The sequence below is a fragment of the Diceros bicornis genome, chromosome X (genome assembly GCF_020826845.1).
Source record: "Diceros bicornis minor isolate mBicDic1 chromosome X, mDicBic1.mat.cur, whole genome shotgun sequence".
Taxonomy (NCBI): domain Eukaryota; kingdom Metazoa; phylum Chordata; class Mammalia; order Perissodactyla; family Rhinocerotidae; genus Diceros; species Diceros bicornis.
Genome location: NC_080781.1, coordinates 45,568,914 through 45,640,083, shown reverse-complemented (window position 1 = coordinate 45,640,083; position 71,170 = coordinate 45,568,914). Strand labels below are relative to the sequence as shown.

The 71,170-nt window shown below is 46.6% G+C and overlaps 2 protein-coding genes across 4 annotated transcripts; one reads left to right on the top strand and one right to left on the bottom strand.

The window, feature by feature from the left end:
• The first annotated feature begins 21,538 nt into the window (after positions 1 to 21,538).
• On the top strand, positions 21,539 to 26,419 carry TSR2 (TSR2 ribosome maturation factor). 3 transcript variants are annotated; one of them, XM_058535908.1, is made up of 5 exons: positions 21,539 to 21,637; positions 21,801 to 21,891; positions 24,464 to 24,555; positions 25,119 to 25,292; positions 25,536 to 26,419. In XM_058535908.1, the coding sequence occupies exons 1-5, from the start codon at positions 21,554 to 21,556 to the stop codon at positions 25,668 to 25,670; spliced, it is 576 nt and encodes a 191-aa protein (XP_058391891.1). In that variant the 5' UTR covers positions 21,539 to 21,553; the 3' UTR covers positions 25,671 to 26,419. The 3 variants fall into 3 exon arrangements, with proteins under 3 accessions (XP_058391891.1, XP_058391890.1, XP_058391892.1); XM_058535907.1 differs by having other exon boundaries at positions 24,442 to 24,555; XM_058535909.1 differs by lacking the exon at positions 21,801 to 21,891 and having other exon boundaries at positions 21,614 to 21,637.
• Positions 26,420 to 26,523: 104 nt separating this feature from the next.
• On the bottom strand, positions 26,524 to 66,938 carry FGD1 (FYVE, RhoGEF and PH domain containing 1). The gene is made up of 18 exons (XM_058535906.1): positions 65,869 to 66,938; positions 52,899 to 53,072; positions 52,432 to 52,609; positions 51,873 to 52,311; positions 50,495 to 50,584; positions 49,618 to 49,766; positions 48,211 to 48,367; positions 47,968 to 48,106; positions 41,866 to 41,924; positions 41,585 to 41,731; positions 41,099 to 41,191; positions 40,851 to 40,930; positions 30,743 to 30,773; positions 30,132 to 30,233; positions 29,635 to 29,760; positions 29,298 to 29,459; positions 28,049 to 28,192; positions 26,524 to 27,504 (listed from the first exon to the last, which is right to left on the bottom strand). The coding sequence occupies exons 1-18, from the start codon at positions 66,173 to 66,175 to the stop codon at positions 27,199 to 27,201; spliced, it is 2,883 nt and encodes a 960-aa protein (XP_058391889.1). The 5' UTR covers positions 66,176 to 66,938; the 3' UTR covers positions 26,524 to 27,198.
• Between the last annotated feature and the right edge of the window lie 4,232 nt (positions 66,939 to 71,170).

Below are 71,170 nucleotides of genomic sequence, written 5' to 3'. Positions count from 1 at the left end.
CCTTAATCCTCACAACAACCCTGTAAAATAGGTATGATTATGCCCTATTTGTCCAACAAGGAAACTGAGGCTCAGAGAGGGGCGGTGGCCGGACCTAGGGTGTCTAGCTAGGATGTGGCAGAGCTGAGGCTAACGTTATACTGGTCATTTCCCCTACACATGCTGCCTCGGCTGCTGTGTATGGTTGTGCAGTTTATGCATTGTACAAGAGTGCCCAGTCCACAGGATGAGTGGGAGCTAGGCTGAAATCTAGTCTGTGATCCACTCGACAAGCCGACTGCCCCTTTGTGAACCTGCGCCTATCTGGAAGAAGGGGTTCATTTTCTAATGAACACCTAGAGGAGTGCCTTTTTCACTACATTCAGAGAATGGCAGTGTATGGGCTAGGAGCAGCCTTACCTGCTGCATCTCCCTGGGGTAGGTGTGTGGAGGGTGTGGGTAGTGGTGGCTGGATAAGGATGAGACAACATAGGATAAGAAGCTGTTAGCTTGACAGAGGTAGAGGGAAACCAGATGAAACATTTCAGGAGACACAGGTGGATACTCAGGGTAGGAGCTTATGTAGGGAAAAGGACAAGCTAACAGCATAGCCTCTCCTTGGGAATTTACTTAGGCCTATGTGAGCTTCTCAGTTCAGTCTGGGGACTTGATTTGGGGGACAGAATATGTGGAGCTCTACCTTAGGATCTCGGTTTGAGGGCTCCATTTAGAGCGGACTCAGTTTATGAGGCTATCATAGATGGCTAGGTCTTGGATATAGATGACTCATCCACCATCCTGGCCTCTCAGTTCTCTGACTTCCTCATCTCCAACCTTCTCCTCCAGCTACCTCAGCCTCCCACTTCCATGGTCACAGCCTAGCCCTTGTCCTCAGCAAAAATGGAATCTCCTCCCCAAATAACAAGTTCAAACACACCACTCTCTAATCATCATTTCCTGGTCCTCTGGCTGGTTTACTCTCATACCTGCCCCACATAAGAATTCTTCAACCACATCTAAACCTATGATTCTTTCACCCCACCACCTTTTCACTGCCCCTCACTCCTCTCCTGTCCTCACTTCCTTCCTTCCCTAGTGTAATAGGCAGAATTCTAACATGGCCCTCATGATCTCTACCTCCTGGTATTATGCCCTGTGTAATCCCCTTCCCTGGAGTATGGGCAAGACTTGTGACTTGCTTCTAACCAATAGAATATGGCAAAGGTGATGGGAAATATATCTATCTACCTATCTATCTGTTTGTTGTTAGTGCCCCTGAGTCGATTCCAACTCTTAGCGACCCTGCGTACAGCAGAGCAGAACCCTGCCTGGTCTTTTTGCACCATCCTCTCATCTTCCGGTGCTATATCAGACAATCTCCACTGCTATTCATAGGGGTTTCATGGCCAACTTTTTTGGAAGTGAGTGGCCAGGTCCTCCTTCCTAGTCTTAGTCTAGAAGCTCCACTGAAATCTATCCACTGTGGGTGACCCTGCTGGTATTTGAAATACTGGTGGCATAGCTTTCAGCATCACACAGCCACCACAGTATGAAAACCGACAGACGGGTGGTGTGGTTCCCTGACCAGGAAATGAACCTAGGCTGTGACCGTGAAAGAACAGAATCTTAACCACTAGACCACCACCACTATCTGTATGTGTGTACATATGGCTCCATCTTGCTAGCACACAAGGAACTCAACTACTGGCCCTGAAGAGACAAGCTGCTATGCTGTCAACTTCCTATGGCCACATGGCAGGAAACTTCAGGAAAACCTGAGGATCTGAGAGCCTCAGTTCTACAACCACAAAGAACTAAATTCTGCCAACAACCACGTGATCTTGGAAGAGAATATGAAATAATGTATGGCCTCATATAAGACTGCAGCCCTGGCCAACATCTTGATTGCAGTCTGTGAGACCCTGAACAAAGAACCCAGCTAAGCTGTGCCTAGACTTCTAACACATGGAAACTGTGAGATGATAAACATGTGCTGTTTTACACACAGACAGAGAGAACAGTTTGGTGCTTACCAGAGGAAAGGGAGTTGAGGGGTGGGCAAAAGGGGTGAAGGGGTGCATTTATAAGGTGACTGACAAATAATAATGTACAACTGGAATCTCACAATGTTATAACTATTGTGATATCAATACAAAATTAAAAAAAAAAAATGTGCTGTTTTAAGTTCCTAAGTTTGTGGTAATTCGTTATGTAGCAATAGGAAACTAATACACCCAGCTTAGATTTCATTATCCATCAGTATAATCACTCCCTTGCAAACATCCTTACCATTCTAGCCCTTGTGGCCGACAGACCCTAAAGTAACCCCCAGTAATCCCCACCACCTGGTGTTCATGCCCTGTGTAATCTCCTCTCCTAGAGTGTGAGCAGAAGCTGTGACTTGCTTCTAGCCAATAGAATATGACAAAAGTGATGGGATGTCACTCCCCTAAGACTCCATCTTAGCAGACTGGAATTTGAGAGACTCTCTCTTGCTAGTTTTGAAGAAGTAAGCTGCCATGTTGTGAGAGGGCATACAGAGAGGGCCACATGGCAAGGAACTTGGCTTCTAGCAACTGAGAGCCATCCCTGCCTGAAAGCTAGCATGAAAATGAGGACCCCAGTCTGACAGCTTCAAGGAGATGAATTCTTCCAACAACCTGAGGGAGCTTGGAAGTGGATAGTTTTTCTAGTCAAAACTCGGATGAGATTGCAGCCCCAGTTGACATCTATATTGCAGCCTGATGAGACCCTGAAAGAGAAGACCCGGCTAATTTGTTCTCAGACCTCTGACACAGAAACTGTGAGATAATAAATGCATTTTGTTTTAAGTTTCTAAGTTTGTGGTAATTTGTTATGCAGTATGGAAAACCAATACAGCCTCCTTCTCCCATCTTTATACTGGCCTGGCCAAACAACCTAGGTTAGTCACAGTGCCCCACCTACTCTGCATCTGTATCAGAACAGCTGAATGTTATTAGAGAAAACCAAAAACCACAAAACAAGTCAAGTGATTTCACTCTAAATTATTGATTGCAGACCTCAAATGGGCATTAATAGCATAGCAATCCTGCTATGCTCACTTCCCCACTCTCAGAGATAACTTTTGCATACCTTGTCCTCTCCTCCCAAACTTCCCACATCCCAGACTCCGTCCTCACTTTCAGCTGATGACCTCACATCACCCTTCATTACGAAGATAGATGCATTCAAATGGAAATTTTTTATCTCACCACCAGATCTACAATCCTCTCTGCACCCAACTTCCTCTTCTTCTGACTTGTCACGTGGAGGAACTATCCCTCTTCTTATCAAAGACTAGTCCCTCCATTTCTGCTGTGGACTCCTCCCACCTACTCAAGGACTTCACTCTTTCAGTTACTCCCATCTCTCCTGCATCACCAGTTTCTCCTCTTTTGGGCTTTTCCCATCAGTGCATGCACATGCTCTATTATCTACCATCTTTAAGAGTTCCTCTTGAATTCCATGAGATCTTCCCGCTACTGTCTGTTTCTCTGTTCCTTTCACAGCAAAACTTCCTTAGACATAGGTTACACATTCTCCACTGCATCTCCCCTTCACTCTTCAACCAACTCCAGTCTAGTTTCATACCACTCCATGGAATCTGCTCTTGTCCAAGTCACCAAAGACTTCATGTTGCCAAATCCAACAGGCAGGTAGTTTTTCTTTTCTCATCCTTCTTGTCCTCTCAGTAGCATCTGACACAGTAAACAAGTCCCTCCTTGAAACATGCCTATTTCTTCTCATTTTCCTTTGCTGATCTCTAAATGTTGGCATTCTTTGAGGTCTAGACCCAATTGCCCCCTTGTCGTCTCCACTTGAACATCTCACAGTCACCTCAAATTGAATATGTCAAAAACAGAAATCTTGATATTTCCGCCAAGTCTATTCCTCCTGCCACCTCCCCCTATTTCAGTACAGCTACCAGTTACTAAACCAGAAAGCTGAGAATCATCCCTTTCCCTCCCCTCCTCCACACTCAATAGTACTTATTATGGAGTACTATTGGTTTTATCTCTAAAATTTATCTTGAATTTGTCCAAATATCTCTGTCTCCGCTATCACTAACCTATACCAAACCACCATTGTCTGTTGTCTGAACTATTATAATGACTTCTCAGTGGTCTCTCTGCTTCCACTTTTGCCCCTCTATGATTCCTTCTCCACACAGTAGTTAGAGTGGTCTTTCCAAAAAAGTAAATCACATCAGTTCATTCACCTGCATAGAACATTTTCCATTGCATTTCAAATAAAATCTAAGCTTTTTGCCATGACTAACAAGGCTCTTGACTGTGTCACACACCTCATCTCCTGTAGCTCTTTTCCTCTCATACTAAGTTCTGTTACCCTCGCCTTTGTGCTTGTTGTTCGCTTTTCTTGGAACCTTCTTCCTCTGGCCCTCCATCTTCTCCTTATGAGCACAGCTTAAATGTTACATCCTCAGAAGCGCTTTCCCTGCTCACCCCATTAAAAACTGTTCCTCCCTCCCCTGTTATCCTCACTCAAATGTAAGCTCTGTGAAAGCAGAGCCTTTGTCTGTTTTGTTAGCTCCTCAGTGCTTAGGTCAGCACCTGGCACATATTCAGCACTCAATCAATGTTTGGTGAATGAGTGAATGAATGAATGAACAAGTAAGGCAGTTTCTCTGAGGATCTGAGTGCAATGTACTTCAATGCAAGGACTGAGATTGGTGTGAAAGACAAAATGCACTGGACAATTAAGGGGATGATTTTGTTCAGGCTATTGCAACAGAGAGACTGTACACTAATGGGGAATGTCTCAAAGAAAAGGAAAGGAGACTGGGATTTCATGGAGGCAAATGGACAAGGGTAGACAGTTTTGGAGTCTTATGGGGTGATGAGGAAGGATAGAGACAGGTCTTATCTGAGTCATTGACGAAAGGTGAAGCTGAGTCTTATCTTGGAGTATGTGGGAGCAGAGAGATCCTTTGCAGTTAGCCCTTTCTCAGAGCACAAAAAGGTGGGAGGATTTTTTTGATCATGGCTGCTTTCCAGGGACACAGGACTCAGATAAATTTCAACATTGTCACTGGTTACCTCAGTTTCAGCATAGGGGCTTGATCTGAAGATTTCAATATGAGGAACCAGTTTGGGGGCCTATATTTGGGTTCAATCTGAACACCCTGAGTGGACCAACTAGGGCTATCATTGCAGGTAAGTCAGTCTGGAGTCTTAGCCTGAGGGACTCAATCTTGGGACCTCAGTTTGGTAGATCAGTTTCAGGGAGCTCTATCTGGGAATTTTACTCTGGAGAACTCAGCTTGCAGGCTCCAACTGGGATACTCTGTCTCCTATGCACATTCAAGCAGCTCACTCTGGATGGGACAGGCTGGTACTTCATCCAGGATTCATTCTGAGGTTGGTACTATGAGTTTCACTTTGGGGGACTCAGAGTATGGCCTTAGTATGGGAATCTGAAACTTCATTCTGCAAACTGAGTCTCTTGTACACAGCCTGGGGAGCTTCTTCAGGGGGCTCAGGCAGGGTGTTTGCTCTGAGGATATCATTTTGGGAGTTTGGTCTAGAAATTGTTTGGGCCACCTCCCTTATGTTTGCCTTCTAGGGGCTCAGGCACTGCTAGCTTTGTACCGGAGATCAATCTCACTGTATTGGTCAGTCAGGAGCTCTGTCTGGATCACTCATTGTTGGGTGCTCAGCATCAGGATTTGGGCTTAGAGTGCTGAGTCACTGTGGCTCAAACACCAGCCCACTGAATAGGGCTCAGCTGGCAACAGATGCAATTGGATGTAACAGAAAACCTTCAAATAATGATGGCTTAAATATGACAGAAGGCTCTATTTCTGTCATGTGAAAGCAGTCCCAAGGAACTGCCCCTCTCTTCCATTTGAATCTCATTGGCCAAAGCTTATATCATATGGCTATATCCAGTTGCAAGGGAGCCTGGAAAATGTAGTTTTTTAGCTGGACTTAGGTCCACCCAGCTAAAAATAGGGGTTCTACTCCAAAGGAGGAAAGGGAGAATGGAAGTTGGAGTGTAAAGCTAACAGCCTTGCCACACAGGTGTCTCAGTCAGGGATTCTCAGTCTAAGCCCCTGATTCTGTGGACACCATTTTGGGTACTCATTCTGTGAGTATGCATTTATGGTCTGACAGGTTGGAAGCTCAACCTGTGGGAATCAATTTCATGATCACAGTTGGGGGGATCTTGGTCCAGAAGCTGACTCTAAAGGATTCAGTTCAATATCTGAGTCTGTGGATGGTCTGGTAGATTCAGTCTACAGATTCTCCTTCTTGGTGTTCCATTTATAGGGAGCTCAATTTGGAGGTGTTCAGACTAGGGGATCATTCTAGTGTTTCAATATGAGAGTTCAGTCAGGGAGCCTGATTCTTGGGGTCCTACGTGGGGGCTCAGTCCAGGGTCTGTCTGAGCCTCTGTATTGCCAGTCTGGTGCTTCATTCTGGACTTTGGGTTTGTGGGCCCAGATTTTGGAGGCTCAATCTAAGAGAAACAGCTCAATTTTGGGGATTAGCCTTCAGTCGTCACTTTTGGGATTCAGTGTGGGATCCTCAGTCTGAATTGTCAGAGACTCTCTCTCTCTGGATGCCTGTCTGGGGATTCATTTTTGGCATATGTCTTGGGAGCTCAGACATTGGGAGCTCAGTCTGGGGGCTCGGTGTGGGAGCTTCCTCAGGGAGATGAGTTAAATAGATAATGTAGGAGCTCATTCTGGGGCACTTAGACTGGGGGCTCAGTCTTGGCAGCTAATTCTATGAACATAAGCCTAAGGTACATAAGCCTGGGAGTTCAATCTGGCAGCCTCTGGGGTCCACCTAGGTTACTCTCTCTTCTTTGCAAGTCTGAGGACTCAGACTGGGGTATTAATTTCGAGCTGAGACCTTGGAAGCTCATCTGGGAATATTCTGGCTCCTGATCTCAATCTGTAGTCTCATTCTGAAAATGAGCGTTGATGGTATCAGATATTGGTTGCTCAGTCTGGAGGAATTAACCTCACAGTCTCATGCCCGGGAACTTGTGTTAGTTCTGAGAAGCAGATACCAAGATGAGATTAAATGAGCAAGTATTTTTATCAGGCAAAATGCTCATGAGAGAAAATGGAGTGGGTGCCATGGAAGGCTGGGAGGGCCGTCAGAACGCAATGCGGTGTGACCCAAACTAAGGAGAGAAGGAGGAAAGGTTGAGTGGAGCTGTTCTAGGCTGCTGTGCAGTGCAAGAAAGGTTTGGCAAGGCTGTCTGGGATTCCTTGAACCGAAGTTGCCAAAGTATCGCTGCCACACTCAGTCATTGGCTAAGAGTAGCTCGTGGGAAGTACGGTCTCTGCACAAATGTGGGGATAGGTTTCAGAACACATCAGCTGAGGCTCTTGATCAATTATGCTCCCTGAAGTCCAAAGTCTATGAGATCCATTCTCATGGCTACATGGGGTGCAATCTGGTGGTTCTCTCTAGGGCTCCATCTGGGCATGTTATTTGGGGGCTCAGACATTAAGTTTTCAGTCTGAGGGAACCTGTTTCAGAACATGGGCTCAGTCTATACTTTCAGTGGGGGGGATGTATCTGTGGCCTCAGTGTGTGAGGGATCCTTCTGCAAACAGCCTGGGCCCACTTCCAGGATATCATCCCCGTTCTCCTTCAAGGAGCTAAGGTTGTGGTCTCAGTCCCATGACTCTGCCTAGAGACTCATTATGGGGACATGACTTTGAGGATTTAAGTGTTGATATTTTACTCTTGAGACACCTGAGGGTTCAATACAGGAGCCTGATTTTTGATCTAAGATATGACTGAGCCTTTCACCAAGTGAGTGCCAGGCTCAGGGCTCAGTCTGGGTGGCTAGGTCTGGCCTGCTTTGGGAGGCTCCAATATTGGGAGCTCAATCTGGGGTATTTATCCTAAGGAGTCAAGCCCAGGGGATCTCGATGTGATGACCCCACCTGGAGATCTCTGGTGGGCTCTGTCTTGGAATCCCAAGCTGGGTCCTAGCCTGAAAATTTCCATCTGGAAGCACCCTCTGTATTTAGAAAGTAACAGTTCAGTTTGGCAGTCAATCTGCATTTCATTCTTGGAGCTCTGTCTTTTGTCTCATGCTGGGGATTGAGTTTGAGCTTAGGTTTTGAGAGTTTAGTCTTCGACACGTCAATCTGGTCATCTTCATCTGAAGCGTTCACTCTAGAGTAGGGTCTAGAGTAGGAGCACTTAACCTGGGATGCATGGACTTATAAAGTGTCATGCATGGAATTTGGAGTGTCTATGTATTTGGATGCAAAAAGAACACATCTTATTTTCACTAACCTCTAATGAAATTTGGCATTTCTTTCAATAATGAATCTAGGCAACAAACCACAGTAGTATTAGCAGTACCTATGGCTTTGTCACCAATACAGAGATGTTTTTCATAGCAGATCTCTTAAAATATTGTTTACATTCATCATTAATTTGAAATCACAGTAGTCATTTAATCTGCTAGTAGGTCACAGTATTTAATGCATTAGTAAAGACACGCACATATTATAATTAGTTTTTATAATATTTTGATAACTGTATTTTAACATAATTGGTTTCCTTTGTAATCCCATATTTTATTTTATGCATTTAAACACATTATTCTGTGAAGGGATATATTGGCTTCACCACATTGCCAGATGGGTTCAAGGCACAGAAAATGTGAAGAAGTCTGTCACTTAGTGTACTCAGCCTTGGACTTCAGTCTCAAGGCTAAATCCCAGGGTTCATTCAGAGGCCTTGGTTTATTGGAGCCCAGAGAGGGGCTTCATTTGTGGGGATTTCTAGCAGGCCCACTGTGATATTGTGATTCATAATAAGAAATATATTTTTGGATATTTGTTCTTTGACCCCATTCCTGGCACAGAGCTCCTAAAATCTTTGGAATGTCCTAAGTGATGAGAGTGGTAAAAGGTGTCTTTTGTTATGTTAATGAGGTGACTTTTGGAAATTCAGTTGGTAACCTAAGGATGGGGCCTGGTTGCCAGAGGAGCCAACCATGCGATTAGAGGGTTTAGCCAACCATGTGATTAGCAACTTTCAGTCCTGCTCCTCGACCTCCTGGGAGGGGAGAGAGGCTAGAGATTGAGTTCAATCACTAATGACTGATGATTTAATTAACCATGCCTGTATAATGAAGACTCCATAAAAACCCCAAAGAACAAGGTTTGGAAAGCGTCCGGGTTGATGAACATGTGGCGATGCAGGGAGAGTGGCACGCTCAGAGAACTTGGAAGCTCCATGCCCCTTCCCACATACCTTGCCCTATGCATCTCTTCCATCTGGCTGTTCCTGAGTTATATCCTTTTGCAATAAATCAATAATCTAGTAAGTAAAATGTTTCTCTGAGTTCTGTGAGCCACTCTAGCAAATTAATAGAACCAGAGGAGGGTGTCATTGGAACCTCTGATCTCTAGCCAGTCTGCCAGAAGCACAGGTGACAGCCTGGACTTGCAATTGACATCTGAAGTGGGGCGGGGTGGGCAGCCTTGTAGGACTGAGCCCTTAACTTGTGGGATCTGATGCTATCTCCAGGTAGATAGTGTCAGAATTGAGTTGAATTGTAGGACACCCAGCTGGTGTAGAATTGCTTGGTGATGTGAGAAAACCACCCCCCACACACTGGTGACCAAGAATCTTACCTACTCTCGCCATGTACATTTGAAGCCTCAAACCCTGGGAACTCTCACATAGGTGCTTAATCTGTTTCTTCCTTTGGGCCTCTGAACTCAATTTAAATTGCTGAGTCTGCGGGACTGAGTGTCTGGAGCTGGAGGGGAGCTTATGTCTGCTGAGGTTATCAGTCTGGGAAGGTTCATGATTATCATTACACACCATGTTGTTTCCTGCCTCTGTGTCTTTTTATACAGTGTTTCCTGGGTATGAAAGCCTCTTTCTTTCTTTTAGTAACACACCCCCACCCTCATACACACAAACTCCTCATCAACTGGTAAAATTCCACTCAAACTGTAAGAATCAGCTCAGGCATCATCTCTGAGAGGCTTGCCACAGCCCCCAAGGCTTAGTCAGTGATTCCCCTCTGCTGGGCTCCCATGGGCTCCTGTGCTCTTTCTCCTTTAGCATTGCACAGAGATGAATTTATCATAGAACTAATAATGCTTAAGTCTCAACACCTCACACTTACACAGGGCACTTCCAAGTCCCTGGTTATTAAGCATTGTCAATTTGAAGAGTATTTAAGATTTGTCACAGGGCCAGCCCCGTGGCTTAGCAGTTAAGTGCACATGCTCTGCTACTGGCGGCCCGGGTTTGGATCCCAGGCGCGCACCGATGCACCGCTTGTCTGGCCACGCTGAGGCGGCATCCCACATACAGCAACTAGAAGGATGTGCAACTATGACATACAACTATCTACTGGGGCTTTGGGGAGGAAAACAGAAAAAAAGGAGCAGGATTGGCAATGGATGTTAGCTCAGAGCCGGTCTGCCCCAGCAAAAAGAGGAGGATTGGCATGGATGTTAGCTCAGGGGTGATCTTCCTCACAAAAAAAAAAAAAAAAGATTTGTCACTTCACAAGAACAGTTAAAATACCCTGAAATTTTACAACTCACATGTAAAAGAAGATATGTGGAAGTTTACCCAAATTTGACAACTATCTTAAAATTTACCTTACTAATAACGAGTTGTAAAGTGGAAACTTTTCTAAACTACCAATAATAAAAAATTTTGAGGGGCCAGCCTGGTGGCACAAGTGGTTGGGTGCGTGCGTTCTGCTGTGGTGGCCCCGGGTTTGCTGGTTCGGATCCCGGGCAGTGTCCCATATAAAGTAGAGGAGGATGGGCATGGATGTTAGCCCTGGGCCAGTCTTCCTCAGCAAAAAGAGGAGGATTGGCAGATGTTAGCTCAGGGCCAATCTTCCTCACAAAAGAAAAACTTTGATCAACTGAATAGAATTGAATTAAATTAAATTCTTTGTATTCTCTCTAGAGAGGTGAGCATTTATCAGTTTTAAAAAAAATTTGTGATTACATTTATAAATCTAAAGTAATACTCACTTTCATACCTAACTTTGTACTATTTCGCTTAAAGAGGGATTGCTAAATTCTATCTGCTTGAGGCCTTTCAAAACCTAGATTCAGGGGGCTGGCCCGGTGGCATAGCGGTTAAGTTCACACGTTCCGCTTCAGTGGCCCGGGGTTCGCTGGTTCAGACCCTGGGCATGGACCTACTCACTGTTCATGAAGCCATGCTGAGGCAGTGTCCCATATAGAAGAGCTACAACTTCACAACTATGATATACAACTATGTGCTGGGGCTTTGGGGAGAAAAAAGAAAAAAGGAGAAAGATTGGTAACAGATGTTAACACAGAACCAATCTTCCTCAAAAAAAATAAATAAATAAAACCTAGATTCACCGTGAGCACTGATCATACTCTATGGTCCTTGAACAATCTTGCAAGCCAGACTGTGAGCTCCTTGAGCATCTGACCAGACCCCGTGACCTAGCAGCATTCAGCACAGGGCCAGGCACAGAAGCATCAGCACTGTTTGTTAACATGGTCTAGTCCAAAGTTTGCAACCTTTGCTGTGAGAGGGAATCACCTACAGTACTTCTCTAAAAATAGCTTTATTGAGATATTGTTTATATACCATAAGTTTCAGACTTTAAAGTGTACAATTAAGTGGTCTTTAGTATATTTGCAGAGTTGTGCAACTGTATTAGTTGGCTAGGGCTGCCATAACAATATACCACAGATTGGTGGCTATAAAAACAAAAATTTATTTTCTTGAAATTCTAGAAGCTAGAGGTTTGAGATCAAGGTGTCAGCAGGTTTGATTTCTTCTGGGGCCTTTCTTTTTGGCTTGCAGATGTCCACCTTTTCTCTGTGTTCACATGGTCATCTCTTTGTGCATGCATGTATCTAGTATCTCTCTCTGTCAGTGTCCTAATGTCCTCTTCTTATAAGGACACCAGTCGTATTGGATTAGGGTGCACCCATATAGCCTCACTTCACCTTAATTAGCTCTCTAAAGGCTCTATCTCCAAATACAGTCACATTCTGAGATGTTGGGGGTTAGGGCTTCAAAATATGAATTTGGGGGAGGACATACAACTCAGCACCTAACAGCAAACATCACCACATCTAATTTTAGGCAATTTTAACAACCTCCAAAAGAAACCCTGTACAGTGATGTCAGCATCATGGCAGAGTGAGCTGCTCCCTTAGTCTCTCCTCCCTAAGTTACAACCAAATGACATTCATTAACCAACAGAGGATTCCATACAAAGCACAATAGGACATCTGAGAGATCCATGTAGCCATACATCTCAAGATGGGGGTACTGGATCCCTGGGAAGCAGTGGAAGAAGGTGAGAAGATCCCCTCCCCTTCCCCAGCTGCAGTGATCTAGGTCATGGATCCTCATGCAGCAGCAGTCACACGACTGTAAGAGGAGGCAGGGGAGCAGGCAGGCCTGCATGAATGCTTTTGCTTCCAGAGTTGCAGCCTGGCCCACAGGAATGCTCCACACCAAGTGGCATGGCTCAGCCATCATGTGAGCAACCCCACCAAGTGCTGCAGCCCAAGCAAACTGCCTGTGAATGCAGAGTGGGCCCATGCACGTGTGAAAGAAAGTGCCACACCTGCACACCCACCTAGCGCATCACCTCAGCTGGTCCCCGGCCAAGGCAGCAGATCCACACCAGAGTGCTTGTGTGTGCATGTGTGACCCACCAAGCAGCTGTGGTCAGCGAGCAAATGCAGACATGCTCTATTGGCATGACTTCCAGCAGATGCAGCGGGTTCAGAAAACACAGCTCCTGCCCCCCCAAGTGGTGGCAGGTGGAATCTGCAACCTGATACTACTACAAATGCCTCAGCAAAGGATCACTTCATCAAATGCCATGAAGAACTACATTAACATTTCAGAACAGAAGGAAAATGACAAGTCTCCAGAACTCAATCCTGAACTCACAGAAATTTACAATCTAAATGACAGAGAATTCAAAATAGTTGTCATAAAGAAACTCAGCGAGTTACAAGAAAACTCAGGCAGTTCAATGAAATCAGGAATAAAACTAATGAGCGTAAGGAATTATTCACCAAAGAGATTGAAACTCTAAAAAAAACAAATAAATTCTGGAGATGAAGAACACAATCAATGAGATAAATAAACAATCTAGAAACCTTAAAAATCAGAGCTGATGTTATGGAGGATAGAATTAGCAATTTAGAGGACAGAAATATGGAAAAGCTTCAGGGGGAGGAGGAGAGAGAACTAAGACTTAAAAAAATTGAAGAAATTCTTCAAAAAATATCTGACTCAATTAGGAAATGCAACATAAGGATTATAGGTATTCCAGAGGGAGAAGAGGTGGAGAAAGGAGCAGAGAGCTTGTTCAAAGAAATAATAGCTGAGGGGCCGGCCCGGTGGCGCAAGCAGCTAAGTGTGCGCACTCCGCTGCGGCGGCCCGGGGTTCGCTGGTTCGGATCCCAGGCGTGCACCGACGCACCTCTTGGCAAGCCATGCTGTGGCGGCGTCCCATATAAAGTGGAGGAAGATGGGCACACAGGTTAGCCCAGGGCCAGTCTTCCTCAACAAAAAAGAGGAGGATTGGCAGATGTTAGCACAGGGCTGATCTTCCTCAAAAAAAAAAGAAATAATAACTGAGAACATCCCAAACTGGAGAAACAACTGGGCTTACAATTATACGTAGCAAATAGAACTCCTAATTACATCAATGCAAAAAGACCTTCTCCAAGACATACAGTAGTAAAACTAGCAAAAGTCAATGACAAAGAAAAAATATTAAGGGCAGCAAGACAGAAGAGAATAATCTACAAAGGAACCCCTATCAGGCTTTCAGCAGATTTCTCAGCAGAAATCTTACAGGCTGGGAGAGAATGGAATGATATATTCAAAATACTGCAAGACAGAAACTTCCAGCCAAGAATACTCTATCCAGTGAAACTATCCTTCAGATATGATGGAGAAATAAAAACTTTCCCAGATAGACAAAAGCTGAGGGAGTTCATTGCCACTAGATGTCCCTTACAAGAAATGATCAAGGATGTCCTCATACCTGAAACAAAAAGACAAAGGTTTACAAAGCATAGAGCAAGGAGATAAATAGATAGGCAAAATAAGAAAATTTCAGCTCTCTATCAGAACAGGTTAGCAAACAATTATAACACAAGAGATAAAGGAAAGGAATGCATAAAAAATAACTATAAACACTTCATTTTAATCATAAACTCACAACACAAAACAGAATAAATTGTGACAACAATAACTTAGATGGGGAAGAGGGAAGGGATGGAAGCTGCTTAGGCTAATGGAGATAAGAGGCTATCAGAAAATGGACTATGTCATCTATGAGATCTTTTATATAAACCTCATGGTAACCACTAAACAAAAAATCAGAGCAGAGAAACAAATCATAAATAAAGAGAAAACCGTCACAGGAAACCACCAAAATGAAATGGCAGTCAGAAATACAAGGGAAGAGGAAAAAAGGGAAATATAGAACAATCAGAAAACAAGAGATAAAATTGCAGTATTAAGCCCTCATATATCAATAATGACTCTAAATGTAAATGGATTGAATTCTCCAATCAAATGACACAGAGTGGCTGGATGGATTGAAAAAACAAGACCCAACAATATGCAGGCTCCAGGAAACAGATCTCAGCTCTAAAGACAAACATAATCTCAGACTGAATGGATGGAAGATGATACTTCAAGAAAATGGAAAGCAAAAGAAAACAAATGTTGCCATACTTATATCAGACAAAGTAGACTTCAAGATGAAAAAGGCAGTGAGAGACAAAGAGGGGCACTATGTAATGACAAAAGGGACATTCCACCTAGAGGACATGACACTTATCAATATAGGTACACCTAACACAAGATCACCAAAGTACATAAAGAAACTATTAACAGACCTAAAGGGATAAATTAACAGCAACACAATAATAGTAGGGGAACTCAACACCCCACTTACATCAATCGATAGATCATCCAGACAGAAAGTCAACAAGGAAATAGTGGACTTAAATGAAACACTAGACCAGATGGATTTAATGGATATATATAGAACATTTCATCCCCAAACAGCAGAAAACACATTCTTCTCAAGTGTACATGGAACATTCTCAAAGATAGACCATATGCTGGGAAACAAGGCAAGCCTCAATAAATTTAAGAAGATTGAAATCATATCAAGCATCTTTTCTGACACAATGCTACGAAACTAGAAATCAACTACAAGAAAAAAGCTGGAAAAGTCATAAATATGTGGTGACTAAAGAACATGCTATTGAACAACCATTGGATCAATGAGTAAACCAAAGGGAAATAAAAAAATACCTAGAAACAAATGAAAATGAAAATACATCAAACCAACTCTTATGGGATGCCTCAAAAGCGGTTCTAAGAGGGAAATTCATAGCAATACAGGCCCAAGTCAACAAAAATAGAAAAATCTCAAATAAGTAATCTTAAACTACACCTAAAAGAACTAGAAAAAGAAGAACAAACAAAGGCTAAAGTCAGCAGAAAGAGGGAAATATTAAAAATTAGAGCTGAAATAAATGAAACAGAGACAAAAAAAAAAACCAGTAGCAAGAATCAATGAAACTGATTCTTTGAGACGATAAAAAAAATTGACAATGTGTTAGCCAGACTCACTAAGAAAAAACAGAGAATGCTCAAATAAATAAAATTAGAAATGAAAGAGGAGAAATTACAATGGATATCACAGAAATACAAAGGATAATATGAGAATAGTATGAAAACCTATATGCCAACAAATTGGACAATCTAGAAGAATTGGATAAATTCTTACACTCAGACAACCTCCAAAACTGAATTGAGAAGAAATAGAGAATCTGAATAGACCAATCACAAGTCAAAGGGTTGAAACAGATTCAAAAACATCCCCCAAAACAAGTCCTGGACCAGATGGCTTCTCTGGAGAATTCTACCAAACATTCAAAGATGATTTAATACCTATCCTTCTCAAACTATTCCAAAAAATTGAAGAAGATAGAATGCTTCCTAATTCATTCTATGAGGCCAACATTACCCTGATACAAAAACCAGATAAGGACAACACAAAAAAGGAAAATCACAGGCCAATATCACTGATTAACAGAGATGCAAAAATCATCAACAAAATATTGGCAAATCAAATACAGCAATACATGAGAGGGATCATACACCATGATCAAGTGGGATTTATACCAGGGATGCTGCGATGGTTCAACATCCACAAAGCAATCAATGTAATATACCACATTAACAAAGTGAGGAATAAAAATCACATGATCATCTCAAGAGATGTAGAGAAAGCATTTGACAAGATCCAGCATCCGTTTATGATAAAAACTCTCAATAAAATGGGTATAGAAGGAAAGTACCTCAACATGATAAAGGCTGTATATGAGAAACCCACAGCCAACATCCTATTCAACATGAAAGACTGAAAGCCATCCCTCTGAGAACAGGAACAAGACAGGGGTGCCCACTTTCACCACTCTTATTCACCATAGTACTGGAGGTTTTGGCCAGAGCAATTAGGCAATAAAAAGAAACAAAAGGTATCTAAATTGGAAAGGAAGAAGTGAAAATCTTGCTGTTTACGGATGACATGATATTATATATAGAATACCCTAAAGAATCCACCAGAAAACTATAAGAAATAATCAGCAACTATAGCAAAGTTGCAGGGTACAAAATCAACATACAAAAATCAGTCGCATCTCTATACACTAATAACGAACTTGCAGAAAGAGAAGTCAAGAATACAATCCTGTTTACAATCTCAACAAAAAGAATAAAATATCTAGGAATAAATTTAACCAATGAGGTGAAAACCTATACACTGAAAACTATAAGACATTATTGAAAGAAATTGAAGATGACATAAAGAAATGGAAAGATATTCCACTCACATGGATTGGAAGAATAAACATAGTTAAAATGTCCATATTACCTAAAGCAATCTACAGATTCAATGCAATCCCTATCAGTATCCCAATGACAGTTTTCATGGAAATAGACCAAAGAATCCTAAAATTCATATGGAACAACAAAAGACCCTGAATAGCTAAAGCAATCCTGAGAAAAAAGAACAAAGCTGGAGGCATCACAATCCCTGACTTTAAAATATACTGCAAAGCTATAGTAATCAAAACAGCATGGTACTGCCACAAAAACAGACACACAGATCAATGGAACAGAATTTAAAGCCCAGAAATAAAACCACACATCTATGGACAGCTAATCTTTGATAAAGGAGACAAGAACATACAATTGAGAAAGGAAAGTCTCTTCAATAAATGGTGTTGGGAAAACTGGACAACCACATACAAAAGAATGAAAATAGACCATTATCTTACACCATACACAAAATTTAACTCAAAATGGATTAAAGACTTGAGTGTAAGACCTGAAACCCTAAAACTCTTAGAAGAAAATATAGGCAGTACACTCTTTGACATCAGTCTTAGCAGCATCTTTTCGAATACCCTGTCTACTCAGGCATGGGAAACAAAGGAAAAATAAACAAATGGGACTACATCAGACTAAAGGGCTTCTGCAAGGCAAAGGAAACCATGCACAAAACGAAAAGACAACCCACCAACTGGGAGAAAATACTTGCAAATCATATATCTGACAAGGGATTAATTTAAAGAAGATATACAGATGGCCAAAAGGCACATGAAATGATGCTCAACATTACTAATTATTAGGGAAATGCAAATCATAACCACAATGACATATCACCTTAAACCTGATAGAATGGCTATAATTACCCAGACAAAAAATAACAAATTTTGGAGAGGGTGTGGAGAATAGGGAACCCTCATACACTGCTGGTGGTATTACAAACTAGTGCAGCCACTATGGAAAACAGTATGGAGATTTCTCAAAAAATTAAAAATAGAAATACCATATGATCCAGCTATCCCACTATTGGGTATTTATCCAAAGAACAAGAAAACACTAATTTGAAAAGATACGCGCACTCCTATGTTCATTGGGGCATTATTCACAATACCCCAGACATGGAAGTAACACAAGTGCCCATCAACAGATGAATGGATAAAGAAGATATGGTATATATACAATGGAATAGTACTCAGCCATAAAAGAAGACAAAATCATCCTATTTGTAACAACATGGATGGACCTTGAGTGTATGATGTTAAGCAAAATAAGCTAGACAGAGAAAGACAAATACTGCATGATTTCACTCATATGTGTAAGATAAACAAACACATGAATAAAGAGAATAGATTAGTGGTTACCAGAGGGGTAACGATGCACTCTATACCAAAATTGATAAATAATAATATACACCTGAAATTACAGAATGCTATAAACTATAAATAAACTGTCAATAAAAATAATTGAAAAAAAAAGAAACTCTGTACCCATTACGAGTCACACCCCATTTCCCCCCTCCCCAAGCCCTGGGCAGCCATTAATCTATTTTCTGTCTCTATAGATTTTCCTATTCTGTACATTTCATATAAATGGTTTCATACGATATGTGGTCTTTTTTGACTGGTTGGTAGTGATGTCACCTCTTTCGTTCGTGATTTCGGTAATTGTTCTTCTCTCTTTTTTACTTAGTTGATCTAGCTAAAAGTTTGTCAATTTTGTTGATCTTTTCAAATAACTGATTTTTGGTTGCACTGATTTTCTCTATTGTTTTTTTTCCCTTATTTATTTTATTGAGGTCACACTGGTTTATAACCTTATGTAAATTTCAGGTGCCCATTGTTGTATTTTGGCTTCTGTATAGACTGCATCGTGTTCACCATAAAAAGTCTAGCTTCCATCTGTCACTGTACACATGTGACCCTTTACCCCTTTCACCCTCCCCCCCACCCCTTCCCCTTGGATAACCACCAATCTGTTCTCCATATGGAGTGTTTGTTTAACTTATAGATATGAATGAAGTCATATGGTAATTGTCTTTCTCATCTGACATTTCATTTAGCATAATACCCTCAATGTCTGTCCATGTTGTTGCAAATGGCATGATTTTGTCTTTTTTATGGCTCAGTAGTATTCCATTATACATATATATATATATATATATATATATATGTATATATATACACACACACACAGCACATCTTATCCATTGATGGGCACTTGGATTGCTTCCACATGTTGGCTATTGTGAATAATGCCACAATGAACATAGGGGTATGCATAGCTTTTCAAATTAGTGTTTTCTTGTTCTTTGGATAAATACCCAGAAGTGGAATATTTGGATCATATAGTATTTCTATTTTTAATTTTTTGAGAAGTCTGTATACTGTTTTTCACAGTGGCTACACCAATTTATATTCCCACCAGCAGTGTACAGGGTTCCTTTTTCTCCACATCTTCTTCAACACTTGTTATTTCTTGTCTTTTTAATAATAGCCATTCTGAATGGGTATGAGGTGATATGTCATTGTAGTTTTTATTTGCATTTCCCTAACAACTGTGATGTTGAATATTTTTTCATGTGCCTGTTGGCCATCTGTATATCTTCTTTGGAAAAATGTCTGTTCAGATCCTCTGCCCATTTTTTTGATCGAGTTGTTCTTTTTTTGTTCTTGAGTTGTATGAATTCTTTATATATTTTGGATATTAACCCCTTATCAGATATATAATTTGCAAATATTTTCTCCCAGTTGGTGGGTTGTTTTTTCACTTTGTTCATGGGTTCCTTTGCTGCACAGAAGCTTTTTAGTTTGATGTAGTCTCCTTTGTTTATTTTTTCTTTTGTTTCCCTTGCCTCAGAGAACATGATATTCAAAAACATCCTGCAAGTGGCCGGCCTGGTGGCATAGTGGTTAAGTTAATGTGCTCCGCTTCGGTGGCCCCCAGCGTTCTCAGGTTCGGATCCCCGGTGCGGACTGATGCACCGCCTGTCAAGCCATGCTGTGGTGGCGTCCCAAATGAAGTAGAGGAAGATGGGCATGGATGTTATCCCAGTGCCCATCTTCCTCAGCAAAAAGAGGAGGATTGGCAACAGATGTTAGTTCAGGGCTAATCTTACTCACAAAAAACAAACAACCCAAAAAATCAAAAACCTCCTGCTAAGACTGATGTCAAAGAGTGTACTTGCCTATGCTTTCTTCTGGGATTTTTATGGTTTCAGGTCTTAGATTCAAGTCTTTAATCCATTTTGAGTTAATTTTTGTGTATGGTGTAAGAAAATAGTCTACTTTCATTCTCTTGCATGTGACTGTCCAGTTTTCCCAGCACCATTTATTGAAGAGACTTTCCTTTCTCCATTGTATGTTCTTTGCTCCTTTCTCAAAAATTTGCTGTCCCTAAATGTTTGGGTTTATTTCTGGGCTCTCAATTCTGTTCCATTGATTTGTGTCTATTTTTCTGGCAGTACAATGTATACAGCTTTTTAGTATATTTTGAAGTGAGGGAGTGTGATAGCTCCAACTTTGTTCTTTTTCTCAGGATTGCTTTGGTCTGTATTGTTTTCCTGTTTTCTATTCCATTTATTTCCTCCCCAATCTTTATTATTTCCTTCCTTCTGCTTGCTTTGGTGGAGGTTAGGTTATTAATATGAGATCTTTCTTCTTTTTTAATATGTGTTTGTAGCTATAAAATTCCCTTTAAGCATTGCTTTAGCTGCATCTCATAAATTTTGGTGTGCTGTGCCTTCCTTTTCGTTCATTTCAAGATGTTTTCTAATTTCTCTTGTGATTTTTTTCTTTGACCCATTTGTTATTTAGAAATGTGTTCATTTCCACATATTTTGAATGTCATAAATTTCTCTCTGTTGTTGATTTCTAATTTCACTCCATTGTTGCCAGAGAACATACTTTGTATGACTTCAGTCTTTTTAACTGTTTGCAGCCTGCTTTATGACACAGTATATGGTCTGTTCATGTTCCATGTGCACTTAAGAAAATTATGTATTCTGCTGTTGTCAGGTGCATTGTTCTATAGATGTTAGGATGCTTTTTTGAAATGCAGAATTTTAGGTTATGCTCTCTGAGGTTGATTCCTCTGTCCCAGAGTCGAATCTGTATTTTTTTCTTTTGTGAGGAACATCAGCCCTGAGCTAACATCCATGCCAAACCTCCTCTTTTTTTTTTTTTTTGCTGAGGAAGACTGGCCCTGGGCTAACATCCGTGCCCATCTTCCTCCACTTTATATGGGACGCCGCCACAGCATGGCTTGACAAGCGCTGCCTTGGTGCGCGCCCGGGATCGGAACCCGGGCCGCCAGCAGCGGAGTCCGCACACTTAACTGCTATGCCACGGGGCCGGCCCCCGGAATCTGTATCTTTAATAAGTTCCTCACATCTTTTCCGCACAGTTTCCACAGGTCCAGAACCCATGACCCCAGCTTCCTCCACTCCTTTGATTTAATTGTTAAATGTGCCTAACTGGGGTGGTGTCATCGATTGCTCTGACAGACTTTTCTATTGCTCTAGTCTTGCTGCCCAGTCAGTGGAAAGGTGAATCTGCGTTCTCAGGCTCGGCTTCCGACTCATTCTGCCTGGGCCGTACTCAGTAGGGATTGGGCTGCCTGGGCGTCACGTGGTCTGCGGCCGCATGATGGCGGATGCTGGAGAAGACTCCAGAGCGCTCTTCCGGGCTGGCGTCCGCGCGGCGCTGGAGGCCTGGCCGGCCTTGCAGGTGAGTGGAGCCGCGGCCAGGATAAAGGTTAGGGCCTGGGGCAGAACAGGAGTTGGCCGGGCGAGGCGCCTGAGGTTTGGCTGGGCGGCGTAAGCGGCGAACCCCTACGCCACCCCAAGCCGGCTCCCAGGCTGACGTTGTGGGCTTTGACCTGTGTTTGTAGATCGCTGTGGAGAATGGCTTTGGGGGCGTGCACAGCCAGGAGAAGGCTGAGTGGCTGGGGGTTGCAGTGGAGGAGTACTTTTTCCGCAATGGTGAGTGAATATGAGGGGCTGCGACCTGTCTGTGTGGGAGTGTGGGGAGGAGGCCGGTCCTGGGGAGCCCGCACTTCCTCTTGAGCAATTGTCGCCTGGGACCTGAGGGCGAGGTGGAGTGAATAGAGGCTTTAGTCAGAATCCTGAGTTCGGATGCCTTACGGGCTGTGCCGTTGACTCATGGTATAACTCCGGACAAGTCATTTTACCTTCCTGAGACTCAGTTTTCTAATTCCTAAAATGGGTAGAAAAGTATCCACCCCATTGGTGTCCAATAGGAATATAATGCGAGTCACATCATGTAATTTAAAAATTTTCAGCAGCCACTTTTGTAAAGTAAAAAGCAGATGAAATTAATGTTATTTAACTCGATATATCCAAAATATTTCAACATTTAATCAATATAATGTTATTAAGATATTTTACATCCTTTTTTAGCATTGCGTTTTAAAAATCTGGTGAGTATTTTATAGTTTTAGCACATCTCAATTTGGCCTAGCCACATTTTAAGTGCTCAGTAACCACGTTTGGCTATTTGCACAGCAAAGATCTACACCTTTGCTGTGTCTTGGGGGTCATATAAGAATAAGGGGTCCTGCAGAGGGCATTTTGCGTGCTATGATGTTTACAAAATTCTTCATTCAGTTTTTTAGCTTGGAGATGATATTAGGCAGAGTCCTTTCTTTCAAGCAAGTTTAACCATCTAGTGAGGGATCCAGATAAGTAAGTAGGCATGTACACACGGTGTGATATATGTTCTAATAAAGAGGAGCTCAGCGTGCTTGGGTAACATGAGAGTAGGAAGGAGATTTCTTTTGGAAATTGTTAGGGGAGGTGGTGATTGGGCTGAGTCTTAAGGGATGAGAAGAAGTTAACTAGGTGGAGGAGGCAGAGAGAGCAACACTCAAATACTTTAAGTTCTGTGCTATGAGGAGATTATGTGTGACATTTGGAAAATTGGCAGGGAGCTCAGTATTGGAGTAATGGTGAGTGTATGCTTGTGGGTTTGTGGAGGGGAGGAATGATAGAGAATGAAGCTGCAGGGTGGAGAGGCCCCCGGAAAAGGGTAAGACGTTGGAAGGCCTTATGTGCCTTTGATTTTGTCGTTTAGGCCAGCGTTTGCCAAAATGTATGCTATGGAAGACTAGTTCCATTAGATGTTCGGTGAAGAAAAAACTTCTCCGGTCAAGTTATGTAAGAAAAGCTCTTTTCTTCAGCTCCTACTTGAGTTAAAGGTTTGGATAAGGATAAAAATCACTAAAAAGAAAGCTGTTTGCCTTTGTTTCACATTAGCTTTCTGTGGATACCTTCCCTTTAAACCCAACAGGACAGTTATTTCTCAAAAGCAGAATGTGAAACACTGCAGTAGGTGATAAAAATTCATGGGTGGGTTCTAAGGTGAGTAATAGGATGGGATTTGCTGGCTAGAAAGTTGAAAAAGTAATCAGTATGGAGCATAGACTGGAGAGGAAAAGACCGATGAGAAGGCTGTTTCTGTCTGGAAAATGATGAGGCCTGAACTAGGGCAGTGGCAAAAGCCATGGAAAAGAAGGAGTGGATTAGGGCTTTGGAGATTGTTTGGCTGTAGAGGGGGAGGGAAAAGTAGGCAGGTTTCTGGTTTGTATCATCAGGTGGATTAGGTGTCTTTCATGGAATAAAGGAAACCTGGAGAGTGAGAAGTAGGTTTGGAGGGTTAGGTCATGAGTCTGGCTTTGGATATGGAGGTTCTGAGGCACCTGTGAAACAGGGGGAGAGTAGTTTGGGTTGGAGACAGATTTGGGGGATATTAGGTTAGAGTGGTAGGGAAAGCCAAGGGGGTGAATGAGCTCTCCCAGAGGGGGGAGAGAGAGAGAGGAACTTTGTGGAAGACTTTCTTGAGTTATTCTGTAATTCAGAAAAAGTAGAGCATAAGGTAACTGAAGCCTAGAGAGGAAGGCTGGAAGGCTCAGCCAAAGTCACACAATAGGATGTTGGTGTCAAGGCTATGATGATTTCATCATTGCAGGTACTTACATCCATTTCTTCTTACCGATCCCATTGGTTTGTGGCCTCCTGTATCAGTGGAGCCACAGTTGTGAAGGGTCTCTACACTTCAAAAACTTCAGCTCTTGAGTGATGGGAATTAACATGGATTATGGGTCTCCCCTGTGCTATGCATTGTTTGGATGACTCCTTATAACAGACCTTCAAGGAGGCCACTATTAGCCCCACTTGGCAGAGGAGAAACTGAGGCAGAGATGAATATGTAACTTGCTCAAGGTCACATAGAGAGGAAGCTGGTTAAAATAGGCCAGATGAAAGAGGGTGAGTGTGGCTGGGATGCTGTGGGAATAGGGAGCTTAGTAGGATGCAGGAAATTGGAAATCAGGTATTTATATTTAGTGTTGTTTTTTTTTTTTTAAATCATGTTAAAACTTGGAATGCAGAGCACTTCAGCAAATAAAAGGCCCACTGTTTGGACCTTTACCCACCAATCAGATGTGGACCCACCAAGTAGGTACTGAAGAGTAGTGGTCAGGAGTGATGAAGTTGGCTGGTCTTTGACCATAGGGCCCTGTCCTTTCCTACTCAGCTGACTTGGAGCTAGATGAGGTGGAGGACTTCCTCGGGGAGCTCATGACGAATGAGTTTGATACAGTTGTGGAGGATGGAAGTCTGCCCCAGGTGAGCATATCGTGGCCACAACTGACATCTCCCTGCCTGCAGTCTTTCTTCTCCCCAACTGTCTGTGTTAGGCCAAGACTCTTGGCTCTAACCATTTGTTTCTTGAGTACTGCACAAGAACCTGCTGTGACTCCTTATTGCCTAAAGGAAAAAGTCTAGTCTTTCCAGGCCTTTCCAGACCCTGCCTCTTCTCTTTTATTTCTCTCCATACATCATTCTTAGCCAGGTCTGTTCCTCACCCCCATCCCAAGGGCAGGTCAGGCACATTTCCACCCCTGCTCTGGTTAACATCACTCTCCCTGCTGGGGTTGCCTTCTCTTTTACATCTTCCATCTTTCAAACCCAGTTCTAGTACCTTCCTTCTTAAGAGGCCCTCCTTCAATGCTTCAGGCCCTTACCTGAGCCCTTCATATGTGGTTGCTTCATTAGTGAACTCCTTGGGGAGGAAAAGCCCTATTCTTTCTGGAAAATTCCAAGCCCCTCCCCACTCTTGCTGCAAACACAGGCTGGTTGTATTTTAGGTTCTCTAGAAAATCCAAGCTGGTTGAATGTTTTCTTGGTAGGTGAGCCAGCAGCTGCAGACCATGTTCTACCACTTCCAGAGGGGTGATGGGGCTGCTCTGAAGGAGATGGCCTCCCACATCACCCAAAGAAAGTGCAAGGTCAGAGCCACTGCACTTACGCCAGCCAGAGAGACTGATGAGGATGAGGATGCGGACAGCGTGGAGGAGATGGAGGTGAAGGGGGTGCTTCTTTGGTGGGGAGATGCAGATATTTTCCAGTTTTCTGGGAGATCAGCTAATTTCACAGGGAAGTGATTGGGGGGTGGGTGGGTAGTGGTGGTGGTTGTATTATCTAGAGAGAACAGGGAACTTTCCTAGGGTCATACAATCCTTGCAAAGCTGGGAGGAGAGCCTGGGTCTCCAATGGCCACAGCCAGGAGGTGGTGTATTTAGTTTTCTCTTGTATTTCTTCTCCAGGTCACAGCCACGAATGATGGGGCAGCTACAGATGGGGTCTGCCCCCAGCCTGAGCCCTCTGGTCCAGACTGCCAGACTATTAAGGAAGAGGATATAGTGGAGGATGGCTGGACCATAGTCCGGAGAAAAAAATGAGTGGGGCTGGAAATGGTTTGGGCCCTTGTTTACTAGTTGTTTTGAGATTTGTTTGTAGGGTTTTTTGGAGGGTTGTGGACTCCGGACTGGTTACCTGATCTCTACCTGCTCCCCATTCCTCCGTCCAGCTCCCTCCAGGGGAAGAAGAGCCCTAGGGTCCTTGGTCTTGGGGTGGTGAGACCTGGTTCACCACACCCTCTTGGGCCTTACGTTACTATCTGAGTAATGAGGCCTGGTTTCCCAGCACAGTGCCTCTTGGGTGCAGTCACTGTGAAGAGGGAGGGATGAGTGGGTGTGGGTGTGGCTGGAGGAGAAGCTAAATGCTGGTTGACAGTGGGCAGGTGGATTTGTGAAGGGAGAGGACCAGCAGGAGAACCAATACTCAGCATTAGAGAAACCAGTACTCTTGCTCGATCAGGAATGGTGAGATGAACATGCAAACGGACGAGAGATTAAATACGTGAACGAAAGTAGCTGTGGGTACCTCTCCCTCTTCTCCCCCACCCCCTACACACACACACAGCAGCTCTGTATCCCTGCCCAGAAATTGGGACCTCTCAGAAACGTTCACTTCCTGCAGCCCAGCCTCCAGCCCTGGGTTCCTTCAGGAAGTCTAAGACCTTGGCTAGGTGGGGAGCTTGGGGGACCTGGGCTTTGTTTTCTCTCTCTTCCAACCTCTTTCCAAACTCTTCATCCCATCCAAGTCCAGTCATGAGGCTTAAGACCTCAATAAATACCTTATTGTTTAATCTGTGGCTTGACCTGTGTGTAGCCTTGGAATCAGCCTTCTGAGAGCTGAGCTTCTGAACTCAGCAACGCAGCAGTTTCTGGGCCCACCCTAGCACCCTAGTACTTTGGACAAACAAACAGATGGACAAATGGAGCACAGCAATGCTCTGAAAGTTTCTGTAAGCCCGAAATAAACTGTATTTTTCTTTAAAAAAACAAAACAGAGTATCCATTGTCTTCCCCCCGTTCCCCTGTCCTGCCCTGTGGCCCTGCCATGGGTCTGGACGATAAAATACTGGGTAGCCATGAGGCTGAGTAGAAGCTGTAAGCCTTGGGAGAGGCAGGGGGGGTCTGGTCACCACCCCACATAGCATCATACATGTGAAGACACTGGCTGAGGAGGCAGGGGTGGGCCAAGGCCGTGGGGTCAGTGGCACAGCTGGCACTTGAATCCAGGTCTCCTGCCTCTGGTGCTTTGGGGGGAACTGGGTGGAGGCAGGATCTGTAGAGTGTTAAGGGGATGGGGGAAATACGGCTTAATTCAGGAGGGTCTAGCAACAGTTCCCACCCTCCCTGGGGACAGGGATTAAAAAAATTAACATCACTGTAGGAATATTTTTAAAAGCCCACATTTTGTGAAAAGATGAATTAAAAAACCCAAGACCCAGCATTCGGGATTGAAAGTGCCCATGATGGGAGTTCAAGTATTGACTGAGCTGGGAGGGAGGGGGCTGGAGCCTCCAATCGGACATGGGCAGCTAGAGTGTGGGGCAGGGGGCCCCAGCTCCCCCTAAACCCTCTAGGTCTTGTCCCGGGTCTGGGGGGTTTCGGAGGGTTCAGCAGTGGCTCCTGAGGCTGCCACTGTTGCCTCCTCCATCTCTCTGTCCTCAGACAGTGTGGGCCCTGGGCAGAACGTGTCCCCACGGCCTGCCCGGCCAAGCACAGCCATCCAGCGCTGCTGCAGCTCCTCTGTCTCAGGGCTGAAGTACCAGCTCAGGTGGCTCTGGGTGATCTTGAAGACATGCCGTCTGTCAGGCCGCTCCCCTGCTTCAGGAGGCCCCACCTCAAAGCCAATGAGGGGCAGGCTGCGCTGGGCTTTCACATCCTGGGGAACAAGGACAGAGCCTGGGTCACCTTGGGGCTGGGCTTCTCACTGGTTTTGCATCTGCTAAACCCTTCTTTTCCTTCCCCTGCTCAAGAATCTTCCATGGCTCCACTGATAGCAACAGGAAAATGTCTGAACTGGGGCTAGAACACAGGTGGGTTCAAATACCTGTTTCCTGCCACACCCAAAACCAGCCGGGGTAGTCTCTTTAGCATATATGAAATAATGTTTTCAGGCCTTTGTCTAGGCTGTTACCCCCATCTGCGTGTTCTTTCCCACTCCAGATTGGACCTAGCAGTGCCCTGTCTCTACTCTGGCTTCCTCCAGGAAGCTGGCCCCCTCAACTCAACCCACTTTTCCCTACATATGTTGACCCACAATCCTGGTCTCTAGCCTGTCTTTGTCTCACAAGGGTGGGGGTTCTGATTTTGCTTTAGGGTCACCCTATATCCCAAGGCCAAGGAGAGGTCAAGGACTGAGGGGGAAGGGGAGCAGCCTGGTTTTGCCAGGTGGCTGAAGGGACCCGAAGGAGTAGGATGCACACCTGGGGGGCTCCATAGATGTACAGCACCAAGGGTTCGTTCTCAGGGACCACAAACCATGCCTTGTGCCAGCCTTTCCCGCCCTTCTCCATGTAGTGCAGGAAGCTGCAGATGACGCTGTTCTCCGCAGCCACTGAGGCCTGTTTCTGTGGCCAGAGACATGAGCATCAATGGGGGGCATCAATGTTGACAGAAGGCCTAGCCTGGCTCCTCTTGGCTTCAACATTCTCTCAGCATAGGGACTGCTATTCCCATATCTCAGATGAGGATGCTGAAGCTCAGGTGGCAGGAGTGATTTGCCCAGTGTCACCCAGTGAGTCAGAGTCGAGATTCAAAGCTAGGCTTGTCTGCTGGACTTGGGCCATGGCTGCTGCCTCTGAGAGTTGGTGGGAGTGGTGTATGGCTCTCAGCAGGGTCACCTAAATACCAGTCAGGCATTCTTTCTTCCATCAGTCCATTTATTTCTCAAGTCATTTATGCATGTAAACCTCACCATATTTTTTCATCCGGCATCACATGTCCATTCCCTGCACTCAGCGAAAGGCAACCTAGCATTGTGGTTAAGAGGATGGGTGGGTGGTTAAGGCAGTCTGGCTCAGAATCTCAGCTCTAGAAGAAAATGTATTGACTTGGAAGGAGAGCATATAGAGTTGTTGAAAGGATTAAATGAATTAATATATGCAAAGTGCTTAGAATAGTGCCTGGCACAGAGTAAGCATTCTTTAAATGTTAAATAAATACTTCGATTTGGTTAAAAAACAAAAAAATGTGTGTATGTGCATGCACCTAGAAAGATAGGAAGGTTAAGTGTTAATAGTGGTAATCTCTGGAGAGGAGGAATATGGTGTTTTTATTATTTTTGTTTATATTGTCTAATTTTCTTCAGTGCACATAATCTACTTTGTGATAAGAAAAGGTAATTTGTTAATTAAAAAAAAATCCCAGCTCTGCCACTCATTGGCTGTGTAACTTAGGCAAATAACTTCCCTGGGCCTCAATTTCCTCATTTGTAAAACAGGGATAGTAATAGCATGGATAGATTAGTTCCTGAGGATTAAATGTCTAAAGCACTTAAATGAAAATTACTTCCATTCACTCTTGCACTCGTTTGCTCACGCCAAGCCTGGGTCACTTGTTCAGTGGATGTACATGCACCCTACAGTTTCAGAGATGCCCAGGCCTCAGTCATACTGGGTGGGTGACTGGGCCCCATGTGGTCAGTGTGGGAGGTTAGTCGGGCCTGAGTCTTACCTCCAGGATGGACCTCCGGCGCTGGGGTGTATGCTGGCTGCAGGCTGGGTTGCTCCCGGGCACTCCGTGCAAGGCCACATAGCAGTCAGTGCACACACGGTTGGAGCGGTTATTGTCATAGATGAGGCGGGCCCGGAACTCAGAGCACTTCCCACAAACCACCTGGGGTGGCAAGTGGGCAAGAGCAGCCTGATTCCAGCAGGCCTTCCCCTTCAGTGTACCAATTCCCACAGTGGACTTGCAGCCTCCCCAACTTGGAGGGTGCCCACTCATAAGTAGGCCTTCAGGCTGCCAGCCTGTCCCCTCCCTAGCTCTGCCCTTTTCTCCCAACACTCACATGCCCACAGGCCTTGCAGTGGTGCCTGCGTTTGGTGATGGAATTGAAGGGCTCCTGGCAGCGCATGCACATGGTGACTTCCTTTTCTCGGATGGGCGTAGGTGCCCGCTTCCCAAGATCCATGTTCTGGAGAGAGGGCCAGGTCCTAGTTCAGAGTCAGCTACTCCCCAGCCCAGTCCAGCCAGCCCCTGCCCCTGCCCCAAAGCTTGGATCATCATTGGGAGGCAGCAGACACATTCAGAAGACCTGCCTTTGAGTCCTGGCTCTGCCCCTATGTCACTGTGCTACTGAAGAAAGGTCACTTGTACTTTCTGGTCCTCTGTTTCCCCAATGATTTCTCTGTGGCCCTACCAACAGAATACTGGACTTCTGAGATCCTGCACTGCCTCTCTGGTCTTTACTCTCTGGGAGGGGGAGAGGAGCATCTCAAGGTAAGGTGGGGGACTTGGAGGCCTGGAAGGGGTTCCAGTGTAGGGGTACAGGGTAGGGACTCTTACTGGAGAGTTAGGGGGTGTGTCTTCATCTTCCCTATTTGTTGAGTTCAACAGTTTGAAGGTCTCCAGCGTCTGTTCATGCTTGAGGAGGGTGGAGTTGATGGCCTGGGGAGGATGTGTAAGACATGAGAGATCAGATCATCTCAAAACCCACCCATTTCCACCCTTACCTTCCTATGACCTAGCCTGGAGTCAGAAACATTGGGTTCTAGGCTCGGCTCTGTCCCTTACTTAGGTGTGTGATCTTGAGGAAGTCCCTTCCCAAATCCAGGTCTCAGTTCTTATATTTGTGAAATGGAGGAAAGGGATCAATGGCTGAAAAACCTCAGAAGGCCTCCCTGGCCACTTCCTGGGCTTAAGGTTTTACAGGGCTTACCTCACTAGGGTTATACCCTCAGAGAAGCCAGCTTTCTAAAGGAAGAATTTGTGAGTTTCTGCTTAACCTCTGGACATCAGTTTGCTTATTTGTAAAATGGCGATGGTAAAGTTTGTTGGAAGGCAAGTGTCCAGGCCCATTCTGGTCAGATGTGAGTTTTAGGGGAGAGTCCACCAACCTCTAGGAGACCTGTTAATACTCCTCCAGCCCCCCACCACAAAGCCTTCTTAGATGTTACCTGGACCCAGTCTTTCTTCTCCTCCTCAGTCCTTGGGAGGAAAAAAAGAAAGATGTTGGGTTAGGCAGGCCAATCAAAAGCAACTGGAGTGATAAAGAGCAGGTGTTTTGAAGTCAGACAAACCTGGGTTTGACCCTCTGCTCCCTCATTTATTACTCGTGTGACCTTAGGCAAGTTATTTAACCTGAGTTTATTTATTTCAACAGTTACTAATAATTTCCAGATCCTGTGCTAGGAACGTGGGCCTCAGAGAGGACCCTATCCTCAAGGAGCTAGCTCATGGTCTAGGGGGGGAGACAGGGGCAATACAGAGGGATCAGTGCTGTGACAGAGTGAAAATAGGGCTGAGGATCCCAGAAGAGGAGACCTGCCCCAGCCTGGAGTTTGAGTGGGAGTGGCTAAGGAAGGTTTCCTCAAGGAGGTGCTAGACCTCAGGTAGAGAGGTAAGGGTGCGATGTGTGTGATAAGAGTACAGAACATACAAGAAACCATAAATAGTTCTCTGTTTCTGGAATGTCAAGTTTGAGAAAGGAGGGCAGTTAATTTTTCTTCACTTGTAAAATGGAGATGCTAATCAGTCTGGATTGTTCTGAGCAGTAACTGAGGTGAAAATCCCTGGTTACACTAGGTGCTCAATCAGTGTGAGTTATCCCTTTGCTTTACCTTGCTTCCTCGCTCTCCTGTCTGTCCTGCAGTCTCCAAGGCCTCTGCCCCGGTGCAGCCCCATCAACTGCTCACTAGGAATAGGACCCAGCCTCTTGGCTGACTTCCACCTGGCCTCTTCTAATCCCTTTCCACATCCACACACCATACATCAAAAGTATTTTTCTAATAAGAAAGTCTGACTACATCCTCAGAACCACTTCATGAAAAATTAAGGATGTTGAGTCAATATTTAGCTACAAGAATGTCTACTGCAATGTTATTTATTGTAGTGAAAAATTGGAAGCAGCCTAAGTGTCCAACAATGGGATTAGGTTAAAAAAAAGAAATGATGCTACATCACTACTGCCAGAGAACATGAATGATGTAGAAGGCTGTTTATAGTATGTTAAATGAAAACAACATGTATAAAATACACGTAGCGTTCTGTTTTTGTTTAAAAATATATGTGACACAAGTGCTTACGTTGGTCAGAACTCATCGATGGTATACTTAAGACCTCTGTATTTCACTGTATGAAAATTTGGCCTTAAGAAAAGGAAAGGGGGCCGGCCCCGTGGCTTGGCGGTTGGGTGCGTGCGCTCCGCTATTGGCAGCCCGGGTTCGGATCCCGGGTGTGCACTGACGCACCACTTCTCCGGCCATGCTGAGGCAGCGTCCTACATACAGCAACTAGAAGGATGTGCAACTATGACATACAACTATCTGCTGGGGCTTTGGGGAAAAAAAGGAGGAGGACTGGCAATGGATGTTAGCTCAGAGCCAGTCTTCCTCAGCAAAAAGAGGAGGACTGGCAATGGATGTTAGCTCAGAGCCGGTCTTCCTCAGCAAAAAGAGGAGGATTGGCATGGATGTTAGCTCAGGGCTGATCTTCCTTGGAAAAAAAAAAAAAAAAGAAAAGGAAGGGAACTTAAACAAATATTGAACTCCAGTTAATGATACGCACGCCCAAGTCTTTAGGGGTGACGTGTAGTGATGCCTGCAACTTACTTTGAAATGCATTAAAAAAAATCAGATGGATTAGTGGATGGATAAAAGGATAGATTTGTGATAAATATAGTACAATGCTAACACTTGTAGACTCTATATGGTGGGTTTATGAGTGTTTACTGTACAATTGTTTAAACTTTTCTGTATTTTGGAAAATTTTCATAATAAAATATGGAAAGAAAACATTGTGTGTTTATGTATGTACGTGTACATACTCATACACACACACACATGCGAATAGAAGAAAGGCCTGAAAGGGGTTCTGCCAACACATCAGCACTGGTTATTTCTGGGTGGTACAGTTCTAGGGGATTTTACTTTATTCTGATTGTATTCTTTTTTTAAAATTCTTTTTTATTTATCTATATTTTCTAACTTCTAATTTTTTTTGCAGTGAACAATATTGCTTTTGATTTTGAAGAGCCACAATAGTGTTTTTGGCAATGCATGCTGAAGTATATAGGAGTGAAGTATCACATCTGTAATTTACTTTAAAATGGTTCAGCAAAAGATATATATGGCAAAATGTCAATAGTTGCTAACTCCTAAGTCACTGATTCTAAGCCCTGGTGCACACATTAAAATCACCTAGGGATCTTTAAAAACTCCACATGTTCAGAGTGACGTCAGCATCATGGCGGAGTGAGCTTTCCCGTGAATTCTTCCCCCACAAGATACAACAAAAGCAACAGCCACAGACCAACAACGGAATCCCAGACAGTGAAAACCTAGAGCGGAGGGATCCACACTGCCACACATCTGAGAGCGGAACGTGCTGCGCCCCCGGAGGAAGTGGGGAGAGGTAAGGAGAACTCCGCTCCCTCCCCATCAGATCAGCGATCCCGGTCCGCGCGGCTCCCAGAGAGGGGGGAGGGGCGGCCCTCGGCGGGAAAACTGTAGCTCTTCGGGCTCTCTCAGCCAGTGGGAAACTCCCGCACAGAGGACTCAGAGGAGCCACAGGGCTACCATCAACATCTGAGTACCCCAGAGAGCGGATAAAGAGGGGCAAACGAGAAGCCTCCCACGTCAGGGACCCAGAGGGCAAAAGAGAGAGCTCCCCCCTCCCCGCAACCCGGAGTCTGCAGCTCGACCAGACCTAGTGATCCAAGGCAGACCTGAACAAACTGGACTGGACCCGTGGATCGCAGTGGGAAAAAAAAAAACAAACTGCGGATCGCAGCAGAAAAACTGGGGCAGCGCGCAGGGGGCTTAGACTACACAGCCCTTTACCACCAGACAGTGGCGGCAGGTGGAAATTGCAACCAGAGACTTCCAGGATGAGGAAAATCAAAACCAACACAGGAACCACAATGCAAAAATATATGAAATCACCAGACCAGAAACAAAATGACAAGCACCCAGAAATCAACCCCGAAGACACAGAAATCCATAAAGTAAATGACAGAGATTTCAAAATAGCTATCATAAAAACACTCAACGAAATACAAGACAACACAGACAAACAATTCAATGAGAGTAGGAGTTTCTTCACAAAAGATATTGAAATCATAAAGAAAAACCAATCAGTGCTGATGGAGATGAAGAACACAATGGAGGAGATAAAGGAGAATCTGGAATCTTTAAAGAACAGAGCTGACAATATGGAGGAAAGAATTAGTACTTTAGAGGATAGGAATACAGATATACTCCAGATGGAAGAAGAGAGAGAACTAAGACTAAAAAGAAATGAAGAAAGACTCCAAGAAATATCTGACTCTATTAGAAAATGTAACATAAGAATTATAGGTATTCCTGAGGGAGAGGAGAGGGAAAGAGGAACAGAGAGCCTATTCAAGGAAATAATAGCTGAAAATTTCCCAAATCTGGGGAAGGAGCAGGAAATACCAGTAAGCGAAGCCAACAGGTCACCTAAATATGTCAACAGGCAAAGGCCTTCACCACGACACCTAGTGGTAAGGCTAGCCAGGGTCAACGACAAAGAAACAATATTAAGGGCAGCTAGACAAAAACAAAAAATAACGTACAAAGGAACTCCCATCAGGCTCTCAGCGGATTTCTCAACAGAAACTTTTCAGGCTAGAAGAGACTGGAATGATATATTCAAAATACTAAAAGACAAAAACTTTCAGCCAAGAATACTCTATCCAGCAAAAATATCCTTCAAATATGATGGAGAAATAGTAACTCTCCCAGATAAACAAAAGCTAAGGGAGTTCATGGCCACGAGACCGCCACTACAAGAAATACTCAAGAAGGCCCTCAGGCCTGAAAACAAGAAGAGAAAGGGAACACAAAGCTTGGAGGAAGGAGAAAAGTAGGTAGACAAAATCAGAGAAATAGTAGATCTTTACCGGAATAGGTTAGCAACCACTTAAATACTAAACTCAAAGATCAAAGGAAGAAATTCACCAAAAATAAATTTAACCTCATCACTGTAAACACACAGCCACAACACAAGATAGAATAAGGTATAACAAGAGCAACTTAGAAGGGGAAGAGGAAAGTGACTGAATTGACTTAGTATAAGGAAATAGGAGGCTATCAGATAATGGACTATCTCATACACAAGATTTTTTGCCCAAACCTCAAGGTAACCACTAAACAAATAATCAAGGCAAAACCACATATGATAAACAAAGAGAAAACTAGAAGAATCATAAGACAGAACAACCAAACTGAATTGGCAGTCCAAAACAAATGGGACAAGAAACAAAGGAAATGCAAAAGAACCAGAAAATAAGTGACAAAACAGCAACATTAAGCCCTCATATTTCAATAATTACCCTAAATGTAAATGGATTTAACTCTCCAATCAAAAGATACAGAGTGGCAAGATGGATTAAAAAGCAAGACCCAACAATATGCTGCCTTCAGGAAACACATCTTAGCACTAAAGACAAGCACAGGCTCAGAGTGAAAGGATGGAAGAAAATACTCCAAGCTAATGGCAAACAAAAGAAAGCAGGTGTTGCCATACTCATATCAGACAAAGTAGACTTCAAGATAAAACAGGTTAAGAAAGACAAAGAAGGGAAATATATAATGATAAAAGGGACACTCCATCAAGAAGACATATCACTTATAAATATATATGCACCCAACATAGGAGCACCAATGTACATAAAACAACTATTAACAAACCTAAACGGAGAAATCAACAACAACACAATAATAGTAGGGATCTTAACACCCCACTTACAGCAATGGATAGATCATCCAGACAAAAAGTTAATAAAGAAATATTAGACTTAAATGAAAAACTGGACGAGATGGACCTAGTAGACATATACAGAGCACTCCACCCAAAAACAGCTGACTACACATTCTTCTCAAGCACGCATGGAACATTCTCTAGGATAGACCATATGTTGGGAAACAAAGCAAGCCTCAATAAATTTAAGAAGATTGAAATCATAACAAGCATCTTTTCAGACCATAAGGCTATGAAACTGGAAATGAACCAGGAAAAAAAAACTGGGAAAGTGACAAAAATGTGGAGATTAAACAACATGCTACTGAACAACCAATGGATCATTGATGAAATTAAAGGAGAAATCAAAAACTATCTGGAAACAAATGAAAATGATAACATGCCATATCAAACCATATGGGATGCAGCAAAAGCGGTCCTGAGAGGGAAACTCATAGCGATACAAGCCCACCTTAACAAACAAGAAAAAGCCCTAATAGGCAACCTTAAATTACACCTAACAGAACTAGAAAAAGAAGAACAAACAAAGCCCAAAGCCAGCAGAAGGAGAGCAATAAGAAAAATCAGAGCAGAAATAAATGATATTGAGACCAAAAAAACAGTAGAAAGGATTAATGAAACAAAGAGTTGGTTCTTCAAGAAGATAAACAAAATCGACAAACCCTTAGCCAGGCTTACTAAGAAAAAAAGAGAAAAGGCTCAAGTAAATAAAATTAGAAATGAAAGAGGAGAAATTACAACGGATACCATGGAAATACAGAGGATTATAAGAGAATACTATGAGAAATTATATGCCAACAAATTGGACAATCTAGAAGAAATGGATAAATTCTTAGACTTATACAACCTCCCAAAATTGAACCAAGAAGAAATGGAGAATCTGAATAGACCAATCACAAGTAAAGAGATTGAAATAGTAATCAAAAACCTCCCAAAAAATAAAAGTCCAGGACCAGATGGCTTCTCCAGTGAATTTTACCAAACATTCAAAGAAGATTTAATACCCATCCTCCTCAAACTATTCCAAAAAATAGAGGAAGATGGAACACTTCCTGAATCATTCTATGAGGCCAACATCACCCTGATGCCAAAACCAGACAAAGACAATACAAAGAAAGAAAATTACAGGCCAATATCGCTGATGAACATTGATGCAAAAATCCTCAACAAAATATTGGCAAACCGAATACAACAATATATTAAAAAGATCATACACCATGATCAAGTGGGATTTATACCAGAGACGCAGGGATGGTTCAACATCCGCAAATCAATCAACGTGACACATCACATCAACAAAACAAAGAATAAAAACCACATGATCGTCTCAATAGACGCAGAGAAGGCATTTGACAAGATACAACATCCATTTATGATAAAAACTCTCAATAAAATGGGAATAGAAGGAAAGTACCTCAACATAATAAAGGCCATATATGACAAACCCACAGCTAACATCATACTCAACGGGGAAAGACTGAAAGCCATTCCTCTGAGAACAGGAACGAGGCAGGGCTGCCCACTCTCACCACTCCTGTTCAACATAGTACTGGAGGTTTTGGCCAGAGCAATTAGGCAAGAAAAAGGAATAAAAGGAATCCAAATAGGTAACGAAGAAGTGAAACTCTCACTATTTGCAGATGACATGATTGTATATATAGAAAACCCTAAAGAATCTGTTGGAAAACTGTTAGAAACAATCAAAAACTACAGCAAAGTTGCAGGGTACAAAATCAATCTACAAAAATCAGTTGCATTTCTATATGCTAATAATGAACTAACAGAAAGAGAGCTCAAAAAGATAATACCATTTACAATTGCATCAAAAAGAATAAAATACCTAGGAATAAATCTTACCAAGGAGGTGAAGGACCTATACAATGAGAACTACAAGACATTATTGAGGGAAATCTACGATGACATAAAGAAATGGAAAGATATCCCATGCACGTGGATTGGAAGAATAAACATAGTTAAAATGTCTATATTACCTAAAGCAATCTACAGATTCAATGCAATCCCAATCAGAATCCCAATGACATTCTTCACAGAAATAGAAAAAAGAATACTAAAATTTATATGGGGCAACAAAAGACCCCGAATAGCTAAAGAAATCCTAAAGAAAAAGAACAAAGCAGGAGGCATCACAATTCCTGACTTCAAAACATACTACAAAGCAATAGTAATCAAAACAGCATGGTACTGGTACAAAAACAGACACACAGATCAATGGAACAGAATTGAAAGCCCAGAAATAAAACCACACATATACGGACAGCTAATTTTCGACAAAGGTGCTAAGGACATGCAATGGAGAAAGGAAAGTCTCTTCAATAAATGGTGTTGGGAAAACTGGACAGCCACATGCAAAAGAATGAAAGTGGACCATGTGCTATCGCCATTCACAAAAATTAACTCAAAATGGATCAAAGACCTGAAGGTGAGACCTGAAACTATAAAACTCATAGAAGAAAATATAGGCAACACACTATTTGACATTGGGTTTAAAGGAATCTTTTCGGATGACATGCCTACCCAGACTAGGGAAACTAAAGAAAAAATAAACAAGTGGGACTTTATCAGACTAAAGAGCTTTTATAAGACAAATGAAACCAGAATCAAGATGAACAAACAACCAACCAGCTGGGAGAGAATATTTGCAAAACATACATCTGACAAGGGGTTGATCTCCATAATATATAAAGAACTCACACAATTGAACAACAAAAAAACAAACAACCCGATCAAAAAATGGGCAGAGGAAATGAACAGACACTTCTCCAAGGAAGATATACAGATGGCCAATAGGCACATGAAAAGATGCTCAACATCACTAATCATCAGGGAAATGCAAATCAAAACAACACTAAGATACCACCTCACGCCCGTTAGAATGGCTATAATCACCAAGACAAAAAACAACAAATGTTGGAGAGGATGTGGAGAAACAGGAACCCTCATACACAGCTGGTGGGAATGCAAATTGGTGCAGCCTCTATGGAAAACGGTATGGAGATTCCTCAAAGAATTAAAAATAGAGATGCCCTATGATCCAGCCATCCCACTACTGGGAATCTATCCAACGCACCTGAAATCAACAATCCAAAGAGGCTTATGCACCCCTATGTTCATTGCAGCATTATTCACCATAGCCAAGAAGTGGAAGCAACCTAAGTGTCCCTCGACTGACGATTGGATTAAGAAAATGTGGTATATATATACAATGGAATACTACTCAGCCATAAAAAAAGACAAAATCGTCCCATTTGCAACAACATGGATGGGCCTGGAGCGTATTATGTTAAGTGAAATAAGCCAGAAAGAGAGAGACAAACACTGTATGATCTCACTCATATGTGGAATATAAACCAACACATGGACAGAGAAAACTGGACTGTGGTTACCCGGGAAGTGGGGGTGGGGGGTGGGCACAAGGGGTGAAGGGAGTCATATATGGGGTGATGGACAAACAAAAATGTACAACCCAAAATTTCACAATGTTAGAAACCATTAAAATATCAATAAAAATCAAAAAAAAAAAAAAAAAAAAAAAACTCCACATGTTCAGGCTACACCCCAGACAAATTAAATCAGAGTCTTTCCTAGGGTGGGTCCCAGACATCAGTATTTTTCTAAAGTTCCCCATCTGATTCCTATGTGTCGCCAAGGTTGAGAACCAGTTGTCTAAGTGATGGGCATGTGGGTGTTTGTTGTATTTCTACTTCTCTGGACATTTGAAAATTTTCATTAAAAATTTTTCTTAAAGGGCAGTACAAGTGACTGCAAAGCAAACCCTCCATGCCTTCCCTCTGCCACTAGGAGGAAACCCTATACTGCTTGGCATACCCTTCTGGGCCCAGCATCCCTCTGCAGCCCCCTCCCTCCCGTCCTCCCAGCAGACAAATGTGTCCCAGTCACGTGGCTTGTCACTCAGGCTCTGCTGAGGCCTGACTGGGCCCCACACCTGCCCTCCCCTGGATGTGCCAGACCTCTTGTCGGCTTTGTTCTCGCTTTCCCCAGCTGCAGGTCTCCCGGATGCTCTCTCAGTCTCCTGGAGCTTCAAACCCAGCTCCTGTCTCTCATCTTCCAGGAGGACACTCTCTAGCCCACATTCATCCTCCCACCTCCACGCAGTCCCAGCAATGAGGGTTCTGATTCTCATTTCTCACTTCATTGCAGCCTGTCAGAAGCAGATCACCTACCCATGTGCATCCATTCTCTGACCCTGACCATGACCTCAATACCCACCCTATCACCTGGGCCCTCAAGAAGGCAGCATGAGCTCCAATTCCATCTCTGCCCCTTTCTAGCTGTGGGATCTTGGGCAAGGTACATAACTCTTCTGTGCCTCAGTTTCCTCATCTGTAAAATGGGGTTGATGGTAACAGTAGCTACTTCAAGGGTTGTTTTAAGGATTCCACTAGTTAATTTAAATGTAAATTGTTTGTTAAAATTAAAGCAGTGCCTGGCATAAGAGCAAGTCTTCATTAAATGTGAGCTATTATAATCACTCAAGTAGAGGATGGATATTAAAACCCCTTTGTTAAGTGGCTGGGCATTATTTTTAAATTTGTTATTATTTTTAAAATTTTTGTTATGAAAAATTTCATGCATAGAAAAGCAGACAGGATCGCACAAGTACAATACATACCCACTATATAGATGCAAATTTTGAAAATATTTTGCTATATTTACTTCATATATATGTACATATTAATATATATTTATATATGTATGTATATATGTGTACATATGTAGATATGTATGTATTTTTTGGTTGATAAATCATTTAAAAATAAATTACGGATATCATGATACTAAATCCTCAGCATGCATCACCAAAAAAAAAAAGGCCATTCTCCTATATAATCACTATACCATTATCATACCTGAGAAAGTTAGCAATAATTCCCCAATAGCTAATGCTCAGTTTGCATTTAGATTTTCCCTATTGTCTTACAAATGTCTTTTAGGGCTGTTTTTCTCAAACCAGGCTCCTATCACAGACCAAGCATTGCATTTGGTTGTTATTTGTTAAGAGATTTAAGAATCTCTGAATCCACAATCAACTATTTCTGTTGTTGTTATTCATGTTCGGATTAATATCTCATTCTTCCCTCTCTAACAAAACCCGCCAGAAGAGCAAGCCTGCATCTTTGGGGAAAGGTGCCCACCCTTTCTCTGGAACAATCTCTTCCCTAGGGAGGTAGCCTGTCCTAGAATGCCTCAGCATATCTGAAGGGAAGAGGGGGCTGGAGAGAAGGTATAGGCAAGGGTAAGTACCTGGCCTGGAGCTCCAAGGAGCGTTGCTTTCCTGACACCAGGAAGGTCCGAGGCAGATTGAGGTTGGAGCTTTCCTTTAGCTGAATAGAAGGAGAAAGAGGCTTTGTGAGGCCTACTGAGCTCCACAGGACCCTTGCCCCCTCTGCACACATGCACCACACAGACTGGGTCAAAGTCAAGAATGTCTTTGTTCCTCCCAGCACCAAGGCCCCACTCCAGGTCCCCATTTCCCACCTCCTGGTGCTCACCTCCATGCCATCTACATCAATGCGTGCCCGCACGCTAAACTTCTGGCCAAGGAGCCGCAGCCTGGGCACGCAGTAAAGGAGGCGGTCGTTGAACTAGGAAGGAAAAAGTTTGGGATGTATGTGTGGAGGACCCAGGAGGAGTGTGGCCCAGCTCCCTACCCTTATGGGACTCCTGAAGCTTTATTGCTGGGGACTCAAGGCAATAGATGGAGAAAACACAGCCCAGACTGGGCACAAAGATTGCAAGGAAAGAGCCTAGGCATGGGAGTCACTTCCTAGTTGGGTGACCTTGGGCAAGTCACTTCTCTCTAAGTCTTAGTTACATCATCTGTAAAGTAGAGGAAAAAAATTCCTAGTATAGGTAGTGAAAATACAATGAGTTAATAGAGGAAAGAATAGCTGGCAGGAGGTATAGTCTTGAGTGAGCACCAGGTCAATGTGTATGTGGGGGTGTGGCCCACCCGCAACCCCACACCTGGCACTTACTAGTATGAGGTATCGGTCTTGAGTGGTCCCATTCTTCGCTGATAGCTTAAGGATGTGGCCTTCTTTTATGAGCTCTTTGGTGGGGCTGACAATGTCTTCCTCACCACCTAGCAGCTCATACACCTTCAGCAGCTTGTGCATTCGCTCCTGGTAGGAGACAGCAAAAGGCAGGGTTGGGGTACTAGCCTCCCCTCAGATGTCCACAAGTCAAAAGTCCCCCCAAGACAGAGACACCACAGGTGGGTGGCCAAGGAAGGGCAGGGTCTAGAAGGGCTACTCACCATTTTGCGGATGGCAGCATTAGAGTGCTCTGCTGCTGTGGCTATCAGCTCGAGGGACTCTGCAGGCAAAATGGGAGGTCAGATGAGGGACTAGCAGAGAAGAGGCTCCTGGGGGCTTCTTTGCTCCCTGAATACCTCCTCCTGGCCTGACCACACCCTCTCCATCCCAGAAAGCTGGCCATAGCAACGTCAGTTAAAATCAGAAACTGTCTCAATTAAACCCACAATAGCAGAATCATAGTACATGAAATAGCTGGCAGTCAATAAAACACAAGCTTAACAAGATTATTATTACTATTAAAAATAACAACAATAATAATTACATATATAACTGGAAGGAAACATACCCATGTTTAACAAGTTGTCTCTGGATGGTGGGACTATGGATGGTTTTTATTGTCTTCTTTAGATTTTTCTGTATTTTCCATATTTTTGACAAAGAACATGTATTATTTTTATAATCAGAAAAAAGTCATATAAAGAAACAAAGAGGTGATCCCATTCTTTGTCTTAATAATTCTGATTATAGGAATCTATTCTTAAAAAATACACGTTCTGTGTACAAATACACTTTCATTGCAGTGGTGCTTACAACAGTGTCAAACCAAAACAAAAATGTCCAACTGTAGGGGTTCAGTTAAATAAATTAATGTGCATTCATATAATGGAATACTAAACTTTTACAAATGATGCTTATGTAGGGTTTTTCATAATCTGTGAAATGCTCAGGATATTTTAACAAAAGAAAAGGATATAAACTTGTATATACCGAATGATTTCAATTTCACAAGTATATATGTGTAAAAAACAGCAGGAAGAATATATGTCAAAACGTTCCTCATGCTTATTCTCTGGGGGCTTGTATCACAGGTCATTTCTTTCCCTACCTCTTTTGTCTTTCCTGTAATTTCCATATTTCCTATACTGACCAGGTATCATGAGGAAAAAAATTGAAATAAGTCCCTATATATCTCCATACACTAACAAATCCTGCCCATGCTTGAGGCCAAGCTACAGTTGCACTGCACCCCACTTGCACTGCACCCCACTCTTGTCTGTGTGGTGCTGGATTTTCCTACTCAGGAAATATGCCTGTAATGGAAGAGCACAGGTGCATCTGAAGAGGGTCCATATGGTTGGCAAACCAAGTCTTGTTTTCCTAGGAGGCTCTCCCTCCATGACCAAGTCTTGGTGCTCAACTTCTGTGGCCCCTGTCCCAACTCAGGCCTTTCAGGTGCCAGTCCCCAATCTCCAACCCCTCTTCCACCTTAGCTGCCAGAGGGAGCTTTCTCACACACAGCTTCCTGTCACTCCTCTGCTCAAATCTGTCAATGGCTCCTCTATGTCTGCAGGGTAAAGACCCAGCCCTTTAGCCTGGCATTCAAAGCCCTTAGTGATCTAGCTTCTGCTGACCTCTCTAGCTGTCTCCACTTGGACCTCCCTAAATATGTCCTGTCCTTCTTCATCTTGCCAACTGCCACTCAGTCTTATGGATCCAGCTAACCTCCTCCAGTAAGCCTGCCCTGAGTTACCAGGCTGTGTTAGGACCCTGTCTGGGTTCCCACATTTCCCTTTCCTCCCCTCTGTCCCACTAGTCACACTGTATTCATTGTGCATTTATATATCTGCATCCCTCAGTAGACTAGGAGCTCCCTAGGATGGGGCCAAGGTCCCACCACCCTCTTTAGGGCCCCCCAACAGATGCTTTGCATAAATTAGCTCCCTCAATCCTCACAACAACCTTGTAATATAGGTGTGATTGTGCCTGTTTGTCCAATGAGGAAACTGAGACTCGGAGAAGAGGTGGTGGCCCTATGTTGTCTACCTGGGAGGCAGCAGAGTTGACATCTGCACTGGGGCTGCTCTCCTAGCTGACCTTTATCCTACACATTCTGCATCTCCCCACCCCAGGGTAGGGGGCATGCTGGGTGGTGGAGGTAGGAGGTGCTCAGGGAATGGGACAGGAAGAAGACTCTGGCAAGCTGTGGGCATACAAGCTCAGGCCTGCATGTGCTGCTGGGCTCAGACTAGAGGCTTTGCTATCAGGAACTCTGTATGGAGATGTCTTGTGTGGGGTACAGACTGGCATTTCCAGGGGTCCATTGTGTGCAGGCTCTGTCTAGGGGTTCAGTATGGGGAAGTCAGTTCAGGATTTCATTTGGGAGTTCAGGCTAGGGAGTGCAGTTTGGGGAGCTTGGTGTAGGGGCTTGGTCTGGAAGCTTTAGTGGGGCCTGGTCTGAACTTGGCAGTTTAGGATCTTGGTTTGGAGTTGAGTCTTGGGCTCAGGGTAGACAGCTGAGGCCAGGAGTTCCAGCTGGCCTAGTTTGGGGAGCCCAGTCTCGGGTCCAGGCTCCCGAGTTCAGGAAAAAAAATTGGCTTCTAGGGTCCAGGCTCCAGAGTTCAAAAAAAAAAAATCAGTCTGGGAAATAGAAAGTCTGGGAGTCAGTCTGGGGATTTTATTTTAGTCTGAGGGGTAAAAAAATCGGGAGGTTAGCTTAAGATCTCAGGCTGGGGAGATTAGTGAGCACATCTTGGGGCTGGCTCTCATTCAGAGATTCTCATTCTAAGCAGCTCGGAAACCTGGACTGGAAAGTCCTTTCTGGGAGGTTCATCTTCGGGCTCAGTGTAGGGAGCTCAGTCAGCCAAGCTCAAGCTCTGAGGTTCATTCTGGGGACTCAGATAGGGTTGAGATTGGTACAAAACAGGAACCTAAGTTAGATGAACTCAATCTGGGGGCTGATTTTAGGGGCATTCTGTATGGAAGGTATCAGCTAGGGCATTCAGTAATAAAAACAGCTAATATTTATTGAGCCTTTACCATGTGCCAGGCACTGTGCTAATAGCTTTACCTGGGATTACATCATTTATCCTCAAAACAAATCTATGAGGTAGGTATCGACATCATCCCCATTCTACACATGAGAAAATTGAGGCCAAGAGGCTGAGCAGCTTGCCCAGGGACACACAGTTGGTAAAAGGGACTCTATCTGGGGCCCAGTCTAGGGAGGAACTTACACTTGCAGCTCATTTTGGAGATCTAGTCCAGGAAGCTCATTTGGGGAATTTCAGTTTGGGAATGCCATGCTAGGGATCCAGTGTGGAAGTAAAATTGCAGAACTCAGTCCTGGAAGCTCAGTGTGGACATGTGATTCTGTAGAATGCATGGGCTCTGAGTGGAGGGCCATGAAATGGGAGGCTTTATTCTGGGGACCCCAGCTGGAGGGGTATAAAACGTGGAGACTCAGTGTGGCAGTGAGGTGCCCTTCTTGGGTCTCAGTATGGCGTCTAGTCTGGAGATCTCATTCTGCTGGACTCAGCCTGGGAATCTCAATCCATAAATCCACGTCTGGGAGGTAGAAAATGAGGGGCTCAGTCTGGGGGAAGTCAGTCTGAGAGTTGAGAATGGGAAGATCAGACTTGGAACTTGGCTTGGGTAGCTTAATTTGGGGGACAATCTAGGGCATTACTCTAAGGGCTCAGTGAGGGGGGATGGAAAATAGGGGTCTTCAGTCTGGGGGACTTGGGCTAGGGAGAACATAGTCTGGAGTCTCTGTTTGGAGCTTAGTCTGGGCAGCTCAATCTCAGAGTTCCCTCTGGGGTTCACACTTGGAAACTCGAGGAATCCAGTCTGAGGGCTCAGTGGTCTGTCTGTGAGATGGATCTAGAGTCAGTCTTTTGGGCTCAGGCTAGAAGTCTTGGTCTGAGGGATAGTAAATGGGGGGATTAATCTAGGGTGCTCAGTTTGGCAATACCTGTCAATATAGTGGTGGCCAAGGAGATCAGACTGGGAAGCTCTTTTGGGGGAATCCCCCTCTGGGACCTCAGGCTGAGGGCTCTGACTGGGAAACCACTCCCAGATCTCAGAGTGGGGACAGCATTCTGGAGGCCAAGTCTGGGGACCTTAATTTGGGGGAACCAGTGTGGGGGATCTATAACTGGGACCTCAGATTGGGTTCAGCCTGAGGGCTCAGGTTGGAGATGTCAGTTTATGGGACTCATCCCAGGGAATCAGTCTAGAAGGCTTTTTCTAGAGCTTTAGGTTATGTAGCTCATCCTGGCATCCCAGTGGGGGCTCTTAATACTGGGGAGAAGGAATGAGGCACTTAGTCTGCAGATGTCTGTAGAACTCAGCTGTCAAACTTTCTAGGGTTCTAGCTCTTTCTAGAGGTCCGGATTTGGTAGCAAAGTACCCCATGTGGTGGGGTGGAGGGGGCTCAGTTTGGGAAGTGGACACTGCAGTGGATACAACTGTCTGCTCCTGTCTCTTGTGGCTTCCAGGACCTCACACTTTCCTGGTTTTCCTCCTACCTTTAGGGCTGCTCCTTCTAAGTCTCCTTTGCTGATTCTACCTCCATTAACCTTGTCCTCGGCCTCCTTTACTTCTCCATTTACATTCACTCCCTTGGTGATTGTGGCCAGCCTCATGGCTTTGAATACTGTCTGTGTGCCAATGACATCCAAATCTCTCTCCCTGGGAGTCTAACTGCCTAACTAGCAGCTCACTTTGAACATGTCCAAAATCAAACTCCTAAGCTCATCTCAGGACCCATCATCACCAGCCCAAAATCTGCAAGTCATTTTTGACTCTTTCTCCCAAGCCCCACAGCCATTCCACCCTAGTTCTTTCAGTGCTACTTTGAAATATAATACACCCTGAATCCAACCATTTCTCACTACTTCCACCAGTACCATCCTCATCCAAGTCAACTTTTCTCACTTAGATTATTGCAAAAGGCTTCTAACTGTTCTCTTGGCTCCCTCTCTTGCTCCCCAAGTAATCCCGATCAAAACCTTCCCATGGCTACCCACTGCACTCAGGATAAAATCTGTCTCCTTATCTTGGCCTTCAAAGTCTTGCTCCTCTCTCCAACCCTACTTTTACCATTCTACCCTCACTTGTCATGGTCAGGTCACACTGGCCCTCTTGTTGGTCCAGAGATAGGCAAGTTGCTGCCCTCTCCCACAACTGCTTCTTAGGAACTCCGTACCTGCTGTTGCCTCTGCCTGGAGCATACTCCTCCCCAGTCAGCATGTGGCTCCCTTCTGCTTGTTATTCAGGTTTGACTCAAATATCTTCTATTCAGAGAGGCCACTCAATCTAAAGTAGGCCCCCCAGTCACTGTCCCATCACTCTATGACTCTCTGAATGACACACAGCACCTATCTAATAACGTTCTCCCGTGTATTTATTACTTTTTTTATTGTCTATCTCCCCGACTAGAATATACACTCCCTGAGATCAAGGACCTTGTCTGTCTTGTTCACCTCTGTATCCCCCGTGCCTAGGACAATGCTCAGAACACCGAGGTGCTCAGTAAATAGCTGTTACGTTAATGAAGGAATGAATGGAAATAACAGCCTGGGGGAGAGAAAGTTGGGGAGACTCTGGGGAGCACTCTTTGGTGTGTGATCTTGGGAGGGTGGGTCTCATACTGGTGGAATCAGAATGAAACACTTTTCTAGTGGTTCAATGTAGAAGACTCAGTCTGGGGAGGCAGTATCTAAGCCTAGAGATCCAAATCTGGGAGACGGAAAATATGGGGTCTAATCTGGGTACTCAGTTCTAGAGAGGTGATTCTGTAGGGCTCTGATCAGACTTGGAGGTACTTTTGGGAGGTTCATTCTGGGTGGTGGCTGGTGGACCCGGAGTGGAGCTCTAAATGTGGAGGATGGAAAATCAGGGGCTTGATCTGAAGGGGTCAGTCTGGGCTTTCAGCATGGTGGCTCAGTCCCTGGGGGTTCAGGCTCAGTTTCATTTTGGACTTGGGACAACTTCATTTGAGGACAAGTCTAGGGGTCAGCCTTGGGGTCTTGGCCTAAGAAATGGATGGTTCCCTTTAGGGGATTATTCTGGGCGCACCCCTCAAACTCTGGAGTTCTAGTTGGAAACTTCAGACTGGGGGAGACCTGAATGTTCTGTCTGGGTACTCAGGCAGAGATCTCAACCTGGAGGTTCATCCTGGTATCTCACTCCAGAACCTCAATGTGGGCCTTTCAGTTTGGAGATTCTATTCTGGGATCTCATTTATGTGGCAATGGAAGGCTCACCTTGTGAGTTAAGTCTGGGGGATAGGGGGTCAGGGCCTGGGTGTGTGTACTCACTTTGGGCGTCTTTGCTGTCCGGGGAGCCATGGGGCAGCTTTAACAGATAGTCCTTGAGAAGCAGCTCATAGCGGGGGATGCGCTGCACGGGTTCCAGCATGTGGTGCTGTAATGTCAGGTTGCCACAGGCTTCCTCCTTCTGTGACAGGCAGAAGCGGAGGGGCTCAGGTCTGGCCATGGATCCCCCACCGGGTCCCTGCAGACCTCTCCTCCCAGTCTGCCCCATCCAGCTTCGCTGCTTACCTGCACCTCATGGATGATCACTTTAAACTGGGTGGAGCGCTCTGTCCAGGTGTTGACCAGCTCCACGGCACGGTCAAAGTTCTTCACATATTCGCCATACATCTTGAGGAAGGGTGCCAGCTTCTGCAGGATATCTCCGATGCGTGGGTAGCGGTCCCTGGGGTGGAAGCAGGGGCTGATATGGTCCTGCTGATCCTTGTCCCCCAGAATCCCCCTAGCCCATGGGTCTCCAGCCCTATGCGGGCTGCTCTCATCTCAGTCCTGGAAATCTACTTCTTAACCAGTATGCTCCTTCAGAAATGCTGTTTATTTATAGGCCAGTTAGGCCAAGAGGCTCAGCTTGACCTGAGACCACGGCCTGGGCTGCCACCTGCCCCAACTCTGCCCTGCTCGAGCACCAGGAATGACATGTTCTGGAATACCCACCCTGACCTCAACTGCAAGGGCCACTTCATACACCAGTTATTGATTCTGTGCCCAGCCTTGTGCTGGGTGATTCTGGGGACACAAATGAGTCACGCTTAGTCAAGCCCTGAGCAGGTCACTGACAGGGGAGGCAAAGTGACCAGGTCTGGTCATACTTCTCAGGAGTCAGTCTGCTGGGAGACACACAGGACCAGGACTGGTTCCAGCCCTCAGGGGTCACAGTCTGGTGAGGGGGAAACACTTTATCCTGTAGGTGTGGGGAGCATGGAAATGATTTTAAGCAGCAAGTAACATAGTCTGTTGTTCAGAAGACCATCATGGCAGGTGGTATAGACTCTAAAGTATGGATCGGAAGAGGACAGCCTGGAGGCCAGAAGACTGCCTATAAACCCTGTCCCTCTACCTCAGGACTCAGCTCAGGCATCACTTCCTGCATCCTTCTCTAATCCCCAGGCTAGGTTTGGTCCATTTGTCTGGATTCCTACAGCCTCCGGTCCTCAGCTCTATCATAGCACTGATAACAAATAACAATAACTCACATTCATTGAGCGTTCATTATATACCAGGTACTGTTCTAAGCTCTCTACATGTATCAACTCATTTGATCTTTAAAACAACCCTACAAGGTAGGCTATTATTATCCTCATTTCATAGATGAGGAAACTGAAGCACAGTAATTTAAGAAACTTGCTTAATGTCATAAAGCTAGCAAGTGGCAGAACTGGAATCTGAACCCAGCCAATTTGGCTCCTAACCTCACAGTCTTAAGGGCTATGCTATTCTGTTGTAATTTTCTGAGTCCTGGTCTGTGTTTCATATTAGATTGGGAGGGCCTAGAAGGCAGAGCTTGGGCCTGATTCTTTCTGTGAAAGGCAGTAAGAGGAGAGGGCAGGCAGGAATGAACTCTCATGCACACATCTGGCCTAGGCTCAGCAGGCAAGTGGACAGGAGGGCGGGCAACCTAGATCTGGGGCACCTCACCATTCCTCCATGCGCTTCTCTAGCTCAGGCAGCAGGAACTGCTGGTGGAAGCAATAGATGGAGCAGATGTTAGAGAAGATGCCGTGGACAACGTCAGCCGGAAAGGAACTGCGGTTTCGAGCTTCTTCCAGCAGCCGGGCACAGAACACCTGTGGGGCAGGGCAAGCGTGTTCAGCCAAGCTGGGCCTGGGGCTTAGCTGGAGAAGGGGCAGCTTGCAGGTGAGGGCAGTATTTGTGGGCAGCTCTGTGGAGCTTTGGGATCAGCATTGGTCTTGAGACTGAGAAGAGAGGGAATGGAATTAGATTACATATGTGGGGTTGGATTTCAGGTTGTCATGGTTAGGACCTGGTGGTAGGCATTGGAACAATAAGAAGTTGGGATCGGGGTCAAGGTCAGAATTCGATTCAGGGTCAGAGAGAAGGTTGGAATTAGATCCATTTATTTAACTCATAGTTTTGAGTGCCTACTGTGTGTCAAGCACTGTCCTAGAGGCTGAGAGAGCAGTAAACAAAGCTGACAAAAATCCCTACCCTCAGGGATTCTGGTGATTTGGGGTCAGGAATAGGGCCAGGGTTAGAATGAGGATCAGGGCCTGGTTCACAGCCAAGGGTAAATTCAGGATCTGGGTCAGAGTCGCAGTCAGGGCTGGTGTACCCACCCAGGGTTAAGAATGAGGGTGGGTACAAAGATCAAGCTTAGGGTCATAATCAGAGTTGGCTTCAGGGACAGGATACGAGGGGGTCAAGGTCAGAAAGGGGCCTTACCAACTCTAGATTTTTGCCCCAGTGGTGGAGTTGGGCTCAGGTCCTATCATTTCCTCCTTGGAACCCACCTACCAGGTTCCTGGGGCCCTAGGGCCCCTGAGGGGCCATTCACCTGATCCAGGAGATGGAGCCTGGAAACATAGGCCTTCTCAGTTTGTAGGAGCTCATTGGCAATGTGGAACACCTTCTGCTGCACAGTCAACTGGAAAGGAGAAGAGGCAACTGCTGATTCATCATCCTGTACCCCAACCCTCACCCAAGCCCCCAGAATTCTCACAACAGTTCAAATGCTATTCTAAGCCCATGACACCACGAGACAACCTATCCCCCATCTCTAGACCCATAAGCCCCCCAATTTCATTCCTGACTCCCCATTGTATCATAAAGGCCACCCCTCAATTCTAATGACATGCACTCCCTCACTCAGCCACTCATTCACTCAGCCATCTGCTCTCGCTATTCATTCAGCATAGTGGTTAAGCATGTGGGCCGGGAAATCAGACTTCCTGGGTTCAAATCCTAGCTCTGCCATTCATTAGCTTGCATAAGTTGTGTAACTGCTCTGTATTTAAGTCTCCTCATCTACATATACAGATAATAACAGGATCTAAGTCCATTGTAATTGAGACAATTAAATGATTTAATATAAATAAAACATGGTAGACTATAGATTAAGTAGTCTATAAATGTTAGTTATTAATTCACCCATTCAGTTCACTGTCAGCAAAGGCTTGCTGAGTACCTGGGGTGTGAGGAAAACAGAAAAGTATAAAAATGTATAAAACTCATTGGCCCAGTCTCCTAACCATTGGACAAATATTTGCTAAGTCCCTGGCCTCAGCCCCCACATTTGAGTTGGGTTCTGGTGGAGCAGGTATTCTGGCTGCAACTTAAGTGCAAGGATGCCTTTGGAAGCAGTGTTAGGCTGCCAGGGCACAGAAAGAGGTTCCTGCTGCCGAAAGCCTTCATCCTCATAGCCTCAGGTCCCTGGGGGTCTCTAGCTCTTGTGCCCCTCCAGAGGACAGCTGTCAGGAAGTCTCTCTGGACGTGAGAGACTTTCCATTTTACAAATAAGGAAGCTGAAGCTTGTGCTGAGGGAGTGGAGAGGGAAGAGACTTGCCCAAATGTCACATAGCTACTGAGTCTTGGGATTTTCCAGCTGGAACAGGACTTTAAAGATCCCCAACCAGGATGCCCATCTTCAAGATGGAAAAACTGAGGTCCAGCTAGTGGTTCTCTGATGAGGACAGAACAACTTTCCTAGTGGGCATTTGGAACTGTGCATGATCATTTTGGTAGTCACAGTGATGGGGCGTGGGGTACAGGTTTGCTACTGATCTTTTGTACCAGGAGACCAGGGAAGCCAAACATCCAAAGTGAAAACAATGCTATATTTCAAGAAATACTGAGCTGGGGGAAGAACCAAGTGTAAAAGCCAGGCTCCTGGTTTCCCCACATGGTCCTGCCTCTAGGTGAACATGGATCAGTACCTCCACAGACTCCTGTCTTTCCATTGGGGTCACTGGGATTTCTCTGTCCTTCTCATCCTCCTCCTCGTCGTCTTCCTCCTCCAGGTCACTATCAACCTCCTGGGATCCGGGCCGGTGGGGGTCGGCCAGAGCAACAGGGACACTGGCCGGGACAGGGGGCCCAGGGCAGAGGCTGTGGCTGGGGGGCCCGTCATCACTGACAAAGCATGTCTCCTCGCTGTTGGATGGCGAGCTGATGCTGTCAATGCCGCTGTCACGGTTGGGCACCTTCTCGCCGTCCCGGGGCCCAGGAGCCAGCAGGAACAGGCAGCGGGAGGCCTCACCCTCGGGGAGCTGGGGCACTGGTGGCTGCGGGGGTGGCTGTGGCAACATGGCTGGCTCTGTGGGACCTGGGCTGGGGCCAGGGACTGGCCTATCCGAGGCGACAATCACAGGCTCTCTGAGGTGGGTGGTGGACACACATGGAGGCAGAGTATGAGCTTGACTGAGAGGCCTGTCTTACAACTGTCCTTCCTGTCCCAGGGCCACCCTCACAGGTTTCCCCAGGGACTAGACTCACCTTTCAAATTTCTCAATCAGTGAGGATACTGCTGCAGAACTGGGGCTGGCCTCCACCTTGGGGGCCAAGCCCTTGGCCACTCGGGGGTCTGCAGGCAGGGGGCGTGATGGCGGAGGGGGAATGGGCTCAGGTTGGGGGGGCACCCGGGCCATCTGCAGGTAGCTGGGCTTCGGGGGGACTGGAGAGACAGACAGGGAAAAGAGAAAGGGTTTGGAGGTGGCTGTAATGGCCAGGCCACAAGCCCCTCCACAAACCCCGAGTCTGTACCTTTGCCTGAGGTAGGCAAAGAGCAGGTCTGAGGTGAGATCCCAGTATGCACACATTAGCCCCAGGCCACAGCCCTCTGCCCCTAGACCATGGTGTTTCCTGTCCTTCTAACAAGCCCTCTCCTCTGCCACTGGCCAACCTTTCCCCTCCTCTATCCCTTCTCCTGGGCCATTTCTCTGCCCCTCTCTGGAACCACTTACCCTGTGGCTTTGGGCCCGGTGTCCGCTTCAGTGGTGAGGGACGCTGGCTGGGGGTTTCAGTGGGGGGGCCTGGGTCTGAGCGAAGCCGCTGGGGACCTTCTGGATGAGGCTCAAGGCTTTGGCCAGGTTCAAGGGACAAACTTTTAACTAGGATCCGGTTTCCCTGATGCAGCCCTGTAGAAAGGGAGAAACTGGGTGTGAAGTGACTGATGTTACCCCAAAGGGCACTGGAGAGTTGCATGTCTTAGGAGGTATCTGGGGTGTTGGGTTTCCCTGAGCCCCTTTCCTGGCCACACTGCCTTTCTGGGAAGCCCTTACCCTAGCCCTCAGATGGGGAGCCAGGCCCAGGGCTGTGGCTGGCTGTTTTTATCAATAGACAAGAGTTCTTGGTGATTAGTACATTAATTCCTTGTATGTCATCAGGTGTTATTACTAGGGAGTTTAACCAGGCTGGGGGTGGGCATGAGCACCCTATAGTTTGTGTACGTGTTTGCAGTCCTTGTTTATATAGCCCCAGTGGGTATGCTGAGCCTAAACCATTCTTTACCCTTTTTCTTAAGATCCTGAGGATATCTGGACTTCCTCGTCTACAATTTTATACAGCTGAGTGTGCTCGAAAATGACGGAATTGTATTTCACGAGCAAAAGTTTTGCTTCTTAAAATCCCAGCTTCTCACTAATCTGTACTACCCTCCTCTATTTCCACACCCACACCCAACCAGCACCCAGAGTTCAGGTCACAGGAACAGCTTTAAAATAGCAGGCAACAAATTTAGAAAAAGGGAGGCCTTTTTGCACTGTCTCTCTTTGCTCACTGTGGGCTCCCTAAACCTACCTCTGTCTTTGGCCCTACAGGAGCTGATAGTCACACTTGGGAGAGAAAATTCAGTCTGGAAGGCAGTGAGCGACGCCCCAGGGATGACATGTCCTGACGGAAGGAGTGTGGGACTCAGGTGGGCCTGGCTGGGCAGGGAGCTGTGGGGTGCCTCAGATGACAGAGAAGTTGGTGGGGGGCGGGGGGGTGCAGAGTGGAGAGGGCAAGCCCTGAATGGCAGGCTGAGGAGCTGGATGACCATCCTGTGAGCAGAAGGGAGCCGTGAAAGGCCATTGTGTAGGGAAGGATGAAGGCAACAGGTGTGAGGATGAGAGAGCAGGCGGCAGTCAAGAGCCCCCAGAGCTTCCATCTGCACGTGGTGTCGGTTTTGCTGTGCCACAGCCACTTGGCCTGCCGCAGAGGGTCTGTTACATTGTGTCACACAGTCTCATACGTGGCCAGTCACAAATGGGCCCACTCAGTCACAGAGATACACGGTGTTATTTACACTGTTTCACACAACTGCGGGGCCACACAAATTCAAACATCCAATCACATGCCATCATGTTCCTGAAAGCCTGGTCACACATAGTCACAAAGACCCACAGTTACAACCTCACATATTATCACACAGCCTGAGGTATCACATACACTGGCAAAGATGGTCATGCATAGTCACAAAGACACAGTCACACAGTGGCAAGCCTACCATTTCACACACAGCTTCATACAACAATCACCCAAACACTTATCATCATATACCTACTTATATATTCCTCAAATAGGGTTCCACTGAGTTACAAAGATATACAGTGTCATTTATACTGTGTCTCACAATCGCAGGGCCACAGAGTGTTATACACACCATAATATGGTATTGCAGGTTCACACACCTGCAAATGGTTCACACAGTCACAAAGACTATAGACATACAGAGTCATTATACCATACCACAGCACAAAGTCACACACCACCATGTACCCAGAAACACACACACACAATCACAAACACATGGCATAATTTTCTATGTCATATTCCTGAAACAAATATATCCATAGTGTCCCTGGGTCTTAGGGGCTCAGACATACACACACACGTGACACTTGCCTCCTGGTCTAAATGGTCATGGTGTCACATGTGGCCTCTGTTGCAAAAACACACAGCTACAACATGCACAGAGACACCCTACAGGTTCATATAGGCAAAGAAAGTTGCAGGGAATTTTAAGTCTCCCAGTCCTGGAGGGAAGGAGTAGCCTGACCCATGGGGTTCCAGCAGCTTCCCTGTGTTCCTGACCCCACCCTGGCCACAGTTCAGCCACGTAGGCCCCAGGGGACTCAGGCCATGGTCCCCTCCCAGCCCTGAGGAAACATGGTGCCCCAGGCCCCAGGCTGAGCCCCCTACCCCCAGCCTGTACCTTGCTTTGGGTGCAGATTCCTCACTTCCTTTCCCACCTGAGCAGACAGGGCCCTGGCCAAGAGGGAGGAGGTGCTTCTCTTGACTCAGCTGGGCTGCTTACCCTGCCCTGCTCAGCCCATCCTGGCCTGGTCCTGCCCTGCTTTCCCCCTGGGCGTGGAGTTGAGGAGGATGAATCACCTGGAGGGCGGCACATGCGGAGGAGAGACACATGGCCAGAGAAAGTGAGACACACAGAGAGTAGCTGACAGGGCCAGAGATCCAGCAAGGAGAGCCAGGCCCTCCACCATGAAGTGACCCCTCTCAGAGGTACACAATAGGTGCCAGGGTCCCAGGTGCCCCTTGTCTGCCTCCTCGGGCCTGGAGGAGCCCACCTGGCTCTCTGTTTCCACACCTCAAAGCAGGCAGGCCTCCCTGGGCAAGCTCTCCCCACACAGTCTCTACAGGGCAGTGGGGCCCCTGGCTGGGGCGTCTCTCCCTCTACTCCACTGCGTGTCCTGGGGATAGGGTGACCATACCACCCTCCGTGGCCCTACTCTGGCCCACCCTCTGCTCCATCCTCATCCACCTCACCTGGGAACCCGTAGATGGGCCTGACTCTCCTTTCTCTCTGCCTCCTTGCAGGCAGCCCTGCAGAATGGGAGGCTTAATGAAATTCAAATATTCTGGGACACCATGGATTCCCAGGTGAGAGGGGCCATTAGCCCAGTTTCTAATGAGGAGATAAAGGCAGAGAAAGGGGCAATGATTTTCCCAAGGTCACACAGCAAGTCAGTGGCAGACTTTCGGCAGACTGGTCCTGGACTGGACGCCTTTCTTAACCCAGTTCTCCAAGGGAAAGCTGGAAAAGAGGGGAATCAGGAGGAGCAGGGGTGTATCCCAGTGCTTCAGAAAGACACGAGCTACACTGTGGCTAGTGAAAGCAACACCCCCAAGCCCGCCCACAGGGAGATGACAACAAGGTTCCAGTTCAGGAGCCTAGGCCTGGCCAAGAACTAGGCAAGGCTCCACTGAGGGAAGAAGGTTCAAGATCCCTCCCTCTCCTATTTCAGTGCTCCCCCTCCCTGTCCTTCTGTTTACATTTCCCTGTCTCCTCCTGTGTTTTCCCTCAGCAGTCCCCTTGGCCCCAGGTCTTGCTCCCTCCAGGTGGCTAGATGGACCTCCAGCTCAGGTCATGCCACTTACCTGCACAAGAACTTTCTGTGACTCCCCATTGCCCATGGGGAAAATAGCAACTTCTCAGCTAGACCTCTGTGGCCCCTCACAACCCTGCTGAATTCTCTGGCTTCCCTGGGCTTAGTTTACTACCCCAAATATTTCTGATCTCTGCTCTTAGCTTGGTAGACTCTGTGCTGGGGGATGTGAAAATCCTATCTCTGCTCCAGGGGAGCTTCCAGGGGAGGCCCTCCCCCACCCTAGATACCACAGCCCTTCTGCTGCCTCATCCTATCCCCACCCAGCTAAGTCCTGCATTCATTTTCTCCAGCCCATTTTTTACGGTTGATAATCCACAACATTCTCTCTCTCACACATGTACTCACAGCCACATCTACACACCTGACAAGGTCCTCCACTAGCACTGCCCCCTCCACCACTAGGTTTACCAGAGTCCCCAGTGCCGATTAGAGTACAGGCCACAAAGGGCCCCACTCCACACACAGAAAGTCACACCACCCAACGTCATAACACTTTCTGAAAATGTACCCAGCCACACACCGACTGTGCACAGCCCTCAAAGACCTAGTGAGAACCACAGAGCTGTTCACGTGTCCACGTGCAACATGCTTGGCACAGTGTGCACACACACAACCACCCCTGCCATTCGGGTATCTCTCATCACTGATGGGAAGCATACCCTAGGCACTCCCAGGAGTGCCTGAGCGCTCCCCCAGCTCTGCAGTGGGGGTGGGGGTGTGCACCCCATAGGCGCTCAGGAGGCCTAAGGGCAATATTGATCCTGACCCTCAGGGGGCTCCCAATCTCAAAGACAAGAGACTCTCATTCAGGAAAAGCTAAGTGTGGCTCAGGAAGTGCAAAGGGGTCAGCCTGTCAGGAATGGGGGAGCTCAGGGGAGGGAGAGGCCAGGGACAGGGTGTCCAGATAAAATACACAGAATGCCCAGTTAAATTTGAATTTCAGATAAACAATGAATAATTTTGTAGTATAAGCATGTCTCATGCACACTTATACAAAAAATTTATTATGCTATTCTAAAAAAATTTTTGTTATATATCTGAAATTCAAACCTAACTGTACTTTTTTGGGTGAATTCCAGCAACCTAGTCAAGGAGAGCTTTGAGTGAATAAGACAGAGCCAGGCCTCCAAGGGAGCACCTGGCAGCCAGGGCCCCCCAGACTCTTGTCTATTTAAGCCTCAGGCAAGCTGTGGGCTCTACCCAATTTCCCTGCAATGGGCACCTGAATGCTTGTGACAGTGATATTATTTCAGGGATAACCTTGAATCTGGTCTTACAGACCCACAGGGGGCATACAGACATTGGCACAGAAACACACACACACACACACACACACACACACACACACACGATCTACAAAGAAAGACCCACAGGCAGAAACACCTAGAAACCCCTAGAGGCTTAGACAGAGCCAAGGTCACACACCACCAGGCATACAAGCACATACAACGACATATAGAGATCCAAAGACGTACACAGACACACATGGATATATACAGACACACTCAAACATAAACACAGACATACAGAAACAAGAACATTAAGATATACACCAACAGACCCATGGGGACAAAGACAGCCAGGCAGCCAGGCACATGCGCATGCGTGTGTGCACTCACATACACACACACACACAAACCACACAGCCACATGGGAGAACAGGCAGCCCATCCCTCTTCCAGTTGCTTGATTGCCGTGAAGGCCTGGCAACCTCCTCCCTGTGTCTCTGGACCTGAGGCCAGAGAAGGATGGGGGTAGTGGCTCCACCCCTGGGAGGGGCTGGGGACTTCAGAGGACAGGAAGGGAAGGGAGTGGATCTGCAGCTGGGAGCACTGGGGGCAGTAATTACCCAGTGCTGGGGCTGCCACGCTGGCTGGGATTTCCCTCTCCATGAGGACAAAGCCACTAGGGGATGGCCCTTTTGACCCCTGCTGTGTGTGACCCCAGGAACCCCAACAGCCACCCATCTCCCCTCCTCCCTCACCAGAGGCCTGGTCAAAATTGAGAGTTGGCGACACAGAGAGATTATGAGGGAAAAAGAGAGAGCCTGGGACAAAGACAAGGAGAAAGAAGACAAGAAAACAACAAAGATCCAGAGAGCCAAACAGCTAGAGAGGGAGACAGAAAAAAGGGGAGGGCAAGTCAGAAGGAAGATAGAGACAGTGAGGGATGCAGGCCCAGAGAGGCAAAGGGGCAGGGACAAAAAGGGCAGGCTAGAGCCATTTGTTGAACAACGTGCCATGCCAGTGCTGTGGGCTTTACCTGTGGCATTTAACCCTTACAACAACCCTAGGAGGTGGGGATGATAACCCCATTTTATAGACAAGAAAGCCAAGGCTCAGAGAGGTGAGGTGACTTGTCCAAGGTCACGTGAAGCTAGAAAGTGGCAAAGCTGGGTCTGGGGGGCTCTCACCACTGCCTGACTCTGCCAGAGACACGGGACACAAACAGAGATCCCTGAAGGAATTCTCCGGAGACAGAAGCAGTCAGTGAGACCCGGAGCCTCAGGCCCCCAAGAGATGAACAGTGAAAACGACTCACACCTTCCCTGCCCCCGTCCAGTCCCTGCAGCCCCTGGGTGGAGGAGGGGGCTGTGCCTACACCTGGAATGCATTAGGCAGGGAGGCCCAGCCTAGGGGAGCCAGGAAGAAGCTGGAGGGGGAGAAGGTGAAGGTGAAGGCAAAGGTGGCAGCACAGGCCTAGCAGGCCCTGGTGGAAGGGCTTCTATGCCAGCTGCTGCTCCTTCGGGCCAGCCCTGCCAGTCCCACATTTCTCGCTTTCTACAGGCACCTTCCCTCTGTAACTTAACCCTTTCCCTGCAGGGGCCACGGGGAAGCACCATGGAGGGCTAAAAGCTGCCAGGAAGAGCCTCTGTTCCCTCTCAGGGCCTCGGCCACACACCTGTGCCTCTCACCCTCCAGCCCTTACTCTGGGTCCCAGATGAGCACAGCTGATGCCTACTAGGCACTGCCACCTAGATGTCCCATCTTCAGGCTCCTCAGACTCAGTGCGTCCTAAACCACATCACTACCCCAGCCCCTAGTGGCTCTTCCTCCTGCCTTCCCCATTCCAGGAATGGCACCTCTAGCCACCCAGGTCCCCAAGCCAGAGGCTGGCTTTCTCCATGACTCCTCCCTCTCCCTCAACTCATAACGACCAGCTAGATCCCAAGTCCTGCAGACTTGACTTCTTAGTAGCTCTAGAATCCATATACTTTTTTTTCCACTCCAGCCTCCTAACTGGTTTCCTTCCCATCCTTAGGGACCTCTACAAGGATTTCTCCACACCATAACCAGTTTGTGAAAACACAGTCTCCTTCAATTCCTGTAGCCCTGTGAAGGGCTCCCCTTGCCTCCAGGGTGAACTCCAAATTCCTGAGCACAGGGACAAGTAAGGCCCAGCTCACGAACACTTCCCCGCCCCCACCCTCCAGCCACAATGGCCTCTTGTCTGTTCCTCGAAAGTGCTCTCTCGCTTCCGCCTGGGGCTTTGGCACATGTCGTCCCATGGCCTGAGCGGCTTTCCTGCTTCTCCTTAGCTCCAGACTCCTATTTATCCTTTGGGTCTCAACTCAAGTGTCCTCTTTTCCTTGCCTGCCCCCTCCTCCTATGTTTCTGCAGGATCTACACTTGGAATTAATTACTTGTCGTGTATGTCTTCCCTGCTAGAAAGGAGCTCCATGAGGACAGGGATTGTGCCTGCCTTGTTGCCCACCCAGCACCTTGCACAGGGCCAAGCACACAGTAGGTACTCAATAAACATTTGTTAAATCAAGAAATGCCCTCCCTCTTCCCCTCTTTCACTCTTCCTTATCTACTCACCAAGTGTTTATTGATGCCCTAGTATATGCCAGACAAATGCGATGACCAGGTCCACGATGTTACAAATGGGGAAACTAAGGCCCTGAGAGGGGAAGGGAAGTCTGGGGGCACAGTGAATCAATGGCAGAGCCAGGAGTGCTGAGGCTTCTTCAGTTACTGCCCTGCATCCTTGTCGCCAGCCCTGTGTGTATTTTGAGGCACTGTTTGGAGATGTGACGCCTTCCAAGTCCAAGGAACTGGGCATTGGAGCCTGGAAAGGCTGGATTCACTGCTCCAAGGATGTCTGCTCTCTCCAGATGAGGGAATTTAACTCTGCGGGGCTGGCCAATAGCAGACTGTGCTTCCTGCCGTCATTCCAGACAGGTCCTAGCCCCACCCAGCTAGCGTCTGGCCAGCTCTACATCTGCCTAAGGCATTTAGCTAACTGGCCCCCAGAAAGCCATGGTTGGCATCTGTCTGGGGCACTGTTAGCTGCCACTCACCCTTGAGGGAGCATGTAGCACCATCTGGGCCCTCCCCTAGGGACAGAGGTACCTGAAAGGGCAAGGTATGGGGGTGCCAACTGTCTGCAACTTGGAAACTTCAATTCTTTTAGTCTTGTCGGGGGAAGTCCTTTTCTCAGCTACCCAGAGTCTTTACATTTTGTTGTATTTGCTTGGAAGGCCCCAGCCGACTAGGAACCAAATCTGGGTCTTTTCTCAGACACTTCCCTGGAATCCCAAACTGCTACTCTCCAAAATTCCCCAGAAGAGCCCACCACCCCCTCCTGTCACGAGCCCCCTCTTCTCCTTTCCATGAGCAAACCCCTCTATGGCCTCTCAGGGTGCCCTCAACAGGAAAAACATTGAGGGAGCCGCAGGAATTTACTTTACCAGTGTCTGATTTGCTTTTCAGGAGTACTCCCTCAGTTCTTTGCAACAGCTACTACCCTGGGTGTGTGTGAAATGGGTCTCAGCTTTATGTAAATATGCTTTAAAAACTGCCCCCCCCCCAAAAAGGGCATTTCTAAGGCAAAGTTTGGGCAGGTAATGAATGATCCAACCAAGCATGACTCTGCTGACCTCACTATCTATGTCTTCAATGGTGTGACTGGCCCCCAGAACCATGCACACTCTCTCCATGAGCCGCTGTGTGGTTGGTGGTATGCGTTGGTGGTGAGAACTCCCAAACATCTCTGGCCCAGACCTCTCTTCTGAGCTTTCCAACCCTACATCCAAATGCCTGCTGGCCACCTCCACCTAGGTGTCCCCCCAGGCTTCTCAAACTCAGCACATCTCAAACACAACTCAGTATCTTCCCCGAAACCTGCTCCTTCTCTTGCATGTAGATGGCTTCACCACCATCCACCAGGTCACTGTAGTTGGTTTCAGAAAACAACCTAGACTCATTCTGGACTTTTCCCTCTTCCTCAGCCTCTACATCCAAGCTACCACCAAGGCCTGTTGGTGTTAGCACCTAAATATCTCTCAGATCTTAGCTTCTTCATTTGCCACCACTCTAACCCAAGCTACCATCACCTCTTGCTGGGATGACTGTTGACTCGCACCCACCTGTCTCCCTGCTCCCACTCTTGTGCCCCTACCATCCACTCTCCACATGTAGCTGGGGGGATCTCTCAAACACCCACATCTGAGCACATCATTCAGCTGCTTAATAAACCCTTCAATGGTTCCCCTTTGCCCTCAGGATAAAGTCCCTTTGCCAGCCTTATCTCTCCACTCCTCCCAATACCAGCCCCAGCCCCCAGGATGCCCCATGTCTCAGTGCCTTTGCTCCCACTGAACTTCCTACCTGAACTGCCCTCCATGTTTGTCCTACTTTTACAAACCTTGCTGACACCCCTCTAGAGCCCTTCCTCTGGGCCAGGCCCTGTGCTGGGTGCTGCTAATGCCAGAGTTTCCTCTGGCAGAACTACAACTGCCTTCCAGCTTGAACTGCCAAATGGCAGTCATTCACAAGAGCCGGGTGTAGAGGGTAAACTGAGGCAGCCAGTGTTTGTGTATGTGGGTGAGGGGCTGATTCATTCCCTTTAGCTTAGATCTCATGCCTCCCTTCAGAGTTGGGAGGGAGGCCCACATAGGGCCCTGAGAAGAGGGCCTCAGAGGGGAGGCTGATGCATTCTCTTGGCCCTAGTGATGCTGACTTACTTACTGAAGGACCATGGCTAAACTGCCTCTGGTCCTCCACTACCCCAACCAAAAAACGGTTCCCACTCTAGGCTGTGCATCAGAATGACCTGGGGAGCTTTGAAAATAGATTCCTGGGTTGCAACTCCAAGATTCTGGAGCTCTGAGCTGGAGTCTGGGAATCACATTTATTTTTCAAAGTCAACAAGAGATTCTGATGTTCATCCAGTTTGGGAAACCCAGAACCATATGGTGTCTAGGGGCCTTTCCAGCTCCAATTCTAACTCTTGGAGTCTCTGATAATGCCCCAGGCTACAAATCAGAAGGAGCCAGCCCCTCTTGCTGCCCCCCTCAATTGGCTCAGTCCTTCCACTACCCATGAAAAGGCTCTAACATCAGGTGCAACTCTTTTGACTGAGCTAGGGTCAGGCCCCAAGCTACCCCCAACCCAGCCTCTGGAAGGATATTCTAGGCCTCAACCCTGAGGAATAAGATAGGCTTTCCCTCAAATCTGTATGAGCAAACCTACACCTGGGAACTCCTTTCCGACTCTCAAAGCCCTCTCTGGCATCTCACTGGGTTATCTCAGTAACCCAATAAGGCCTTAGGTTTTATCAATTTGGGAAATGGGCATAAAAACAATCACTCCTCCCCTCACCAAGCATCAGGGTAACAAAAAGAGAAAGCACTTTGAAGCAATTCAAGGCTTTCACACGGATAAGATATAACTATTATTTTAAAAAGCCCCCACCCCCCACCTCCAGGGTGGGCCACTGGTCCCTAAGGATGGTGATTCAATAAAGGCCTCAGCAGTCTGAGGGAGGAAGTCGGCAGGCACACAGAAATCTTAACATGTGGACTAAAATGTTTCAACCCTTTAATTGAAGCTCAGGACTCTCCTCTGTCTGTCTCTGTCTCTCTCTCTCTCTCTCACACACACACACACACACACACCGTACAACCACCAACCCTGCCCTCTTTGGGCCAATTATAGGTGAGTCCTGTGGAGAGAATAGCAAGTCACTTGTGCCTACCCCTGAGCTGGCTGGGCAGTGGGGGAGGCGGGCCTCTCACGCCCCATACTGCTGTGAATCACATGGCCCGGCACCCGCCTTGCCAGAGCCTGAGTAATTCCTCCGCCTCCTCTTCAGAAGGTTTTTCTCTTATTTTCTTTTTAAATTTTATTTCATTCTGAAGGCTTTGCAACTAGTATCTCATAGATTCCTCATGGTATTCTCTATATGAGGAAATTGAGGCTCAGAGAAGGGAAGTCACTCACCCAGGGTCACACAGTGAGTCAGTTGGGAATGGTTGGATGGGAGGCCAGGTCCTTCCCTGACACCCTTCTTATTCCCAATCCTCACCTTGGAGTAAAAAAAAAAAGACACCCCCCAGTTTCAGAGGCAGAGACTTCATTGGGAAAAAGGATCCTGGGAACTTTGTGTTGCTTTTTTGGGGAGGAGGGGAGTGGTTCAGGATGGATATTGTGATTGGTAATTTGAAAGGATTGGTGGAGTGGGAAGACAACTCAGAATCACCACCATGTATTGATCAGAAGCTAGAGACCAGTGGTCTAGACATTGCCCAGCTACTGACTCCCAGACTAAGAGTATCTGGAGGGCAGGAATTCAGTTGTCCTTCTCTTAGACAATGGCTACTGAGGGCCTACTATGTGCTTCCTTAGTATCTGCTCAACAAGGATTTATTGAGCACCCACTGTGTGCTGGGCACTGCACTAGCCACTGGGGATACAACAGTGAACAAAACAGACACATTCCCCTTGCCCTCATGGAGCTCACATTCTAGTGGAGGAAGACAGGCAATAAAGGAGTAGATACATAAAATAAGATAATTTCAGACTGTACTAAGTACAAGGATGAAAGCACACTGGCAATGGCAAAGGAGACTCACAACTGGCCCTACCTAAAGTGGTCAGGAAGGTCTCTCGGAGGAGGTGACATCTGAGCTGAGACCTGAAAGATGAGGAACAAGCCAGGCAGAGAGCAGGGGTAAGAGCTGCCAGGCAGAGGGAAAAGCAGATGCAAAGGCCCTGAGGTGGGAGTGCTTGTGGCATGTTTTGGGATCTGAAAGAAGGTGCTGCAGTAAAGTGGGTAAGTAGCTATTCCACACAGTGTGGAAGTTTGCAAGGGGAGTTTGGAAAGCCAGCAGGAGCAACATGCAGGGCAGGGCGTTAAAGGCCTGTTGTCAGCTGGGTATCTCCAGCACATAACGAGGGAGCCTCTGAAAACTCCTAGAGGTTCCGTGACTAGCCCAAGGTCACAACAGCAGCAAGGGGCACATCTCGCCTGAGCTTTTTGCTTCACTACTGCTACCTGGTACAGGGTCACAGTCCCAAAGTCCCAAAGACCTGTGGAGCCTGGGATGTGAGCCCTGGGGGGCCCCACAGGCTCAACAGCTCCTCAGTGTTGCCCAGGGGAAGGCAGAGCAGACATGCACTGCTCTTCCTTTGTGGCTCCTGGGCTCAAGCCCACATGGGGATGTCCCCAGATGGGGGAGGCCCTGCTAGACTCCTCAGACACTTAGGTCTGTGCGGTGCAAAGGCCTCTCCAGGCAGTGGTCTGTGGCCCCAGCCTGACCTAGAGCTGCTCCACCTCTGCAAATCCAAGTTCAAGTATCCTGATTTCTCCTCACAAACAACCTTGTAGGCCTGTAGCTCTCCAGCTCTGCTACAACTGGCTCCTGCTGCCCCTGACCTTTCTGCTGTCTCCCTCCCTAGCAACCCCTCCAGCCCTCCCCTCCAGGGCTGGAGGGGAGCCTCTGGCCCCAAGGCCCACCTCTTCCACCTTTTTCTCTCATCAGCACCTTCTACTCCCTCTTTCCCTTGTCCTCCCGCCACACACACCTGGCAAAACCCCAACCTTGGATCAATTCACTATCCCTCTTTTTTTTCCACTCATACTCAAGAGCTGCTGAACAGTACAGGAGAAAATCACATAAACAGAAGGCTTGGCATTACTTTCATAGTCTCCAATCTCAGTATGGGGAAGCAGAGAGAACACAGACTTTGGACTCAAATAGATCTGGTTTTGAATCCTGGCTCCATACTAGCTGTGTGACCTTGGGCAAGTTACTTAACTTCTCTGAGCCTCAGTTTCCTCCCCTATAAAATGGGGCTACTGATACCTACTTCACAGGAGACTCCTGAAGATGAAATGAGAATCCATGTAAAGCACCCAGCCCAGTGCCTGGCACAATATAAGCGCTTGGCAAATGGAAGACTCCTTTTCTCCTATTCCCCTAAACAAACCCCGGTTCCCCCAGCCAAATACCCCTACTGCCTTGCAATCCTGCCCCTTTTTCTTGGAGTGCTCCCTCTCCCATTAGCCTCAGCATATAGAAGAGAAAGGAGTCGGAGGTGTTAAGGGGGCACAGGGGACAGAGAAGAGATGGGAGTCAGAGGTTGAAAGGACTGGACGAAAGACCAGGAGCAAGGGAAGGGGTCGGGGGTTAATAAGACTCAAAGGGCCCGGGGTGAGAGGGCCGGCCCCGAGGTGCAGCTTAGAGATCCTAAGAACAAGAACCCGCTCCCAGTACCAGGCCCGTGGCCCAGGCTCCCATGCTCTCTCGGTCACTCACCAGGCCGGGGCTGAGGGCCCTCCAGGTGGTAGGAGAAGCGCAGGGCCCGGTGGTGCTGTGGACTGGGGCCGCAGGGCAAGACCCGGGGGCCTGGAGCAGCGCCCAGGCTGGCGTCCGAGGGTCCGGCAAACTGGGGGTCCAGGGGGCCGCCGATAGCCGAGCCTGCGCCCCTGGGCACCGGCAGTCCGGTCTCTGAGGCTCCAGGGTCCAAGTTGGCACAGGCCGGTGGAGCGGCGCCTGGGGGGTTCGTGGTCGGGTGTTCGGGCTCTGAAGGCCCGGCGCCCCCCGGGGCTCGGTGGCCATGCATGGTCCGGGCCTGGGCGCGGGGCCCGGGCTCCCCGCTTGGCTCCAGCTCCTGGGGCGGAGGCGCGGGCGGAGGAGGCCCGGCGCCCGGCGGAGCAGCGGCCTCAGGCTCGGGGGGCGGGGCTGCGGGCTCAGCCCCACTGCGGAGACTCGAGCCCCCGGCCCGGGCCCAGGCCAGCAGCCGTGGCGGCGGTGGCAGTACCAGCAGCAGCCGCGGCCACCGCCGCTGCCGTGCCAGGCATCGCCGGCCCGGGCCCCGCGCGGGGAGTGGGCTCGGCGGGGCCGGGGGCCCGCTGGGGAGCGCTGTCTATGCGGCAGCGGCTGGGTGAGGGTCGGGGGGGCTGCGCTCGGCGCGGGCTCTGCCGTAGGCAGCGAGCCACTTCCGTGGCCCCGGGGCGAGCGGTTGGTCTGTTGGAGTGCGGGGTCTCTTCTTTCTCCCCGAATGGGAATCGATCTGGGCTATCTTGGCTGGTCGGAAAGGGTTCTTCCTCCCGCCGCAGCGGAGGCTGGGGGGCGGAGGGGAAGGGAGGGGAGGATAAGGGAGGGGAAGGAGGGAGGAGAGGACGGCGGTGGCGGGGGGCGCGCGTGTGTGCCGCGCGCTTGGGCTTCGGGGCTCGCCCTCAGGCAATCCCACCAGACGATGCTCCAGTCGCGGGGGCAGAGGAACCTGGGCCCGGCTCCACCGTCCTCCCTAGCCTCGGCCTGGGTCTCCGCCGCGGCGGGCGGGAAGGATCCCGGGGAAGGGGGATGGGGAGGCGGGAGCCGTCGCTGAGGCAGCCTCAGCCACAGCGGCGCTGGGACCCAGTTACCCCGGTCCCGCTCCCTCGCCAGGGATTTGCGCTTGGCCACGCCCCCTCACTCAGGCCCGCCTCACTTCCCGCTGCGACCGCCCTCAAGGCCCTCCTCCTTCCCCTTAAAAATTCCCCCTCAGCCTGCCTCCCCCATTCCTCCGTGGTCCCACACTGGCAAGTCTCCGGGCTCAACCCCTCAAATCTACTATTTTGTCCCATCTCAGATCTTCTTCTCTCCGCCCGTCCTTCAGTCTCTTTTCCAGAAGCCTTTCCACATGGTCCAGTGTTTCCCTAGGACTTGGCTCACAGAGGACTTGTCTTTGATACTCTTCACTCTGCTAAGACCAGACCTCATGGTCCTTTACTTCGCCACTCTCTTGCCTCAGTTCCCAGGATTGTCGTATTGGCCTGGCAACATCCCAACTTAGGATCAGTCCAACTGTCCACCTTTTCCATGCTTGCACCCAGGCAGCTGAACACTGCTGGAGAAAACGATTCAACCTCACGGATTTGTGCCACTATAAACTCATGGTCCCCAGCTTCTACCAGGCCCTCAGTTCTGACCCATAACTCTACTACGTGTCCCTAGGTGGCTTTCTCTCCCATGCTCCACAGCAGCCACTTCAAACCTCCCTTCTTCTCAAACCCCCAACTTCTCTATCTGCCCCCTTACTCTCAACAGATGACCCCACCTCCCACTTCACAGAGTAAACAGAAATCATGGAAAAGGAAGTTCTTGACTTCTTGCCACCAAACCTACAGAGTCACTGCCTTACTCTTTCCCATCAGCATCTAAACACACTCAGTTCTCTTCCATCTAAAAACAAATAAATTACCAAAAGTCTCCCTCTCCAACCACCTCTCTCTTCTCCTATCTATAAACTTCTCAATAGAGTCATCTATACTTAACTGTCTTAATTTTCCCACTTCCCACTTATCTTTCAACCCACTCCAATCTGCCTCCACTACTTGCCTGATACTGCTCTCTCATCAAGGTCCGCCATGGCCTGTGTCACTAAATCCAATAGACTCTTTTCAGAAGTTATCCTACTTGATTTCTTGGTAGCATTTGGCACTGGTGACCACTCCCTCCTCCTTAAATCACTTCCATGACCCCACGCTCTCATTTTCCTCCTACTTCCTTGGTAATTCCTTTTTAATTTCCAGGCTTCTCTTTGTCCAACCCCTAAAGATTGGTGCTCTTGAGGGCATTGGCCTGAGCTCTCGTGTCTTCTCTATGCTCTTTCCTTCGATTATCACATTTGGCCCCATGGCTTCAATTATTATCTCTTTGCTGATGACTCCCAAATCAATACCTTAAGTCCAGATATTTCTCCTGACCCATGCATTCAACTGGTTACTAGATAGCTCTACCTGAGTACCCCAGAAACACCTAAAACCTCAGCTTCTCTCGAACTCAAGCCATCCTCCTCCCAATCTGTTTGTCCTTTGTACCTTAGTGAATGACCCCAGTCAAAGCAGAAACCTGAGCAACACCCCTGACTCTTCTCTCTCCTCCACCGCCATGCAATCACCAAGTCCTGTCATTTTTACCTCCTGAATATCTTCCAAATTTCTGTAGTCTCTTCATTTCTGCTGCCACTATCCTAGTAAAGGTCAGCATCATTTCTAACCTTTGATACTGTCACAACCTCCCTGTTTCAGTCTTGTTCCCTGGAACCTATTCTCTGCACTGTAGGCAGTGTGATCTTTTGAAAAGGTAAATCAAATCATATCACTCTCATGTTTAGAACTCTTCAATGAATCCCCATTGGCTCAAAAGGAAACCTACCTTCCTCAACAGGGAAGGTTAAGCTGGGCCCTTCATGATCTAGCCTGTGCCAGCCTGTCCAGACTCCACGTGAGTCAAAGCTGACATTTTTAGACTGTTCCTTAGTCTCTCTAGCCTCTGAGTCTTTGCATATGCTGTTGCCTCTGCATGAAACCCTCTCCACATCTCCCCAATTTCACTTCATTTGTTCTTCAGATCTCGGCTCATTTGATGAATGTCTTTTGAGCACACACTATGAGCCAGGCACCAAGTGAGACACTAGTAATGCAGTAGTAAATAAGACAGACACAAACAAGACGGTGGTGAACAAATTCAGCCCTCAGGGTTTACAGTTTGGTGCGGGAGAGGACATGAAGTAAACACGCACATAATTACAACACATAAACACACATAATTACAAATTGTGATAAGGCTATAAAGGGACAGAACAGGGTGATATGAAAGAGAATAATGGGTGGGGGCGATTTAGCCGGAAGGGTCAGGCAAAGCCTGATATTTAAGCTGAGACATGAAGGAGTGGGAGTTAGCAGATGATGAGTGCAGGCAAAAGTGTTCCAGGCAGAGGACACAGTAAGTGGGGAGGCCGTGGGGAGAAAGGGAAACGGTATACTTAGGAACTGCAGGAAGGTGAGTGTGGCTGAAGCATAGTGAGCCGAAGACAAGAGGGGTGGGATATGAGTTTGAAAAGGAAGGCAGGAGCCAGATTATGCAGGGCTTTATAGGCCACGATAAGGAGAATGGATTTTATTCTATGAGCAATGGAAAGGTATTGAAGCAGTACTTTTAAATGTGGGTCAAACTGCAGAAGCTACTGAAATTAATTTGAGAAAAGAATAGAAAATATCAGAATGTATCATAAGATCATGTAGGAAGAGGGTAAATATGTTTCATGAAACTTTTGTTTTAGTTTATATCATATATGAACTGGATCATGATGAAATAGTTCTTTTGTAGATAATTCACATTCCCTAACTGCTGAAATACACTACATTGAAAGATTGTAAGTTTGGGATTGACATGGTATAGTTAATGTTTTAAAGACATTACTTTGGCTGCTGTGGATTGGATTAGAGGTGGACAAGATTAAGAGCCTACTGCAATCAGAGATGGTGGTGAGTGGACTAAGGTGGTGGTAGTGGAGATGAAGAGAGGTGGACAGACAATTTAGAATTGAAAGGGCTTGGTGTGGTGGCCTGGGGGTGAGAGGGAAAGGGAGAAATCAAGGATGTCTCCCAGGGATCTGGTGATGTGGGGCCAGGTCATTCACCAAGATGAGGAAGACAGAAAGAACAGGTTTTCAGGGGAAGGTCAAAAATTCAGTTCTACGTGCCCTTGAGACAGCCAAGTGGAGAAGTCAAGCAGGTAGTGGTATATACATCCCAGAGAAGAGGTCTGGGTTTCAGATATAAATGAGAGCTGTCAGGGCCGGCCCCGTGGTGTAGCGGTTAAGTGCTAGCGCTCCGCTGCTGGTGGCCAGGGGTTCGGATCCCGGGAGTGCACTGAGACACCGCTTGTCAGGCCATGCTGTGGCGGCGTCCCACATAAAGTAGAGGAAGATGGGCACGGATGTTAGCTCAGGGCCAGTCTTCCTCAGCAAAAAAAGAGGAGGATTAGCATGGATGTTAGCTCAGGGCTGATCTTCCTCACAAAAAAAAAAAAATGAGAGCTGTCAGTATCGAGATGGCACTAAAACCCATGAGAGAAGAGGTCAGTTTGAAACAGAGCAAAGAGGAAGGAAGAGGATCCTTGACTGAGCTCCAAGGAACTCCAACTTTAGAGGTTGGGTGAAAGAGCAGGAGGTGGCAAGGAGCCTGAAAAAGAGCTAAAGAGATACGGACATAACTAGGGGTGTGTCAGGGATGTTTCAAGAGTGCTGGGAAGTCAACTAAGATGAGGATTGAAAAGGGTCCATTAGATATGGCAACATGGATATTGACAGTGACCTTGATAGAAGTAGTTTTGGAGGAGTGGTGGGGGTGAACACCAGAATGGATGAAGAGTGAATGGATACACCATTGGTGGGAGTGTAAATTGATACAACCACTCTAGAAAAAGTTGGACATTTTCTAGTAAAGCTGAATGATGCACATACCCTATGACCCAGCAATTTTAGGTATATATCCCAGAGCAGTAGTTCTCATAGTGTGGTCTGGGGATCCTGGGGGCAGGGGTAGGGGTGGGGTGGGGGGGAGCCCAAACCATAGTATTAGTAAGATGTTATTTGCTTCTTTTACTTGCGTTCTCTCAAGAATGTAGAGTGGAGTTTTCCAGAGGCTACATGACATGTGATATCACAACAGATTGAATGCAGAAGCAGATATGAGAATCCAGCTGTCTTCCATGAAGCCATATAGTAAAGAGTTTTGCAAAAATGTAAAATGATGCCACTCTTCTCACTAAATTCTTTTGTTTTAGA

Coding starts and splice junctions, on each gene's coding strand:
- TSR2 (XM_058535907.1), top strand. CDS start 21,564: ATGCTGGAGAAGACTCCAGAGCGCTCTTCCGGGCTGGCGTCCGCGCGG. Junction 21,638..21,800: donor AGGCCTGGCCGGCCTTGCAG/GTGAGTGGAGCC, acceptor CTGTGTTTGTAG/ATCGCTGTGGAGAATGGCTT. Junction 21,892..24,441: donor GGAGTACTTTTTCCGCAATG/GTGAGTGAATAT, acceptor CTTTGACCATAG/GGCCCTGTCCTTTCCTACTC.
- FGD1 (XM_058535906.1), bottom strand. CDS start 66,175: ATGCATGGCCACCGAGCCCCGGGGGGCGCCGGGCCTTCAGAGCCCGAA. Junction 41,732..41,865: donor ATGCTGCCATCCGCAAAATG/GTGAGTAGCCCT, acceptor GTCTCCTACCAG/GAGCGAATGCACAAGCTGCT. Junction 27,505..28,048: donor ACATCTATGGAGCCCCCCAG/GTGTGCATCCTA, acceptor CTTGTTCCCCAG/GATGTGAAAGCCCAGCGCAG.